Source organism: Parasteatoda tepidariorum, chromosome 5 (assembly GCF_982258835.1).
Source record: "Parasteatoda tepidariorum strain Cologne lab strain chromosome 5, Ptep-v5.0, whole genome shotgun sequence".
Lineage (NCBI taxonomy): Eukaryota > Metazoa > Arthropoda > Arachnida > Araneae > Theridiidae > Parasteatoda > Parasteatoda tepidariorum.
In genome coordinates, this window is record NC_141759.1 from 101813296 (window position 1) to 101885384 (window position 72089).

General features: G+C 31.3%; 1 protein-coding gene and 1 non-coding gene across 3 annotated transcripts; both read right to left on the reverse strand.

Annotated features, from left to right (window-relative positions):
* Positions 1 to 3531: 3531 nt before the first annotated feature.
* On the reverse strand, positions 3532 to 44737 carry LOC107442707 (putative ammonium transporter 3). 2 transcript variants are annotated; one of them, XM_087164652.1, is made up of 8 exons: positions 44608 to 44737; positions 16450 to 16549; positions 14417 to 14963; positions 12331 to 12402; positions 11552 to 11611; positions 9501 to 9574; positions 5740 to 6056; positions 3532 to 3890 (listed from the first exon to the last, which is right to left on the reverse strand). In XM_087164652.1, the coding sequence occupies exons 2-8, from the start codon at positions 16544 to 16546 to the stop codon at positions 3570 to 3572; spliced, it is 1488 nt and encodes a 495-aa protein (XP_087020778.1). In that variant the 5' UTR covers positions 16547 to 16549; positions 44608 to 44737; the 3' UTR covers positions 3532 to 3569. The 2 variants fall into 2 exon arrangements, with proteins under 2 accessions (XP_087020778.1, XP_087020779.1); XM_087164653.1 differs by lacking the exon at positions 44608 to 44737 and adding an exon at positions 20770 to 20882.
* On the reverse strand, positions 9248 to 9320 carry TRNAT-UGU (transfer RNA threonine (anticodon UGU)). The gene has a single exon. It is a non-coding gene; the product is annotated as a tRNA-Thr (tRNA).
* Positions 44738 to 72089: the final 27352 nt, after the last annotated feature.

The following is a 72089-nucleotide window of genomic DNA, read 5'->3' on the forward strand; positions in this document are numbered from 1 at the left end:
TAATTGTTCTATATTTCTCAAATTCACCTGAATGAAAACATTTACAAAAAAAATTTTTTTTACCCTTCATTGTAATTTCAGTTGATGTTTAATAATTAAAAGCTCGAGCGTAGTTTACGTGTTCATAAGAATGTTTATCTTCTTTAATCGAGCATTTGGGTACTTAAATAAATGAATCTTTCTTAATTTTTTTAAAATCGTATTAAAACAGTCTTATTGTTTTATTGCTATTATTTGCAATAACTATTTTTCACCAACAATTTCCATCCTATTTCGATGGCTGTTGTTGGTTCACCATTAGTAAACATACCATGCTGGTTTACCATCATAAGGGAAATACAACATATTCCATCATAATATGATGGTTATTGTAGGGTCAACATTAATATCCATAACTTGTTGGTTGACTATCATAAATATAAACCAACGATTTCCATCATATTTTGATGGCTCTTCTTGGTCCAAGAATAATAAACGTAACATGTAGGTTGACCATCATAAAGGGAATGCAACATATTCCATGATAATATGATGGTTATTGTTGGGCCAACATTAACATACATAACATGTTGGTTTACCATCATAAATATAAACCAACAATTTCCATCATATTTTGATGGTGCTGTTGGTCCATCAATAGTAAACATACCATGTAGTTTGACCATCATAAAGGGAATACAACATATTCCATCATAATATGATGGTTATTGTTGGGCCAACATTAATATACATAACTTGTTGGTAGACCATCATAAATGTAAACCAACAATTTCCATCATATTTTGATGACTGCTGTTGGTCCATCAATAGGAAACATACCATGTTGTTTGACCATCATAAAGGGAATACAACATATTCCATCATAATATGATGGTTACTGTTGGTTCATGAAAAATCCAACATTACTTGATGGTTTACCATCATAGCAATAGAGCAACATTTTCCATCTTGCTATGTTGGAATTTGTTGGTCCATCAAAAACCAACAAACCATGATGGAAATTGTTGTATGATGGTGCCCATCAACACATGTTGGACCATCAAGAATTTTGTTGAAACCAACATAAACCATCAAAATGCTTTGATGGTACCCTAATAAATTTTGTCTTGGGTACCCCTTAATTAGTCTATAATTATTTCCACTTTTAGAGTAAACTTGTACCCGGTAATATAATACGTGGTTCAATATAAATATTATGGGTCAATATTAAGGTAAGATATCGGACTATGTGTTGAAACAGAATATTGACTTCGAATGTCCTCATTTTAAAGCTAATATGCTCTCTTTTAACTTCAGCAATTCTTTGTTTAAAATAATGTTTCTTGCTAATTATCTATGTTAAGAGACTCCGCCAGAAAGTTATATTCTGTCGTTCTCTACTAAAAAATACTACTTAACTAAAATAAAATTATTCTAACTCCATTTTTACAAAGAAACAAGAAAAATATCACTTATTTCAACACAAAAATTCGTTCTATAATATCACCATAGCAACTTATGATACAAACTATAGCTTTCAGCTTGCATATACTCAAATAACAAATAAATCAAAAAATCCAACTTACAACTTACTTACACTTAAATAGCAAATAAATAAAATCTAGTACTTTTGACAATCTTTACATAACATTTAAATGATCTTATATTGCTATTGATTAAAAAAATTGTTGTTGTTCATTTACGTCGCACTAGAGCGGCACAATGGGCTATTGGCGACGGTCTGGGAAACATCCCTGAGGATGATCCGAAGACATGCCATCGCAATTTTGATCCTCTGCAGAAGGAATGGCACCCCCGCTTCGGTAGTCCAACGACCTGCACGCGAAGTCGAGCACTTTACGGTAGAACAGTTTAACGAGGACCCATACAGCACACCCTCGGTCCCTACGCAGGCTGATCCAAGTGGTCACCCACCCGCACACTGACCGCAGCCAGTGATGCTTGATTTCGGTGATCTGCTGGGAACCGTGTCTTAACGATCAGTCCACTGCCGGACAAAAAAAAAATTGTTAAGCTGAAATCCTTCAAGATAAACCGTATACTTACCCTATTTATCATTATTTTGCATTGCGCCTATTATTTTATGCTGCAATAGCAACAACATAAGAAAAAAACTGTTACAAAACGAGCGATAATTCTCTATGTTAAAGTTAAGTAGGTATATTTACTTCTTTGTTTGTTATTATATTTGTTAATTATGATTTTTTCAAGCAATGCTGTTATGACAGATTAAAATTTAAAGTCTTATAATTCTTAAATATCACTGTGGATAATCGTTTTCTGTTTCTATGATAAAATGAAATAATTTTTCAACCAGTTTCTATGGTTTTAGATTTAAGAACTGGCATTTTTTCTTGCCAAGTGGTTAAGTGGGTAGTTTAAAATATGTATGTTAAACCATGTTCGATAAATCGATCAAGAGATAAATATAAGAATACAGGGGGTGGAAATTTCCTATTAAAATTAAAGTAGTGATAATAAAGGTATGACATTTTATATTTATTTATTTTTCATTTCATGAAACAAGATATTATAACTATCACGTTATGTTAACAATAAGAATTATAATATTTAGTTCTAAACATGATTGCAGAGTTATTTTTAGATTAAAATGACAATTAAGTGCTTGAACAGGTTTAAGTTAAAACTTATGTCTGATATTTAGCAAATAGCTTGCAGTTTTTAATTTTTTATAGTAGGCTTCAAACCTTGATAATATAATAATAGAATTTCTCTGTGACAATTATTTAGACAAAAAATTAGAAAAATATTGAAGCAATAACTATCAATATTTATTATTGATGTGAAACAATAACTAATGCTTTAGAAGCTCAGTTATATCAGCATATAATGATTAAAAGTTTGAATTGTTTTTTTTTTAATTTGTGACCATGTTTGTTTTATCATATTTTCCCAGAAAATACGGTGATTTCTTCATATTTTTAAGACAGTTTGGTTTTACAAGAATCACGATATGGTATAGTTTGTTCACGGTAAGAACTCCCCCTGTCACAGAGTCTGAGGCCGTCTGATGCTATGGAAACAAGAAAGGCGCATTTCAGGGAGATTAGTTTCTCTTCCTTCTAAGACTAACACAATAGACCGAAAAAAAAGATACCTTTTTCTGGCCGACCCCACTCCCCTAATTGAAAATAGTTATACCTCGTTACCATAGTCACCAACACGAGTCCAGACGAATAGTTAGGGGAGTTCTTACTTTAGACAAACTATACAGTCTTTGTGGAAACAGCCTGACTGAAGTGAAACAATAACTACGGCTTTAGAGGGTATATAACGGTTTATTGATATTATTGATTACGGTTTTTTGAATTTAATATCAGCATATGATGCTTTAAAGTTGTTGTTTTTTTTTTCAGTCTTGGTTTTTCATTTTATCATATATTTTCAGAAACTATGGTGAAATTTTTTTTTTTATCATTTATTATTTTGTTAATTAATTTTTACAAGAATTATGATGTAGAAAACACGAAATATAAGAGTTAAATAAAAACGAGTATTTCAAGAATTTTTTTTCTTCCTTTGCTTAAGATAGTTTATTCTTACAAGAATTATGATATGGTACAGTTTTTGTGGAAAGAGCGTAACACTTTTGCCAAATTCTTGTTTGTTTTCTTTTTTGCTGGTCTTTCATTCCACGCAATGTGCTGGCTGTTCAATTGGCTCCTCAAATAATTGTCCATTACGTAATCATCGTATTCACTTCTGGGAGGAGCGTAAGGCCCGTAATGGACGTGGAATCCTCTCCTTTCCAGTTCAGTTTTTAAGTGTTCATAATCATAGCCATCGTGACGAATGTTGTGCTCATTAAAATCAGCTCCCAAAAGCTCTTCAGGTTCGGTCATGCGTATTGGAATGATAAAATTGATTCCCTGTAACGAAAACAAACTTTATTTTAGTCTAAGTCATTTATCTCGCAACATTTAACAGATTATTTTACCCATTGGCAAAATGGATCTTGGTTTGGGTTTCATGGCGTCTTCACTTTTCAACTGCAAAAATCAAGAGTAATAGTAAACAGTGCGCGTGCGTTGCTATGGCGACCGCTGCTGTTTGATAATTTTTTTTTAGAATTCGTTTTTTTTTTTAACTTTTAATTTTGTTATGCATTAAGTTGGTGAGTTTATTTTTGAGATATGGGACCAGAGAGATCCCATAAATACTTCTTGAATTGTGAATAAAAGAGAATTTCATCATTTGAACGATAATTTTCGTTCGTATTGTTTTAATTAAGAATCAGAAATTCTAACCAACAGTTTCATACTGGATCCTTTTCAATACTAATTCAGGTGAATGTCACAAATAAAGAGGGATCAAACTGATTGACAAGGGCCCAAAAGTCAGAGTTGAAGCAAGAAAAAAACAATGCCAAGGCCTAATGCCAAGGCTGAAAAAGCCAAATAGCGTAGACGGGAATACCTTAAGCGTTACACACAAACGGAAAAACGAAATGATTTCGTTCTTAAACGCAAGCATGAAGCCCGTCCCTCACAAAAATACCAAAGTGGTGGAGACAACTGAACCCTACCGAAGAACGAATGCTAACTCTCCGATCCCCTTTCATGCAAATACGAGAACTGGGTGTTGATCACCCGTTAGGAAGAAAAAGATCCATTGTCAACGTACCAAATACCTTGCACAAGACCGTAGACTGTCTTCCACGATCTATATAAATGATTCATTCACTATTCATGTAAAATTGAAAAAAAAAAGCCTAGCTTTCAAATCATATTTCATGTATGAACATGTTAATTCGAATCGGGTGTATGATGCAGCATTACAATCTCCATCGAACACCATTGTACCAATCCGAAATAGTTAATACTGATCTCGATTGGCTGTTCAATGTCTATTCAGTCATTAAAAGAACGTACACAGAACGTGTCTGAGCTGCATTTAAATATGTCAGCGAAATTGTGTACCGAGCAGTTCAGGATTAACAGTCAAAGATGTCCAAGATGAAAACTCAATAAAGTTTCTTTTCCAAAAAAAATTTGACAACCATTGTGCCAATGTGCAACATGCGATCGTTTTGCTATGAATACTGACGTAAATTATCATCAATGATAGACAGATCATGGATTAGAGTCCCCTTGCCGTTAGGCTAACCGTGGGAGGTTTTCGTGGTTTTCCTCACCATGTAACGTAAATGCGGGTTAGTTCCATCAAAAAGTCCTCCACAAAGGCAAAATTTCTTCTAATACTCGATCCAGGAGTTTCCTTGTCTTCCGGATTGGGTTCAAAATTATAAGTTTACGGAGTTGAACATTATTAGTCCTAAACCCGAAATTGGATCGGCTGTTCAACGACGGTTATAAATCATTGTCCGGTGAAGACAACTCCAAGGCAAGCAGAGAATCATTCGATTGATGCGCCAGACAGTAAGTGTTCGCCTATCTTTGCAAGATGAAGTTCTTAGCTTCAGGAATGATGCAATTTTACAAGCCTTTTTTCCATTATGTGACGTTAAACTTAACTTTTTCGAGACGGGCGAGTCATGCATGCATTTGTACAGAATCAAGATGTGGTAGCTTAAATGTGCCTACTTTGAAAGATATATTTATGCTTTCACTTTAAATCTAACATATCTAACAATGTATTTTTCATTTTGAACTACGTAATGATGAATGAAATAAATCTATCTCCCTCCCTGTTAAAGATATAGTTTGACTTGCAGTTCTAACCCTTAGAGCGCGTCTTGCAGAGATTTTTTTTACTTACTTTCAAGATAAGAAAAGTCGTAGACATGCTCCATGCTGCTGTACAAAGACAGGAGAAAAGTTGCACCAACAAGAAATAAAATCCACCCCCTTTGAACAAACCATTTAAACCTTTCGTCATGTTCAGTAAGGGATCCGCTTCCACAAACAGTCCAACAGCAGCCATTCCTAAAAATCCACCGACTCCGTGTACAGCGACTGCTCCCACTGGATCATCTATGTTCATCTTATCGAGAAATGGAGCTGCTTCGTTGACTATAAGTGCGCAGAAAGCTCCAACAACAACAGATTCCCACGGACGTAAGAAAGCTGAACCAGCTGAAAAGGAGAGATTTTTTTTTTAAAATTGAAAAAAAAACAATGCGTTTTAAATTGATGAAAACAAAAAACTAAATTTTAACAATGAAATAAATGAGTCACCAGTCTTTGATTCCTTAATTTTTAGTAAAAACAATATGTTTTTAAGATTGCAATGAATGCGATTGCAATAGTGACTTCAACTTATTGCTAAACATTGATCTTATGAACGGCAACGCCAAATAAACCCCTATTACAGCGTTCTTCCTGAGGATATACTGGCGTAGCCCTTTCCCCTAAATTATGTCCCGCAGTGGATTGATCGTTAAGACACGGTTCCCAGCAGATCACCGAAGTCAAGCATCACTGGCTATGGTCAGTGTGCGGGTGGGTGATCACTTGGATCAGTCTGCGTAGGGACCGAGGGTGTGCTATATTGGTCCTCGTTGAACTGTGCTACCGTAAAGTGCTTGACTTCGCGCGCAGGTCGTCGGGCTACCGAAGCGGGGGTGCCATCCCTTCCGCAGAGGATCAAAATTGTGATGGCATGTCTTCGGATCATCCTCCGGGATGTTTCCCAGACCGTCGAAAATAGCCCATTGTGCAGCTCTAGTGCGACGTAAAGTAACAACAACAACATTCCCCTAAATTATCACAACATTAATTTAATCTCAAATATATACAGTTTAAAACACGACAATTAATCGGAACCACGGTATGCGAGTAACCCAAATCAGTCGCAGCCGCAGCGACGATGAATTGGTAACTTTAGTGTGATGAGCAATCGAGAAACGAGTAGTATTAGCAGGACGCCTGGGTCATCATCATAACAAAGTCACAGATACGGTAGATAAGTGGTAGTAAATTAAAAACTGAATTACAATTATAGGAAATATTCTCTGTATTTAATAAAAGTTTAATACCACCATTGAGAATACCATACTTTTATATCTATGTTAAATATATTTAAATGAAGCGATGGTCAAAACAAGTTTTAATTTAGTTTATAAATGTAGGGAATGAATAGAAAGTACACATTTTACTACCACATCAAATGAAAAAACTATACGAAAAGTGCGTTAAAGTTTCTAGAGATGCTACCGTCAATGACCGAAATCACGAGAATGTCAGCAATCACATAGTCGCTTTGATGAATGTCCGAAATATTTGTTATATCCGATTTGATATTTAATTTATTCGTCGATATTATTATATTTATTCGATATTTTAATATCTGCTGAGGATAGATTATGAGAAACATCAGTGTAGGGTATACCGGGCAGTGGCACTGAACCTTAATAAAACATTAATGTAGGACATACCGAGCCCGGACAGTTGCACTTAACTAGACTTAGTATATATCTCGGACATTTACCAAAGCGACTATTTGATTGTCAACATTCACCGGTGGAACAACCACCAAATTTGGTCATTCACAGTAACATATATATCATTATATTAAAGTAGATAGAGTTATTTAGTTACCGAAAAGTATCTGTTATTGATGAAACACTTGTTCTACCACTTTTATTAATAAAAAGAGGTACTGTCTTCTCTTAAAAATTTATAAAAAACGTTACGCGAAAGAAGGTAAAATGGTTAAAGTTATTTTCTTTGTTTAATAAAAACAACTACTACAGCAAATGCAAGTCGCTGTACTATTTAACCATGAAAATAAGCTTTTATTTCTTAGAAACGATGTTAGCAAAAAAAATTATTTGTAAAGAATAGAAGTAAATTTAAGTTTTGAAATTCCAACTATAATAACAAATGCATGTTGTTGAATTCTAATTTTTGCACTAGTCGTACTTGTTTTTTTTAAATTGGTAACGGACGTTTACAATATTATTTCTATGTTTGCTGAATTATGATAACAGAGACTCCAATTACTACGGATTCTCTGCAGTTTCAGAAAATATATTTTTATTTAATTTTTAGAATATATGTATATATATTCAAAACACACGCACATATATATATATATATATATATATATATATATATATATATATATATATATATATATATATATATATATATATATATATATATATATATATATATATATATATATATATATATATATATATGAAAGTTCGAACAGGGAGTCTGAGACCTCAGATGGGCCTTTTCCCCATTCAACATGAAATATTTTTTTTTATTTTATTATTATCTACCGTTGAACAGGCAACCTAATTTTGTGTTTACGACTACTATTGTTCAACTCAGTAGCCTTATAGTTTAAACAAAATGCAGAGGGCAAGGTAACTCCTTGATAAACTATTAGGAGAAATTTTCCTTCGTATAGGGCTATTTAATGGAACTAAGCCGCATTTGTGTTACATGGAGGGGAAAACCACGAAAACCTCCCATGGTTATCCTGACGGCAAACGGACTCTAACCCAGCGACAATTTCATTTTATTCTATTTTATAACCGTCGTTGAACAGCCGACCCAATTTTGGGTTTACGACTACTAAGGTTCAACTCCGTAGCCTTGTCATTTTGAACCCAATCCAGAATACAAGGAAACTCCTAGATCGAGTATTGGGAGAAATTTGCCTTCGCGGAGAAGTTTTTGATAGGGCTAGCGCTCATTTCCGTTACATGGAGATGAAGACCACGAGAACTTCCCACGGTTAGCCTGACGGCAAGGCGACTCTAACTCATGATCCGTTTACCTCTGAGGATATTTCGCGTCAGCACTGTGGTCAGTGCAAGCCGGATGCGGAACTCGTATCGACTGGGATTCGAACTAGGTTAGCCTCATTGGAAGCCGACCGCTCTATTCCTTGAGCCATCGCGGCTCCGACTATTTTATTTTATTTCATAACCGTTGTTGAACAATCAACCCAATTTTGGGTTTACGACTACTAATGTTCAACTCCGTAGCCTTGTAATTTTGAACCAATCCAGAAGACAAGGAAACTCCTGGATCAGTACCCCCAGAGGTGTGATTTGTTATGGGAACATGGAGGACTTTGTGACTCGACAGATTTAACGTGCATCAGTCACCATTTACTACACGGAGAGTCTTCGATCGGCGAGGATCGAAACCACGACCTCTTGGACATGAGCCCAGTGCCCTACCAGCCAGGCTATCCCGGCCGAAAACAAATTCTTGCCGTGACCAGGATTCGAATCTGGGTTATTGCGGCCACAACGCAATGTACTAACCAGTATACGATCACGGTGACAAAATAGAATTGATTTAGCCACCAGTGAGGATTGAACTCACGACCTCAGGTTTACAAGACCAGTGCTCTAACCACTGAGCTATAGTGGCTCCGACTATTTTATTGTTGACATTCACTTTTGAAAGTCAACATTCTCGTGATTTCGGACAGTAACAATATTACTGGTTTTTAAATTGTATCACGCCGTGTTAAACCGGCGCTTGTAACGAAAGGGTACTTCATGCTAATAAATATGTATGCATTGAGATGTCATTGCATTGTAATTATACCTGTTACTCCAACTAATGCTCCTAATATACCATTGACAGTGTCACTCACGCCAAAGGACCTATTTTTTAGATATCTGGAAATGAAAATATATAATTATTATTGTATGTTAGAAAATATTAAATAAATAAAACTAACGATACGAAATTATAAAAAAAAAAGAAATTAATAACGATTTGAATAAAAAGTTAGAAATCAAAAACAAGCGAAACCGAAATTCTAAAGACATGTATGTTAGCAAAAAACACCATAGCTGAATTGAATCTGAGAGTGTCACGCGACTAGTAATCCTTCTACCTAGAGTGTCATGGTCATTTGGGTTCATATCTGAAAAGTTCATTTCCACTACAGAATCGTTTATATGGGTGTAATACGACTGAAAGGTTCGACACATATTCAGTTGAGAAAGTTTTAAGTGAAACACTTAACGATTTTCATGAACGTATTAAGCTGGGTTTTTTTTCAAATGCTGTTATGAATTATACATTATAGATACTTTATTAAATACCTTTATGAAAACAATACTAAAGAAAAGTTTTATGTAAAAATGAAATCTTCAGGAAAAAAAATAGCTAAATACGATAATTAAACTCAATTATCTTATACACACTTCTTAAGCCTTTTTTTTTAATTTTACGGAGTTTCTGCAGTTTCAGCAAATGACTTTTCCTAGTGGTAGCAAAGGTAACACGAAATATTTTATTAAATTAGAATTAAAAGAATTTTTCCACGACTGCATGTAAATAGTTTAACCGAATGTCAATTAGATGTCATGTATGTTCTGATAAAAGTTTTTAAAAATTTAGTTTAAATATTGTTTTTAATAATTATGCTTCAGCATTTTTTTTTTGCCGGGATAGCCGGGTTGCAGGACTGTTTGTGAGAATGGGAGTTCGAATCCAACCGACCGAATATTCCCCGTGAAAGTAAATGATGACTGGTAGGCGTTAAATCTGCTGGGTCACAAAGTCCACCATGTTCCCAAAGTAACAAATTATTCCACTGAGGTTACTGGATTGGAGATTGATCCTTCTGTAGTTCAGTTCAAAAATACGATCTACAGTTAAACGAATTGATGTATAAATTTGTCCACCTAATAAACGGGTATGACTTAAAGTCGAATTCTGGGCCATAGATGGCGCTAGTGGAAAACAAGAACAGTCACACCACCTTGCCTTGAGGGCCTACGTGGATGGCGAACCAATGGCACGCGACACAATATTTTGGGCACTCCACCGATCACAATTGTTGTTACACTATGAATTGTTATTACACAAATGTTATTACGCTATGAAGTATATGAAACAATTAAATTCACAAAAACAAGCAAAATAATAAACAATTATTAATAAAAAAAATAAAAATTAATACTAAAAAACAATTAATAACCGTAAAAACCAAGCTAACAATAAATAACTAGCAAAAAAAATCAACAGTCCTGCTTAAACTAACATCTTACAACCTAATATAAGTTATTGGTCATCTAATCTGCAACAACAGAAGTCACACTGATGTTACTTTAAGTTGAATTACGTGTATAACTGAGACATTGCAAAAAAAAAAATTTTCAATGCAAATAAAGAGTTTTGAGTTGTATTTAGTATTATTATTTTCCCAATAATCACGAAGTCAAAACTATTTGACGGCACATCTATGACCTCATTAAGCAATTTTTTGGAGAAAATGGCACGTTGGTGTATAAAGGTTTGCCACCCCTGGCCTACGACAACATGGTTTTAAGTAAAAATGTAATCTTCAGAAAAAAAGAATTGTTGATCACGATAATTAAACTCAAATATCTTATATACACTTTTTGAGCATTTCTTTAATTTTTTAGGGAGTTTCTGCAGTTTCGGGAAATGATTTTTCTTGTGGTAGCAAAGGTAAGGGATAATATTTTATTAAATTAGAATTAAAAGAATTTTTCTACCATTGCATGTAAATAGTTTAACCGAATGCTAAATAGATCTCGTTTATGATCTGATAAAAATTTTGAATTTTTTTTTTAACAATTATGTTTCAGCATGTTTCTTTGATAAAGAAAAAAACTTACGTTGCTATAAGCGCAGTGACTCCTCCTCCTAGAGACGCATTTATAGTATTGATAGCAGCTCTAAAAGAAACAATTAAACTGTTAAAAATATCCCATTGGAGACAGAATTATATATAAATATCACACTGAGATAAATTAAAAACTGGTAATTTACTTTTGATCGACAACTAAATGATTTTTATATGTTAAGTAACTAATTCTAACCTACAGTCCCTAGCCTAATTATTAGACGCTCTATAAGATTCTATGTAAAATCTTAATTATCAGGTGATACTATACAGCTTTATTGTTTTTACTCGACTGAAACCGGTTTGCACTTATTTACGTTCGTGTATCAATTGGTTAACATTGTAATGCAATACGTTTAAAATAAATACAAATCGGAAGTATATGAAAAATCTCCTGAATAAAAACCCATTACATGTATGTTTAAATATAAAAGTATTGCCTATAAACTCGTGCAAAATATGTCATTATTAAAACTTTACAGTACGTCTCATATTTTGATCTAATTATTTTAATATAATAATATAATACTTGATATAATCAATATTCTATATTCATATAATATATCATCTAAGTCAATTTATCGAATTTATATTATATATAGTCTAATTTTACCCATTGAACGTAAACAAGTGCCAACCGGTTTCAGTGGCGTAAAATAAATAATGCTGTATAGTATAATCACCTGATAATTAAGATATTACATAGAATCTTATAGTGCGTCTAATAATTTAGCCAGGGTCTGCATGTATTAAAAGTTTTGGAAAAGTTACCTTCCTGAGTATTGCCATTTATTTCCGGTTATTCCGAAGCTGCTACCAGTATTAAATACTAGCCATCCCCACCTAAAAGGATCAAATAAGTATGAGTAAGAAAAGATGGAGAAAAAAAAATGCTAAGAAACAGATATCAAAACACCAAATATCAGTTTCTGAGAAGCATTAAACACATAACTAAAGATTAATAGTGACCGACCTACCCCCGGAGGAGCTGCCAGATAAGGATTTGGTCTGTTGCCACGCGAGAACTAAACACTTCAAAATTACAGTAAAGTAAAATTAAAAGTAATAAAGATTGATACACATTAGAAAATATCGCAATATCGATTACGCGTGAACTCAAAACAATAAATCAAGTATTCTGAACCATGTAGGAAAGTTAAAAAAATGAAGTGGATAATGAGCGCAAGATGTGTCCGTGCAAAAACAGATAATTCAGCATCCCCAATGAGATTTATAGAATTTAAAATCAATCATAATATTTCCAAAAGGAGCTTAGAATTAGAACCAATAAAAAATTTCGGAGCAAATACATCAGAGTGTATAGCTATCACAAAAGAGGTGACCAACGACTAAAAGTTCTCCATGGATGGGAAAAGCCCCGAACGGCAACAAGTCCAAGCGTGTCAGACTTAAAATTAAAGATCAAAGGGATCTTGAGGAGAATCAGAATTCTTAAAAACAAGCGCTTAACACGTCTGAAAGAGTAAAATTGACCAAAAATAAAAGTGTCAAAAATACAGTTTAAAAAAACATATAAGGAGTAAGGTCAAGTAAAACATAAAGTAGAAAAAATATTTTTATAATTTTATAACAGTCGTTGAACAGGTGACTCAATTTTGGGTGTAAGACTACTAATGTTCAACTCCGTAGCCTTGTCATTTTGAACCAAACCAGAAAACAAGGGAACTCCTGGATCAGCACCCCTAGAGGTATTGATTTGTTATGGGAATATGGAGGAATTTGTGACTCAACAGATTTAATGGTATCAGTCCCCATTTACTACACGGGGAGTCTTCGGCCGGCGAGGATCGAACCCACGCCCTCTTGGACAGGGGCCCAGTGCCCTACCAACCAGGTTATCCCGGTAGCATGGAAGGTCGATTTTATTTTATATTATAACCGTCGTTGAACAGCCGACCCAATTTTATAAGGATACGATTACTAATGTTCAACTCGGTAGCCTCGTAATTTGAACCCAATCTAAAAGACAAGGGAACTCCCGGATCGAGTATAGGGAGACATTTGCTCTTGTGGAGGACTTTCTTGATGGAGCTAACCCGCATTTGCGTTACATGGAGAGGAAGACCACGAAAACCTCCCACGGTTAGCCTCACGGCAAGGGACTCTAACCATCTACCACTGAGGATATTTCGCGTAAGCACTGTGGTCGGTACAAGCCGGATGCGGAATTTGTATGAACTGGGATTCGAACTCGGTTCGCCTCATTGGAAGGAGAACTCTCTATCCCCTGAGCCATCGCGTTGCATGGATGGTTGATTTATTGTGTAAAGCTAAGGACAGATGGCATCAGCGGTTAAAATTCGTCGTAAGACATCTGGGTTACTACTTCCGACTGATTTTTACACTTAAACTTGAAAAAACGCACCATCCATGTTGAACTGCATGGTCATCGAGATCAATGTTTTGTAATTTACCAAAATGGCAAATTACATGACCAGATTTAACCTCAACATTTTATTTTATTACCGACGGTGAACAGTCAATACAGATCGGATAATCCGTCATTTATGTTCAACACTGCACAATTTTGATCCCTACCCAGAAGACTATTGAACTTCCATATTATAAATTGAGGCAAACTCATCTCCAGACTTGTGGGGAGTGTAGTTATCGGCCATGTCAACCTTCATCCATGAAAAGGTACTCCATCATAGAATAGAGCTAACATGTCATATATACTAGCGAATTTGAATTTTGTACTGGTAGACGCACTACAGTGCTCCCTCACCAGAATTATAGTTGTGATAGAATTCGATGAATGGATACCACTAGGATTTTTAAACTACAGTTAAATTTTACAATTTCTAGAGCATAGAGATTTAGTATCACAACTTACCACAAAGTAAACAGTCCCATTATAGCATTTCCTGGGTCGCCCATTGCTAATGAAGCTGTGCTCTGATCATATCTATGCAGTCTCGGTTTTAACATAGAAGCCGCCACCAGAGCCGATGCACCTCCAGTTAAGTGCACAGCACATGAACCAGCAAAATCTATGGCTCCTAATTTTTTCAAAAAACCATGGTCACCCCACATCCAGCCAGCTGGTATGCAGTAAGTGATGGTGTTGACAAAAGAAAACAATATGTAGGCGTTGAAGTCAGCCCTTTCAGCCATTGCACCTGATACTATAGTTGTAGCAGTTGTAGCGAAGGATAACTGGAAAATGAAGGTAGCGAAGACACCACCGTCGTTGTCTTCGGTATCTACCATGAATAAACCAACCCCGCAGAAGGCAGATGTTCCTGGTCCTGTACCGTACTGAAGACCGTAGCCGAACATCCAGTAAGAAAGTCCGCCCAGAACCACATCAACGGCGTTTTTCATCAGAATATTAACTTCATTCTTTTTGGAAACAGCACCAGATTCTAAAAGCCCGAAACCTGTAAAAAATAATTGGATACATTCTAAAAAGTATTAATTACATTATATTTTTGGAAACAGCATGAGATTGTAAAAATTCAAATCCTGTAAAGATAATTGGATATATTCTAAAAGAAATATAAACTTCATTCTTTTTGGAAACAGTACCAGATTCTAAAAGTCAAAATCCTATAAAGGTAATTAAATTTTACTCTTACAAATATTACCGACTTTACTCAAATTTTGCATTTTACCGTGTAAAAATATATTCTTTAAAATGATGCAAAAATTTGTATACCTTATAATCTAAGTTTTTCTCGACTACTTTTAAATAAAAGAACAAAAGATATTAAATATTTAAGAAATTGTTTTTGGCATGGAATTGTCTGTGGATAAATGAATCTTATAATTGTGTGTAAAATTTTTTTTAATTCTATTAAAAAGTTCTTGAGATATAACAAAATACACAAAAAGTAAAATTAACACTAAGAGGGTTCAAACTTTTGAGCTCTCTCGTGATCAAACTATTGGGACCATAATTTCCAGATTGCGGCTATCCCCTATATTCTGGGGGGCAAAAGTCTGAATCCGTCCAAAGAAAGGTATGTAAAGGTATGTATGCTTAGAGAAATTACGTTTTTGTTTCTGATTTCGTAACTTAAAATATCGTTTACTCTTATTAATTAGCATATTTGAGGTTACCATATTTGAGCATATTTGAGGCGAAGATCCGATCATCAGATCAAAAGTTATTCAGAGTGGGTTTTTTTTTGCGCACTGTATTTTAAATTTGATAAATGCTCTAATTCTTCATGTTTAAGTTATTCAACCTTAGGTCTTAAGTTTATAAGTGTTGGAAGTTGACAACAACTACGTTAACTGACATTAAGAAATCAGTATTTAAATATCTTTTTTGGTAGACCAAGATTTCAGAGAATGATATTGTCAAGTTAGTCATAGCTTCGTATATATCAATCTTGATTCCCACAAAAAAATTCTTGAAAGAAATGAAAATGAGACAATTCTCGATCATTCCATGAATTTATTACTACTACGATATGTTATTTTGTAAGGAAAGTATATCTGTACTCTCGACTCCCAAGGTAACAAGTTACAAATCGAAGCCATTGGAAGTTTGCTTAATTTCGCAATTTGAATATTATTCATCAAGCATGTATCAGACTTTTAGCAATTGAAAAAAGTTTCCAAATATGTGTGGTGATCAAAGAAAATTATCAATTGATCAATTTTTAAATTCACGGAATGTATTTCTAATTTTGGACCAGTTTGAAAACTTTGGTGAACCATGGGTCTGTATGAAACTTGAAATCATAAAATATACAAAAGTCTTAAAAGTCATGGAAATAAATTTAATTTAGGCATTAACACTAAATGTGCTAGAAAAAAAAAAAGAATTGATGAAAATATTGCATTAAGATTCGATTCACATTCAATTTATATGAATCATATTTTTTTTAAAAAATACTTCCAAAGAAAGTTAAATACCAGTCTGCATTGTGAATATCACAAACGAAGCAGTCAAAATCCAAGTTGCATCATCCGCGTTGACTGGAGTAATTCCTGCCTCCTCTTCTTTGGTCATGCTCTAAAACAGAAAAAAAATCTCATAGAAGTTTGGCACCAATAAACGTTTTAAGCAGTAAACTTAAGAAAATTAAGTAAATTTTAGTAAATTAAGTAAATTTTAGTAAATTAAGTAAATTTTAGTAAATTAAGCAAATTTTAGTCAATTTAGCAAAATTTGGTAAATTTTGGTAACTTCAGATTTTGGTAACTTTAGCAAATTTTGGTAAATTTAGTAAATTTTATTTGTCGGGAGTAATTCCTGACCATGCTCTAAAACAGTAAAAAAAAATCTCAAAGAAGTTAGAAACCAACAAATTTTTTAAGCCGTAAATTGTCGGCTATTTGTTTAAGTTAGCTTTCACTTCCACTGGTGGTAAAATTTTGTTTTAAAACACAAGAGATTACGTTTTAATCGTATGATGTTTCATTTTTAGAACATGTAGACAATTTGAAAAATATAGACAAATATCCTAATTATTTCATTGTTAACATTTATCTTGGATAAACAAGACGCATTCTTGTCCTACAAAAAAAAATTTATGTAAAATCTTTTTCTGAAAAAAATGCCACCCAATAAAAAAATGCCACATAATGCCACATCTCATAATTTTTACCACAATTTGTAGATACCAGAATGAAATATCTGCTTTATTTAATCACCAACATTCCACCACTTTTTCCACAATTTCTGCTTAACTTAATCACTTTGTCCAGTTTTTCATTATTGCATAGTTCGGGAAACTAAAGGTTAAAAAAATTCGATCTAAAACTTTTTTCTTTCCAATTTTGGGATATAGACTATTTCATCACTATCCCGGTTTTCCCAGAAAATTGTATTCTTATATATCAGAAATGCCAACTGTTCCGGATTCGACAAAATATTTTAAATACACGTAAAGAACTAAAAACTAAAAATTTTCAGATTTTCGGTTACTTCTGCCAATTTCTTAAAATGTTTAACACGGCTTCACTGTCATAGTCATATTATTGCTCAAGGCTTATAGACCGTGAAGGGACCTTTTATCTTTTCATCTTGATTTGTAAAGTAATTTTCAGCATGAGTTTTCACAATAGAAAGAAAAGTAAAAGGAAAAATAATCATGATATAGAAAAAAAAACTAAAAATAATTTTGAACTATTAGCTGCCATTGCACCAATAAGAAATCAGAGTTATGAACAGTTAGAAAAAAGACTGCAGCGCCAATCGCTTGCAGTGTTATAAATTAAATTATAAGTATCAATAAGAGATTTAAAATAGTGAAGAATTAATTGAATTTATCTGATAAAATAGAATCGTTAGAGAAAAAATGGGCTAGGGGACTGATTTTGGAATCTTCAATTAGCATTTCTGCTTTAAAAATGTTGTTGTAGTTTGTGGATGAGCATTTTTGTGCATTTTCAATAAAATTGTGTGTTAGGTGTCATTAAAGTTTCAGTGAGGGTCTTTAATTTAAAATCTATTTGTTTAAATTATATGTAATATCAAGCCGAGAATACTGCCCTGGGGTATCTTATTATTCTATTGGATGAGAGAATGTCGTTTATTTTAATTTTAAGGGATCTGTTTTGACTTGACAGTAGCAAAATGGCGAATCACATATGCCTTTGAATTATTTCAAAGTAGTGGTGAGCAAAAACCTCATGAATCGAGTTTATTTGTCCAAGTATCATACATTAAATGACTACTACTCGAAAATAATTTTTCGCTCTCCGGAGTAAGTTGGCAACTCTGATATATTAATTTGTAGAGTAATTTATGTTTTTATTTAAATTACGAGAATTTAAATCCTGCATGCTTATCAAATCAATTCTTATTTCGCCAGCACTAGAATAAGCGATTATAAAAATGTCTTTAACTTTCCGAAGATGAATTTTCCAGGCCGGGACAGCCTTGTTGAAAGGGCGCTGGACTCGAACGGGAGTTCGAGTCTAGCCGGTCGAATATTTCCCGTGTTATAATTGGTGACTTGCTCACGTTAAATCTGGCGGGTCAAAAAAAAGTCCTCCAAGTTCCCATAACAAATTAAACCTCTGGGGGTACTGATTTGGAGATTGATTGTTCAGGTCGAAACTACGATCTGTGGATGAATTAATGAGTACGCTCTACAAACGGGTGTGACGTATGGTCGTGGCAGAAGTTGAATACGTGGTCATAGATTGCGCCACTACAAAACACGGACAATTGCCTTGATGGCCTACAACAACAACATGAATTTTCCACGTAATCCTATCATTTTACTTTAAAGTCTATAATATTTAGAAACAAATTTCTATAACTTTAAATATAAAAATGAAATACCAGGGAAAATCCGTAGTTTGTCGTTTGAACTCATTGCATGTGAGTAACTTTTCAAAAAATTGTATTACAGCTGTTAGAGATTATAATTTTAAAAGAGTGGTTGGTAAGGTTTCAAAAAAAAGGTAGAGCAAACTTGTTACTATAGCTCCAACTTCAATTTAAAAGAAAAATATTTACGATGGATTATTGTAGTACTGAATTGCATATATAAAGAATCATTTATGTTTGTGGCAATCACGAATCGATAACTTCTTTGCAAAGCAGAGCAGAAACTAAATAATTTTGCCACTACTTTTTAAACTTTCGTATGGATTGCAGAAATTTCAGAAACATATTTTTAAGTGACCCGCTAATGTCACCTACCTAAAGCTTTCAGAATTTTGATAATTTTGTAAATATTTTGAAAGCTTTACTACGAAAGAGCTAGGAGGAAAAATGGCGGGCATTGCATATGAACTTTTAAATCATTTATATAGAGCAGTGAGGAAAATAAGTTTAAATTTAAAAAAAAAAAAACTTTTTTTTTTGCATTTACACATTAACTTAGCAACCACAAGAATAAATTTTTACAAAATGCGTAGAAAGTTGGCAGCCCTTGTGGTATATATTTTTCCAATTACCAATGACGTTAATAAATTGCCATGGAATTTTCGATTTGGGCACAGATTCGATTAGAAGTCCTCAATAAAACTGCATTAATCTTCAATGAAAAAGATGGAGGTCATCAATCACTATATTTCCTCATACCCTGTTCGGAAATACGCCATTACCCCAAAAGTCAAATCACAACCGAAATTAACAGGGAAAACTGTCAAGATTATTCCTTTCAGCTGAACAGCGGGAAAAAATTTCCCTTCCATTAAAATCACATATAAAGTAGTTCAGACAGATTTCCTTCGTTTCAATGAGATGGAGACGCTGTAGAGCGAGAACTTAAAAATATTCATTACAAAAAAAAATTAAAGTAAAAGTATACAGTAAACAATTTATTTTTTATTTCCTTAATTAATATTTTGTAAAAAGATACATAACTTGCACAACTGTTTAATACAATACATTTGTTTACAGCGAGGATTTATGCAGTGAAAATATTACCGTAAATAACCGAATCAAGGGAATGTCCGATTTCCCAGGTGAATGTCAACAATCACACAGTCGCTTTGGTGAATGTCCAAAATATTTGTTATATCCGATGTGTTATTGATTTTTCAGTGATATTATAATATTTATTCGATATTTTAATATCTGCAAAGGATAGATTAGGAGAAACATCAGGGTTAGGAATACCGGTTAAATGCATACCGGGTAGTGGCACTTTGCGTAAAAAAACATCAGTGTAGGGCATACCGGGCAAATGTATACCGGGCAACTGCATAGAAGATTAAAAAAAACATTCATGTAGGGAATACCGGGAAAATGCATACCGGGCAGTGGCACTTAACTAGATCTAGGATATATTTCGAGCATTTACCAAAATGACTATGTGACTGTCAACATTCATATGTGGAAATCACCGGGAAAAATGCCGCTAGCGGCCTCAGATATCTATTTATTTCATCTAATATATTTCTGTTCATCTAATTTTGGAAAATATATCCTTTTTTAATTAAGGATATATTTTCTGTTCATCTAATTTTGAAATTAATATCTTTTAACGCTCATTTTGTTCGATCCGCATGGATAAAAATGACATAAGAGCTTCAAGCGCGATTTTCAAATTATGATAACAGATTTTGCCATGTAAAAGTTTCCAAAATATTGCGGCTGATAGAAAAATTCTTTACGTGTGATTAGTGCAGAAGCAATTCCATTATTGTGATCAACCCAATATTAACTGAAACTGTTTTAAGAAATTGACAGCTCAGTACAGTTAATATTCTTTACTTTTCGGGTGCATGCATAAATAAGTTTTGAATTAAACATAGAAAAATCAAACTTACCTTGCTATTCTATTTTCATTAAAAAAATATTAACAATAAAATAGTAATTTTTCCGGCAGCATATCACAATTCAAATAATGCTCCTTAATTTATTGTTGGCACTTCAATGAAAAGGAACTGGACATTTTTACTTTAATGTGTATCCTTTTCAAGGATAATGATTATTGGACATCATTTGAACTTTATTTGCAGAGATATCTGATTTGAGGATGAATATTTATGAGGAAGGCGGATCTTTTCTTGAATTGCAGAGAACAAAAGACTGGTATTTGTTGGCGTTCGATTTTTTCCAAAAAAAGGAATTGCACCTGCTAATCCACATTTTCTGGGTCAAACACAATTTGGACAGAAATAAATTATTGACGTGACGTTCTCCTTGAAAATTGGATTCTGATTGAAACTAATAAAACAATTTAATCAACCGTTTTTTCATTAATGCTAAACTTTTTTTCGAATTTAATATAATCGAAAAGACTTATTGTTAAACATTGACAAGTCAGAAAAATTTATGAATCTGCAAAGTTCGTTTTATTTATTTTGTTATTTTATCTTTCTATTTAGTGAACGTAAAATAAACTGAGATAATTTGTACGAAATATTATAATAAAAAAAATAAAAAAAATAGCATTAAGTGATAGTTGTTAATGTTTAAGAGTTTAAAGATGTGTATACAATCAAATTTCTTGGTTTTAATGGATATTGAAAAGAGTAAAAATTTAAAATACAATATGACGAATATATTCAGATAGTGCTAATCTGTTTTACGGTTGTTTTCATGTACTATGATAAAATAAAAATAAAAAATGATGGGAAACTGCTCTAGCTTGTAGTCATTGTCTGAAGAAATAAACGAAACTGCACTCGTCAATTGTTGTCAAGAAAATGATATTCTCCTAATATTAGCTATTTGAAATTACTATATTACTAAGAGGTAGCTAAAATGAGAAAATACTGTATACATATTACATATTTTCTGGCATTTGATTATTTTCTCATTTTTGCTGCTTATATATGTCTCATAGTAAAACCTTTAAAGCATAACGACTCTAATTTTACAAAATATTTCCCCAAATTAAAACGGAAACTTAACAATAGGTTGGGACGAAAAATTACTCTTGTTAAAATTATCTATATATATATTTCTCTTACACGGCGACAAAAAAGGCCTCATTACAATCCCCGAATGGCAACGCTCGAAAATCGACCAATGATTGCCGCTAAAAATGTCACATGCCAAATCTAGCTGAGGTGGCTCAACATATAGCGTTCTTAAAAACGGAAACTGAAATAGCAATTCAGGTGCGACAATCTCATACTATTAAGCTAGGCAGAAGTGAGTAGTCTTTGGCGATAGATCTCTATTTTAGTATTTTGTCGAAAGCGCTTTTTTTTCACGAATTTATATATTACGAATTTATTTGATGATTTTTGATTTATATCACGAATTTATTTGTTTTATTATTGTTATTAGCTATTTATTGAAAAATGAGTCTCAGTCAGTGAGTCTTTATTTAAATTTAAATTAATTTTAATGACTTAGTATTCACTAAAAAGAAGTAATTTTTTTTTAAAAAAAGAGTTGTTATATGGATTTGAATGATTGTTTTAAATTCTTAGAATTTTGTGCATTTGAATGAACCTAAGTCAGTAGCGAGCGACGCGAGCTTGGTTTGCGAAGCAAATCATATAAGATTGCGTAGCAATTTTCGGGGGTTGGCAAGCGTTAGCGAGCAGGGGGCGCAGCCCACTAGTTCAAATATGTTTCTGTTAAAATTAACTTTCCTTTTTTTTTCAAAGCTTAATTGGGTATAATATGAAAAAAACACAACTACTTCGATTTAGTAGGAACAACGTATGACGCAATGCTAAACGAATGGAATTTAGTTGTTGTTTATTTAGTTATTGTTATTAGTAGTTGTTGTTATTTGTTTTAGTTGTTGTTGTTTATTTAGTTGTATTTAGTTTCAATAACTTTTCTTTATAATGCAATAAAATCTGGCTAGCAGGTATTTAAACGATCGAACACTTCGTTTGTTTATTTGTGTCTTGAAGTTAGGCTCGCAGAAAATACCGTTCATGGGTTAAATTCAGTAGGAACAACACAACCTGTGACGTAGGCTATATTATACCCGATTGCACTAACTAAAGACTATTAGGTAACAATATGTTTAATTTATTCATTAGTAGTAGTACTTAAAATCATTTTAAATAAAATTCTCAAAGTCAAGAGTCAAGCGTGTACTGACTTGGTAAAGTAGTAAATCATCAAATAAAAATAGGCCTATAATTTTGAAATTTGGTTTTCTTAAAGATATGATTAAGGATAAAATTTTAAAGACAGTGCATAATAATAATGACAATATTTCTGATTTCTTGAAGTGATACTTCTTATGCGACTTCCAACAAGGTTGCGTTAAACGTTTAACGCTACATTTTTATTGGCCGGATAATCACGTGGTAGGATCCAGTTTTCCCTCATTCATTTCCATATTGTTTGGTTTTCACTAGCATAAAAATAATAAAAGTCATGAAACTTTTGTTTTTCTATAAATATTTTTTTAGTTTGTTTTGATTCACATATAATTTAATAGGGAGCAGGAAATAGAGTTTAACTTCTTCCGCGCGGAGGGACTCCACGCACTTTTTTTTTTAATTATTTAATAAAAAGAGTAACTAAAATTTAATTTTTCTTTGCTGACCTAAGTAGGAATTGAATTGAATTATTTTTTTTTTTAATATTACTTGTACAAGCTCTGCTTACTGAAGACAATGTGTCAACCTAATGAAGAGTAAATTCAATTTACTGAAGACAATGTGTCAACCTAATGAAGAGTAAATTCAATTTACTGAAGACAATGTGTCAACCTAATGAAGAGTAAATTCAATTTACTGAAGACAATGTGTCAACCTAATGAAGAGTAAATTCAATTTACTGAAGACAATGTGTCAACCTAATGAAGAGTAAATTCAATTTACTGAAGACAATGTGTCAACCTAATGAAGAGTAAATTCAATTTACTGAAGACAATGTGTCAACCTAATGAAGAGTAAATTCAATTTACTGAAGACAATGTGTCAACCTAATGAAGAGTAAATTCAATTTACTGAAGACAATGTGTCAACCTAATGAAGAGTAAATTCAATTTACTGAAGACAATGTGTCAACCTAATGAAGAGTAAATTCAATTTACTGAAGACAATGTGTCAACCTAATGAAGAGTAAATTCAATTTACTGAAGACAATGTGTCAACTTAATGAAGAGTAAATTATATTTTTTTCAATCAATACTTTTTTCAATTATTGATGTTGTTTAAATTTTTGATGAAAAGTTATTTAAATTACTGATATTTTTTTACTCACTATTGATTGAAATCAATACATTTTTAATGAAATTGTGAAAGAATTAATATTGTAATTTCAATGTATTTACCTTTTATTATTTAGTATGTAGTAAAAAATAGCTCCCTTAAGAAACATGAAATCAGACTTTTTAAAAAATCACACTTTTAAGAATGTATTTATTAACTATTGTATAGGAAAACATTTTAAACTTAAATTAATAATTTTATTTTTACTAAGTATGTTCATATTGAATGTTATGAAAATTATGTTTGCTTAAGTTAATGTTTTTTTTTAGAAAAATCATAGCTGATTTAAATCAGTCGTTAAAAATCAAATGATTTAAATCACGATTATATTCGAAACGCATTATTTTCTAGTTGTAAATCTGTTCCTGGCTGCAATATCTCAAATTTAATCGCGACATTACTTGACATTTTATATTTAGATATATTTCTCGGCCAGGTAGAACAGGGTGCGTAGCGTTATTAAAAAGTGCTTAAAGGTGCTTATTTTCGTTTTTTAAAGGCCTTTAAAGGTGTTTTTTTCATTGAGTGTTTTTGAAAAGGGCTTCATTTTCCCTTTTTCGAAATGAGATTTTTCCTTTACCATTTTGATTTTCGCTACGAATTATGCAAAAAGACACAGTTCACATTGTTCTATTCAACGTTTTCACAATTAATTCAACCCCAATCTATTTCGGTAACGTATGAAAACGCCATTCGCATGCTTAAAAATTTCATGATTTTTGACAATTCTCAAAAACAATGCCAAACGGTGTTTTTTATTTATTTATTTTTTTTTTTGACGTAGCGACAGTCATTGTCGAAACAAGATAATACCGTCAATTGTCCAAAACTTTCCAACCCTGCCTAATTATGATATTTTTTTAAAGTGCTTAAAAAATATTTTTTGAGTGCTTGAAAAGTGCTTATTTTTTGTTGAATAATTTGGCTACGCACCCTGTAGAAGCTTATCGCCAAGAGAGTGCTTTATTTTCCTAAATTGCACCCCACACATGTCATTAGAAGAGGTAGGTAGGTATTTTATTTACTTCGCACTAGAGCTGCACAATGGGCTATTGGCGACGGTCTGGGAAAAATCCCAGAGGATGATCCGAAGACATGCAATCACAATATTAGCGCTAAGCATACCATAAGCGGTCAAATGACCGTTTAAGAACTTTTGCATCGAAAATGCGCTTTAACATCTTATCGTTTTAGCACATTTGACTTCATGACTTTTTCTAACAATTCTATTTAGTTAATATTCTATTAATATTTTTCTATTTTGTTTGTTTGGAATAATACTTGTTGTAGACCTACCACAACAACCAGTCATTTGACGAGGAGAACTGCTTTATAAATAGGTTATCGGATCAGAAATTGTCTTAACATTCGTCATGAGTTGCACATTTCTGCAAAGACTGTTGCGTTCAATCAAAATAACTGTTGATTCATATTTTAAGAAAGTAATTTTAGGTTGACATTTTTGTGTCAGAAAAAGTGACAAAAACGAAATTTTTTGGTCAGTAGCTTATATTTTATTTTGATGGCTTTACTTCATTACCCAGAAAAATGCCGAAACAATCAAGACAGCACAAGTTCTTAGAAGAAATAATATTAATTATAATTCTTATAATTATAAGAATTATATAATCTTATAATTATAAGAATAATTATAGAAATAATAATAATTAGAAGAAATATGTTTACTGAAAATGTACAATGTAAACACCCTGTACATGTAAAAAATGAGTTGAGCAATGAATTAAAAATTCTTAGTGTTTGTAATACATAAAAATTGGCAATATACAATTTTCTTTAATAATAATAAAGTTTTTTCAGTTTATTTCCTTCCTAACATCCATAACATCCATTGATTTTGACAATTGTCAAAAACAATGCCAAAAGTTTTTTTTTCTTTTTCTGACATGACGGTTAAAACAAGATAAAAACCATCAATTGTCAGAAACTTTCCAACCCTGCCAAATTATGATATTTTTTTAAAGTGCTTAAAAATATTTTTTGAGCGCTTGAAAAGTGCTTAAAAGGTGCTTATTTTTTGTTGAAAAATTTGGCTACGCACCCTGTATTACTTTGGTGGAGAAGTTATGGAAAGTTGATTTCATTATTCATTATTTCAGAATGCTGAAAATTGTTTAGTGTTTGTATATGGGACACTGAAAGTGGATGAACCAATTTATGACCAAATGATTGATCCTTCCTTAGGAAGAGCCATTTATGTGAGTAAAGGAAGAACACTGCAAAAATGGCCCCTCGTCATAGCCTCTAGGTTCAACATCCCTTTTCTTTTGTACAGAGAAGATGTTGAAAAAGTGAGCATTTCATATTAGTTGAAACTTTTTTGACACAAGTGTTATATAGTTTGTTTATGTAAATAACTCCCCTAGCCACCAGAGTTTGTTAAATGTGATTTAAATTAAAGGATTTAAAAAAATCATTGATTTAAATCAACTGATTTTTTTAATATATATATATATATATATATATATATATATATATATATATATATATATATATATATATATATATATATATATATATATATATATATATACACATATACAGTCAAACCCCGCTATAGTGAACACGGTTTATAGTGAACTCCCGGATATAGTGAACTAAAAAAGTGAGGAAGTTGGATATAATGAACTTTTTTTTGTCCTCAACTGAATTTTTTCTTTATTTTTTAAAAATAGTTTTAAAATGTCTACTTCAAAATAAACACTTATACTGATTTTTAAGACCATCTATAAGAGTGGAATGTAGCGATAAGCATTTTTTCTTGCTTGCTTCTTTTATCTCACTTTTCCATCCCTAAAAAAGGCCAACCCAGGCAGATGCATGGACAAATTTTCCCCTGCATCAGCTAAAGATCACTAACTTTTTTTGTGCGCAAAACAAAGAGTAATAAAAATAAAAGCAAGTTAACACATTTTTTCTTACTATGCATTATTTTTCAGTCATTTTTGTATTTCATTTTGTTGGTTATTTACTTAAATAATTTATAATAAAAAGGAGTTCGGAATCATTAGTTAAAATTGTTTGCGGAACGGATATAGTGAACAGAAATTTCGGTCCCTTGAAGGTTCACTATAGCGGGGTTTGAGTGTATATATATATATATATATATATATATATATATATATATATATATATATATATATATATATATATATATATCTTTTAAAAGTTAAAAAACAGTGTTTTAAACTATTGATACTTTTATCATTTTCTTAGTTTTAAAATTTATTTTAAATAAATTGCTGCATTAATGAATTTTAGTGAACGAAATTACTTTCTTTCTTGGTGTGTGTTAAATTCCAACACATTTGAAATTACATTTTTAAAAATCCTTTGATTCTTGAGATTGAAAGTACAGATTAGAGTAAACATTTAATGTTGTCTTAATATAGACTTGCATAGCTGTAGAAAGTATTTAATCAATATGATTTTTTTTTTTAAAAAATGCAAATAATGTTAATTGAAATTCTACCTTTTGATTGGAAAAGCATGGAATTAAAATCTACATTATATCTTATTGAAAATGTATATTTCTGAAGCTTGAGGTTATATTAAAAAGAAATTACCCTAATATGCCAAAAATAGAAAAAAAAGGCTGATTAATTCAGATATTTTTTTCCTTATATGGTGTTATTCTTCCCATTCAAAGACTATTTGAAGCAGTAGGGATATAAACTGGTATTTTGTTCTCATAGTATGTTTACAGTATCTTCGAAATTATCAGATTTTCTATAAAAAAATTTGTGAAAGAGAATTACATGAGCACATAAATTTAAAAAATTTTCTTTAGCTTAACTTATCTATTTTGCTATAGGATTAAGAATGAATATTTTAATATAAAAATCTATCGATTAAATATTTATTTAACTTTTGATGAATGACTGCATTTATAAACACTATCTGTTACATTTTTTTTGTCACTTTAAAAATCAAGAGAAAAAAAAAAGAACTCACAATTTTAAATTAAAATTATGGTTTGCTAATTGAAACTTTGTTTAGGGGTCGGTTCAAGCCAAATTTCCTACCTTTTATCGGTAGTTTAAACAAATTAAACTTTAAGGTATCCGACTACCTTTAAAACGAGGATTTTCACGAAAAATCACTTTTTTATTTTATTGCTTTATAATAATGCCCAATTTTTCTAGTTTTCAAAACTGTTTTGTTTTTGAATGCACGTCAAGCAGAACTTTAGTTATAGCTATTTTAGTAACAGATGACAGCTGTCTAACTTACCGGAAATTACAAAAATTAAACCGGTAGTAGGTAATAGTTTCGGTTCCATTTCTATTTGTGCGTTTATTTTTCTTAGATATTTAATTTTTAAAAGCTCTTAAACTCTCGGCTAATAATCTGAATTATATTTTAATTAGATTTTACGTTTCGTGGTTACTGTTTGTGGGTAATATGAAAAGTTAGCATATTTTCTGATAGTTTGTTTACATTTGAAGCGTACTTTCTATATCTTGATTTTGATTTGTTTTGAAGAAATTTATTGATTTCTTTCAAAAAAATTCGTTATTTATTTTGATAAATTTATTGAGATGGGTAAAGGACGTACTTCTCGATCTAAGAAACGTAAATATTACGGTAATCAACATGCCAACAAAAGCGATGATTTGAGTAAAGTTGATTATACCATCTATTCAAAATTGTGTAAAGCAGAAGAATCTATTACTTCAAGCTCTTCAAAATTATCGATTTCTATGGAAGTCAATAAAGAACTGATGCCTTTGGATAAAAACAATCTGTGTGGCAATCGAATAATTGATATTGAGATCTTGATGATGATATTAGCTTCATTATGTTGTCCGGTTTGCTATGATAACAAATTGCATTTAGAAGAAAATTCTAGATTTGGGCTATTAAAAATATTATAAAAAATATTTTTTACTTTTAATTAATAATAAAAACTATATTTAGACATATATATTAAAGTGTGAAAATACAGTAAGATGGTTGTTTAATAAAAAATTGTTCCTGTGTTAAATGCTTTATAAGTAGTAGACTTTTGATGTTATTCACTAAATACTTTAAAATATCGCTAAATAATACGTTAAAATATAGCTACGTTAAATAAAACTAAGAAAATGTTTGAAGGAATGTGCCCCCTATAAAATATAATAACTTCCTACTGACAAACATTCATAGTTTATAGAAAAAATGCAATTATAAACTTTAATTGTGTTTTTCTCAAAATTAAAATCTTGCTGTTTTTTGTCTACGGAAAACAAGATAACTCAACTAATTATTATAAATTTATCTTCAAACTTTCAGAGATTGTTTCTTGTATTGGTGGTTATATAACAGACCTCCAGAATGCAGATAACTGCATTATTTTTTGTTTTATGACATATTTTGCAATAGATAATGTGAAGAAAATGTGAAAAAAATGGAAAAATATGCTTAACACTCCATAAATTTTTTTAATTTCATGATATCATTTAAGTTGAGGTTCATAACACTTCAGAGGGCTATACGAAACGGCTCAAAAAGTTTGATAGCTGTATGTATCATAGTTTTTTGTGTAGAGTGTTTTCCGTTAATGAGTTATTTTCATTAAAATTATCTAAAAAATACTCTTTAAACAAAAAATTTCCTGTATATTTAAATTTTCTCTATTAAATATGTTTATTTAAATTAATATACAATATAAATTGCAATAATGTTGTAGAAAATATTTATTTTTCAAAAATTTTGTTCCGAAGGTAGTCGGATACCTTAAGAAAAACAGTAGAATAATTTCACAAAATACTTTTTCTTAAAATTTATTTTTGTGTCTCGTAAGAAACGATAAATCCCTACTTTTACCATATTTTTGCGTTCATTTTTAAATAAAATTTTTAATTTTCACAAATTATGTCTAAATTTTCACAAAATATTTACCCCTCAGAAAAACCTAGACAGTCACCTGAAGTATTTTTTAAATTCTTTATTTCATCGAGTTTTTAAATTTCAATCATGCATTTGTTTCGAAATGGTTGCTATGCATACAAAGCTATGTATTATAATGAAAAATTATTTTAGAAAGTTAGGGCTTCTAAAATATTATTATAATATAGTTTTAATGTTAATTTAATTTTGATTAAACATTTATAAAGTTTTTTTAATCATAAATTAAAGTTCTTACGGTGTATTTGAATAAAAATCAAAAAAAAAAAAAATCACAAACTCTGCAAATCACAATTTTCACAAAATATTTACCCCTCAGAAAAACCTAGACAGTCACCTGAAGTATTTTTTAAATTCTTTATTTCATCGAGTTTTTAAATTTCAATCATGCATTTGTTTCAAAATGGTTGATATGCATGCAAAGCTATGTATTATCATGAAAAATTATTTTCGAAAGTTAGGGCTTCTGATATATTATTATAACGTAGTTTTAATGTTTATAAATGTTTAATCAAAATTAAATTAAGTTTTTTTAATCATAAATTAAAGTTCCTACGGTGTATTTGAATAAAAATAAAAATAAAAATAATCGCAAACTCTGCAAATAATTAATTAAAGTTCATTGAATGTCTTGAGAGAAAAGAAGCTTTTTAAGTACTTTCCCTCTCTTTTTTTTAATTCATATTGTCTAATTTGTCTTCTTTTAATACGGAGTGTATTAAAATATAATGTCTGGTGGAGATGATAGGTTAATATTGAGGGGAGCGAAATTTGTATGAGCAACAATTTCTCCATTTTAAGGCTTTAAAACGCACTTAAATCAAAATAAAAAGTCTTATTTTTAAGTAAAAGAATACTTTATTTACGTTACGAAATGGCTTTTTAAGTAATGTCCCACTCTTTTTCAATGGAAATATAGTGTGCGACACTTGAGGCCCCTTAATTTCTCTATAACTATTAATATTTGTATGGTTGTATAGTATATTATAATAGGTTATAATAAAATTTTAGTTTAATATGAAGGAGAGATTCAGGACCATTTATATATATACAGTATATGTTCAACAATTTCTCCATTTTAACGCTTTAAAGTGCCCTTCGAAAATGAAATATTTTTATATGTATATATATATATATATATATTATCCGAGCCCCGGTTATCCGAGTTTCCGCTTTAACCGAGCTATCAAATATTTCAAAGATTTTTTTTGTTCTAGTTTATTTTTAAAAAGAACAGCTGAAAAATAAATTTGAATTTTATCTTCCAAACACTCAGAAAAACAAAATCCAACAACTTGGTCTGATGAAATTATCGTTAATATCGTCAATAATGATAATGAATCTAGCGAAGATGATGAAGACAGTGATTATTGAAATCAACATATAAAAATCTCTCATACAGATGGACTAAAAGCTATCGAATGTACTATTGAATATATAGAACAACAAAAAGAGGCGACACCAGCCTTCCTGTTATTCCTAAAGAAGGCGAAACATTACTACAGAAAAGCGCCAAAGTTGCGTAGACCGAAAAACGATTAAGGACTTTTTTTTAAGTAAAAGCTATTTAATTCTCGTAAAGTATGCTTTTTAAATGTTTTTAAGTAAGCTTTTTAATTATAATATGAATTGTATGTTATACTCGTATACATTTTGTATTCCTTAAATATATTACATTTATACCTTCTCTTTTTCTTTCCGTTTTAATACTCTTCGCTTCAACCGAGTTTCTCAGTTATCCGAGTTCGTTGCGGTCCCCATTAACTCGGATAAACGGGACTCTACTGTATATATATATATATATATATATATATATATATATATATATATATAACGAAAACATCAGTATCTAAGACAAATTTTGGGTTAAACCCTATACATTTTTCATTATCGAAGTTAAATCTGTAAAATATATATGTTATAAGGTGTAGAATGAGAGTAGAGAGCATAAAGAAAACGAACAAATGCATTGTTTAAATCATCAATTATTGTTGGAGGAAACCAAGAGGAGAAGAAACCTTAAGTTTTTACCTAAATACTGGTTAACACTAATAAATAACAATGGTTTTAGCCTTTTCACTCCAACTAATTATGATTACTTATAATTCGCTTGCGGCTTCATCTAAAAATCAATGTGCACTCCCCTAAACATTATCAACTTCATTTTTGATAAGAATATAAATTCTAGGGGATTATTATGAGACATTCCGAATATTAATATAATGTAAAAAATAAAATAGACATAAATCGTGTCAATTAATATTGAATACGCACAATGTATTTATGCATTATATTTATTATACATGTATCCCACATACACAAAATCCAATTTTATTTTTGCCATTTTTTAATCGCACTTTTAAGATAAAAATAATATTACAAAAGTAATTAAATTCTATCCAAAATAGGTTGGAGAATTATATCATAGTAAATAAGTCAAATTCACAGTCTAACTTAACTTTAAAAACTTTACAGGTATAAAGCGATAACATTAAGTGGTCAAGAAAAGTACAGCTAACAAACTTTTCATTATTTATAGGACGCGGTTTCGCAAAATTCATTCATGTAAATAGAAACTTTAAATTTCTTTCATAACCTTTCCATCAATCTAGAAAATATTTCCTCATATCCAGAGAGATCCACTTTCATAATTATACTATTTTGTGTTCTCAATTTGCTTTTTGTGAGTGAGTGAGTGTTGTAAATTTTTGGTGCAAGAGCCATAGTTTAGCTATGCCGCGCCTAAAACTAGGTTAAAAGGTCATATATCATAGTTCAAATTCAAACACGAGGTTAAATTTGAAGAATCTTGGTTACAATCAAAACAACTGAAGTAATTTGGCTAAAATCAATATAATGCGATAAAACTGGTTAATTTATTAAAATTTGAACTAAACCGAATTATAAAATCCGACGTCTTTAAGGTAAAGCTTTAAATTAGGATGAGGGGTTCTCCAAGTAAATACAATAAGGTTGGAAAGTAACAGTTATAGTACGCTGGCTTCTTTTCAATTTAAATTTTAAACACTGTGTCAAGAAATTTTTCACTGTAAGAGGTTCGCGGCAAAAATTGCATGTAGGAGCAGTTTCATTTAAAATTAAATGTTTATGCGTTAAATTTTGTTGTAGCGAAACACGGTGCGTAGCAATTTTAAAAAGTGCTTATTATCGATTTTCGTTATTTAAAAGCTCTTGAAGGTGTTTTATTTATGGGTGTTTTAAAATAGTGCTTAATTTTCTCTTTTCGAAAATGAGATTTTTTTTTCTTCACCATGTCGAGTTTTGCTACACGTTACGCAAAAGCGTGCTTTTAACATTTTTCTATTTAGCGTTTTCACAATTCACTCAACTACAATCTATTTCGGCGTAGCGTATGAAAGCGCAAATAGTTTTAGATGTTCTTTGATAAATACTTGCTAGTCCGTATGTGCATAGATACTGAGCTGGGATCGGTGAGATTATTGCACTCTCTGCTGCATTTTGCAAGATATTCTCAATTTCAGATTTCCTTTTCCACCGTCTGATATCGAACTGAAAAACCTCTTAATCATTTTACAATGGCTAATATAATCAAGAAAAATAGTTACTTTATCATAATCATGTAAAGTCTTTGAAAATTATTTTGGATTTTGTTAATGTAGTTGTTGTTAATTTACGTCGCACTAGAGCTGCACAATGGGCTATTGGCGACGGTCTGGGAAACATCCTTGAGGATGATCCGAAGACATGCCATCACAATTTTGATCCTCTGCGGAGGGGATGGCACCCCCGCTTCGGTAGCCCGACGACCTGCACGCGAAGTCGAGCACTTTACGGTAGAACAGTTTAACGAGGACCAATACCGCACACCCTCGGTCCCTACGCAGGCAGATCCAAGTGGTCACCCACCCGCACACTAACCGCAGCCAGTGATGCTTGACTTCGGTGATCTGCTGGGAACCGTGTCTTAACGATCAGTCCACTGCGGGACTTTGTTAATGTAAATAGTTCTTAAAAATAAATTTTGAGTACTTAAAGTACATATTTTTTGTTGCAAGATTTGGCTACGCACCCTGTTTTTAAAAAAAAAAAACATTGCCGTTTGTCTCTGGGTTTGACCGCGTTTCGTTGAGGGTTAAAAACCCTTAAAACTGTCTTAAGAGGAATATTACTGCTAAAATTTTCGCACTCTAGGGACGGGATTCTATAGTTATACATATACAAATAAGTTTCATTTCATATAAACTAGAAAAGTCAGTCGATCCTACTCATGGAATAAACTTTCAGAAAATTGCATTTTATTTAATTCTGTACTCGCAAACTTTCAAAGAATAGGTTTATTTCTATTTAATTCAAGGCTTGCACATTTTCACAGAAATGAATACTTAATCATATAGAACGCATAATGAGTTGTATGAATTTAATATCTTTCCCAATAGCATTTTCCGGATTCCATATGTTGTAATTTCTTTTTTATTTGATTTGTTTCAATTTAAAAGTTTCCTACTAAAAATTAATTGATAATAATGGAATAGGCATCTTTTTTATGAGAAAATAAAAGGTTTAAACAACTCCATGTCTAAGCAATGCATAATTGAATAACATTGAAAATTTTACTGTAAAAATATTAACCCTACACAACTTATCCCTAATTAACTATTCGACTAGATCTACAAAATAAAAACATTTATTTCTTCTCTTATATAAAAATATCAATGTAGCTTATATGTAAAAATATCAATGTAGCTTAAGGGAAATGCACTTAAATTTATTCAAGTAAGGTTAAGTGCTAAAATTTCACGCTTGATCTCTGAAAATATTAAAATACAGTAGCGTCTAGCAAACATTGTACTCAAAAGCCAATAAATCAAAATATTTAGAGAATTAATTTCTTAGTGATAAATACCAAAAACATCACGCTTTAATAATCAATTTTATTTAATTCTAAATTCATAAGAAATACAGAAATTTCTGGGATTAAACTAAATATACAATGTCACTTAATGCTGTAACATCAAAATGCAACATTTTTTTAGTCTTACAATAAAAAACTGGATGCAAAATTTGCCAACTGCAATTTTGGAAAAGAAACTAGTATGAAACTTTGTCACAAATTCATTATTAACTTTCTCTCCTAATATTATTAAAAAAAATTTGTCTAACTTTTTGTCAGGGTTTGTTTTAATCCTTATTTTAACTTAATAGCAGTTAACATATTTCGTATCAGAGACTACTTCCTTATGAAATATTAACAACTTTGTTCTAGTACAGCTATATGTAAAATTACCCAAAAAATTACAACAACTCTACTTAAAAAGGAAAATTTAAACTATATGAACAATGCGGAATTAAACATTCACAGAAAATGTTCTTAATATACCTAAGTTGCAAAATCCAGGTTTTAATTTGAAAAATAGAATTTTTTACTGCATTCAACAGAATGTAATTTTATACGAAAGATGTAAATAAATTTATATTTTTATACAAATTTTAGCAAATGTGAGAGCAAGTTTTGGAATACAACACATTTTTTGCACACTAATATTCTACATTACATTGTATTATTCGAAAGCAAATTTAAACCCGCACGATTCCCAATAAAAGTTTATAATCTGACATGAAATTTTATGTTTCATTATTTAGAAAGGTATGAAACGTAGTTTAACTATGAATTCCTTTCAAATGAGTGCATTTTCCTTTAATATTTCTTCAACTAAAAATTTCCCCCCACTAAATATCTTTGTATTTTAATTTTGAAGAAAAATCTTTTAGAGTTGATTAACAGAATGATATCTAGTTAACTGTTCATTGAAGTTTCTTTGCTCTTTAAAATTAACTTTCTCTAAACTCTTTTATGCCATGCTTTTGGGATTTAATTAGTCATGCCATCTTAAAACAATGAATTTTTCCGGCAAAGAAAATCTCTCATTAAAAATAAAAAAAAAGGTTTCTTCCTAAAATGAATTTAAAATAGAAAAAAATATTTTTATGAGAAAATAAAAAGTTTAAATAATTGCTTGTCTAGGCAATGGATGGCTGAATAAAATTCAAAATTTCACTGTAGAAATACCTTAATCCTAGATAACTTGCATCTGTTAATTATTTCCACTTGGTCTACAGAAATTATAACATTTTTATTTCTCCTCTTATGTCAAAATATCAATGTAACTTAAGAGAAATGCACTAAAATTTATTCAGTAAGGTCAAGTGCTAAAATTTAACGTTTGCTCTCTGAAAATATTAAAGTAATACGGTAACGTCCATCCAGCAACCACTATGTACGCAAAAGATAAGTTCGAACAGTATTTAAAGGATAAATTTCTTAGTGATAGACACCAAAAATAACATCACTTAAATAATTAATTTTATTCAATGCTAAATTCGTAAAATATACGGTGATTTTTGGATTTTAAATTTATTCCAGTAAGATTAAATGGTAAAATTTAACTTTCGCTCTCTGAAAATAATGTAGCATCTAGGCATCACTATGTCGACAAAAAAACAATAAGAACAATATTTAAAGAAGGATAACTTTCTCAAAAATAAACATGATAAATAACTTAACGCTTTAAAAACTTCAATTTTATTCAAATATAGTTTTAAATTCATAAAATACAGTAATTTTTCCGTTTAAACTAAATATACAAGCACACTTAATGCTGTAACATCAAAATACAATATAAAGCATCTTTTTTAGTCATTTTTCAATAAAAATTTGCCAACTGCAATTTTTGGAAAGATTTTAGTAAAATGCATAGTATGAAGCTTTTACACAGCTTCAATATTCTATTTTCTCGTATTTTTATTAGAAAATTTTAGCTTAAACTTTATGTAACGTGGTTTGTTCAAATTGTATTAACTTAATAGCAGTTAACAAATTTTGTATCAGAGCCACGCAAGAACTTCAATATGAAATATAAACAATTTTGTTCAAGTACAACTATGTATAAAATTATATGAAAACAATTACAACAGCTTGATTTCAAAAGGAAAGCTAAATTATATGAATAATAGTACTGAATAAAGCATTCAAAGAAAATGTTTTCGAAGAAAAAATTTAAATTATAAAATCCACGTTTTAATTTTTAAAAAAAATCCTTTTTCTATATCCAGCACAATGTAATTTTATACAAAGTAATATATCCGACTAAAATAAACTCATTTCAAATTTTAGCAACCTTTAAGCAAAATGTGAGAGTTAGTTTTGGAATAAAAAGCATTTTCTTCGCACACTAATAAATAAAATGTTTCTCTATTTCAGTTACATAAATCATAGCTTTTTATTTCCAATTTTCATTAAAATTTAATAGATTTTATTAGTTTGCTTTTACTTATTAAAGCTTTATATTATTCGAACACAAACTCAGAAATTTGAACAAATCTGCGTCTGGCAAGTAGTTACATGCCTATGTATTGCCTTAATTTTATTTTTATTTATCTAAATAATCGCTCAGTATGCATTAATGAATAAGCTAATAAATTTTTATTTTACAACCGAAAAATGCTGCTTACACTGAGATTTAACGTTAAACTTTCGACACAGTATGAGAACATTGTTCCACAGCAGTAATTTGCACGCATGAACCGAGAAGTTCCGAAACGGCTGAATGACTGTGAAACACGAAGAGAAGGCAGAACGGCCGTCTACCACCTCCACTTCATGCCCCACACTCCCCCAGTCGCTTCGAAACTTCCGATCCACACCCGCAAACTTCTCTGTTGCAGATCGATGTCCCCGTAATGCATAGAAAGCATCCGTCGAATGCCAGTTCATCACAGCTTTTTAGTTAATTAATTTTCAAATTTTTTAAAACAATATTCATATCACACTCTAGTAAATCTAGTTAGGAGGTTTTTGAATCCTTTTTTTTTTCTTTTTAAATTTGATACTTTGTGCTGAATATATTTATAGTAGCATTTTAGTGAAATAAATTTTGATAATGTTCACCCTTCATATTATAACTAGTTAAAAAGTCACAAGTTTTGGTATCTAATAGACATTTAAAAAAAACTATTTTATACTTTATGTTGAATATGTTCTCAACAAAAAGTTTATTTTAATGCAATCTGATGTTCATGAATTTTGACATTTTAATACCTATGTGTTATGAACATATAAAAAATTTTGGTTACGCTTACAATACATAGCATAAAATATAGAACACTAATATCAATTTGAGAACAAATTAAAGGATGAAGAAAAGTTAGCTAGGTTCAGCCTAAGTTCGTTGAAAATCCACAAAATTATGATTCATACAATTTTAATCGTTAGTTTTACATTTAATGCAATATTAAATATCTAAGAAGCAAAATAAATTTACTTTAAAAATGATGTTAAGTCTATTTAAACTCGTTTCAATTCAAGTCCTTTTAAGGTTCGATTTTTTTAATTTAAAAAATTTAATAATTTAAGTTTTTAATATAGTATAAATGCTTAAGAAGAGATTTATTGCCAATAGTAGAGTTCCATACGCGAAGTTCTTTTTTTATTTATAAAAAGTTTACCTCTGCCTGGAATGGTATTTCTTATTGGTAAACATTCGCATGCGTCAGATCTGCTTCGATTTCATCAAAAAATGGGTGAAGTGAGAAAAAGTCGTGGTGTTTGAAGTGCGGATTTCAGGAAGTACACCAAACTAAATTACCAATTTTCGACGATAATCATACTGGAGTAGCATCTTCCCTTCGAACATTATCTCTATTTTAAGAATTTGCTTCTACTTTATTCTAGAAACATAAGCAATATATACAATGGATACAATATATACAAATCAGGAGGGGTCAAATTAAAAACATTTGGCTTTAGTTTCTTAAATTAAAATACTTTCTATTACCATATTGATTTCCCACAGCTTATGGGTCGCAATTATTTTCCAGTCACATTTCTAGGGCATTATTTGTTCACTTATATTTGCCAATATCATATTAGGAACCTTATAGAATAGTAAAATTTAGGATATATTTAAAATTTTGTAAATACTTGGTCATATACAGTCACTTTTAAAATTTTATTTCAAAAACTGAGCATGCTTATCAATGGTAAATTAAAATTCTGAAAACCTTCATTTTATTATTATATTTGAACTAACCCCGCTTGTTTCAGCATTCTCAGAATTCCGCGAGCATTCAAATGTGTTAATACAGAATTGTCACCTTTTTCTATATAGGGTAAAAATGTATTTCTTAAATTTAAGTTTGTGAATATTTTCAGTTGGTGAATATAAGTTGGTGAATATTTTCGATATGGGCTTAAGATTGTAGAGTAATTTTATAAAAAATTTGGATAAAAATATAATATAGAAATTGAACGGATTTCTGTATTGCGTAACAAATTAGAGAACTAGCATTCGGCTGAAGTTGTCCTCGTTAAGAAAGTTATTTTAAAGAAACACTACAAAAAATTAATATTAAAGATAGTAATTTAACTCAAATCGATTTTAACTGAAAAGAAAGAACAAAAATTAAACGGGACAAGAGTTAGGAATTCATTGCATTTAATTATTTCAGATTTCCTTTAAATTTAAAGAAGAAATAGCAGTTTTCACTGTGTACCATTGAATTATTTCATACATTTGAAGATAAAATACTTTATTTGTGATAACTGAAGTATGTAAGGAGAGCTCATTTTGGAACTTGTTCCAAATTTACAATATTAGACAAAATTCATGTTAACGAATCTGGATAAAATGCCTATTTTAAACAAGGGAGAAATTATTTCAATCTAAATTATTTTGTCACTAATTGTTATCATATTATAGTCATCTTTTACTCTAATTAAAATAGAACTATTTAGATAGTCTTAAATATTTTAGACTGGAAAATAACTAAAATTAGCTTCAAAAATTCTTTTGCACACTGAGATTTAGGTGGGTCGCAAGGTTTAAGTTTGGTTTAGTTATAAATTTAATATTTTCAATGAACGCGAAGTTACAGATCTCTCTCATATTGAAAATTCCTAAAATACAATATTAAAACTTGCTCCTTATTTTACTTTATAAACGGATCTCCGAATTTAAAATTTGGTTCAACTTTTTTAGATACACATTTACTATATTGAATTTAAATTTTTTTTAAAACAATCATTGAAATTAGCTTCTAGAAACTGAACTGAACTGTAAATGGGAAAGATTTAGTTAATACTCACTATAGCATACTAAAATTTAAAAATTTGTTATATTTCAAAGTAAGAACTTAATTTATGGAGAAAAGTTTGTTTTCTGGAATTAAACACAAGATGAAATTCCCGGGCTATTTCATCCCATGTTTTATTCCATTTAAAAAAAATTACTCCGATAAAAATTTCTTATAATCTGAAAGTTCTCAAAACTATATTCAAATCTATAGCCATATTACTCTAGATTATCAATTTTTATATAAAAGCATTGCGTTATTTAAACAAATTACATCAATAGAATAAGTATTTCTTTTGCATTGCTTGATTTGCCCTTAAAAAGTACTTACTGTAACACATAGCATTTGCACTACTTACATAGCCTGCACACACGATTTTATATTACATACACAAAACTAAGCATTTCATAGCATACATTCATTTGCAAGGTAACAAATTTGACTAGTTTCATATTCTGGGATCTACAAAAATACAAAATTTCTAGGAATCAGAATCAATTTTTAAGAGCCCAGCATGCTCTAGAATTTAGAACAGCATAAAAGAGTTCTGCTACATTTTGGCCCAACTGAATTTTTAAACGCAGTAGCGACCAGATATTTAAGATAGTTGTAGATCCCTGATGTTACTATTAACACTCCTAAATACTTTTCGTAGTTTAGATTATTAGTATTAATGTTAGTGTTTAGTAAAATCCAATGTTAGTAGCATCAAAGTATTTAGAAGTGTAACAGTGTTGCTGATACCAGTTTAAAATATGTACATCAATGCCATCTACCTACTGCAACAATTAGTTTTCCAAAGTACTTACTTCATTTCATTACTCACCAATTTTTGAAGCTCTTTGATATCGAACGTAAATAAAATTAAAAATAAAGATATTGTATTGATTTTTACAAGCAATGCGAAAGAAATAAAATATTCCAATTCGATTTCATGAACATTACCAAATTGGAAACAAATACAGAGTCTTAGATATTTTCTTCCTTATTTTAAGATTTATTAACTAGTTTCTCATAATTTAACTGTAATTCTCTATAAAATAGCAATATTATTTTCACTTTTTAAAACTTCTCTCAAACTGTTTTTAACTTACAATATTAGACTAGAAAAAAAATACTCTACTTTTGAAAGTGATAAGTAAAAAAATAAAATCCGTCGAAATCAAATTGCCCATATTTAGGATATAATAACAACCCATATATTCATCCTAAAAATAAGTTAATTTTTCCTGCACAGAATTTAAAAATAAAAATTTAAAGAATTTAAAAAATTTAAGAATTTAAAAATAAAAATTAATTAATAAAAATGACTTTTTTTTAAACTAATGATTACAATTAAATTAGATTTATTGAACTTTGTATAAAAATACTAACGATGATACTTTCAAGAAATTCCTGTGAATATATTTCATTATATTTTGTTTTAAAAGTATACTTATCCGAAAAGAAATTTCCTCTCAGAACTGCAATTTTTTTTCTCCCGAAATTAAGAAAACAAATTACGCGGTGTTGAGTACCATATACAATGTTCAATTATGTGCTGAATCTAATGAAAGTTGTATTGGCTGTTTTGTTTATATTTGTGTGCATGCATCCTTAGAAACCAAGCAATAAGTAAAATACACTTAAAACGAAACATTTAGACCGGATATTAAAATAAACAAGTTTCAACAGTAAAAATTCATTTAAAAGAAATCAGTATTTAGAACTTTAAAAATTTCATTGTTAAGAGTAACATGACGCCCAGATCGAAAAAAGTAATCTATTCTGTTTTACATTTAAATACTATACAAGTTACTGTAAAGTATACTACTTCTTCTCATTGGCACGACAGCCCAGGATGGGCCTTGGCCTTCTCAACAAGCCTGTGCTAAGGCATTCTTCCCTTAGCCAAGGTTAAAGTATACTTATTTAACTGTATTCATGAGTATTTGCTTTATTGGCAACGAAGAAAAATTTAATGAATAAGATCACAGATTGTTTACTTCGAAAAATAGTTTGACAAATATGCAATGCAGTTTACCACTTTGGTGAACTCTATGACCTGAGATTATTAAGTTAAAGGTGTTTTTACAACATGTAGAACGAATAGAATCTAGAGCTTTCCTAAACTTCAGTTAACACAGTATTTTATCAATGTTTTTTGTTTTAAAAAAAATATTAAGGTGTCTAGATACGTTTTATTTCAGTCCAATATAATTCGTATAAATGCAATTTTCATAATTTCTTTGAAAAATTTATTTTTTAGCAAATTTTTTGTGTAATAATGCTTAAAAAGCTAAAATACGTTAATAATAATTAGCATGTGAAAGCCGTCGCAAAATGATTTTTAGATACGATTCTGACATGTTTACTAGTAAAGGATTTTTTTAATTTTTTTGAAGACTAAAATTTGCACCAACTCTTATAAAACTAATTAAACATTTCTTAACTTGATTAATTATCTGGTTTGATAGAAATTTCAATGGGATCCCAAAATCATATGATAACGCAAAATTACATTCTTTGAGGCTAGACAATATCTATTTAAGCAAATTTTAAATAACAAAAAATTTTGCCCATAGACTTATAAAAGTATTTGTTAATACTTGGTTGTTTTTTAAATTTATTAGCTTTTCTTGTAAATTTCTGGCATATAGCAAAGTTTTAAATTCTATAACGATATACAACACATCAGGTGACCAAGGTCTGTAACAAACCATATTACATCAAAAACTATGACTGCAAAATTCAAGGTTTGATATCTTTATCATTGCTTTGAAGAGTAATTGTCACTTCTCATAAAATTAATCGCAATTTCGAAACATGCAGTATGTTTTTTATTTATCAGTTAAGTTTGAAAATTTTGAATTTCTTTAGAAATAAAATTGCAAGGGACTTGGAACTTTAATATATGAAGATTTGTAGAGCACATTAAAAAAATTCGATCGTTCCTGTGTAGAGTTTACTACTACCGATAACCAAAGTACGAGTAACGTGTAATACCAGAATAAAACTCCCAACCTCTAAATTTCTAATGATATAAATATTTCAATAGAAACTAGGGGCTCAAAATATTGGTTTCCTAATTACTCATAAATATGTTAATAATTTTCTCACGCAATAACCTGTTCTCAAATTATAAGTTAAAATAAATTTAATTGAAAAATAAAAATATTTTGTAAAATAAATGTAACAAAGACTGCATTTAAAATAAACCTCAAAGAGTGACTAACTTCAAAATTAAATTTAAGAATTTTGACCTAAATTTTAACACAAAACAGCAAGATAAACTTTGAATATATCATGATAAAAAATTATTGAGTCAAATAAATCATACATATGTAACAATGATTATCTAAGAGTTAAATTTTGCCTTTAATGCTCGGCAATCCAGTCAAAGCGTGGCTCCAAGTCAACAATCCAGTCAAAGCTTGGCTCCAAGTCAACAATCCAGTCAAAGCGTGGCTCCAAGTCAACAATCCAGTCAAAGCGTGGCTCCAAGTCGACAATCCAGTCAAAGCGTGGCTCCAAGTCGACAATCCAGTCAAAGCGTGGCTCCAAGTCGACAATCCAGTCAAAGCGTGGCTCCAAGTCGACAATCCAGTCAAAGCGTGGCTCCAAGTCGACAATCCAGTCAAAGCGTGGCTCCAAGTCGACAATCCAGTCAAAGCGTGGCTCCAAGTCGACAATCCAGTCAAAGCGTGGCTCCAAGTCGACAATCCAGTCAAAGCGTGGCTCCAATTACTGTAGATGCAATTGCCAATTTACTTATTGTGACACAGCAATATTTAGAATTCTAAATTTCATATAAATTTAAGAACATTTCTTTACGGTAAAGTCAAAATTACTAATTATTCGAAGACTGAAAAGCCTAATTTTAAAGAGAACAATCTTGTATATGAAAATTTTCTATGCAAGTTAATTTAGACATAACATGAGAAATTTATCTAAGATAAATGAAAACCTTTCACACAAGTGCAGTTTAACCATTTCTCGATTCATCTAATTTGTTTAAATTTTTACTGATTTGTAACTTTTTTCATTGCTTTTATTTTTTTAAGGACAATCTCATCAATCAATATATTCTCGACAGTGAATGTGCGTTTATTTTTACAAATGCAGGTTCACTGACAAATGTTATTCTAAATATATCATTTATAAGCAGCACTTATTTCATTGATTTAAAAATAAAGTTTGTTTCTGATATTTGGGCCATTTATTTACGAACATTTAAAAGCAATGCTAATTACTCTTCATTAAGTAACCTTCGGCATGCTTACAACAGTTCCGTGATAAAATTAGAATCTGAATATTCACTCGGAGCAAATTGTTGAAAGCAATTCTAAGTCACCGTTTTTGTTAACGCAAACGTGCTTAATAAAAATATTTCTAAGACGTTACAAATGTTAATTCTACACAACTAAATATTCTAGAGGCTAAAATTCTATAAAGCTACAAAGATAAACTTACCAACTAAAGCTGAAGCTACCTTAGCTTAAAATCTAGTATTTTTGGAGTGAGTATTGACATAATAATACTCGGTTACCCTAACTTTCGAACAGAGAGCACACAACGAAGCGTCTGGATAGCTTAAATAGACTTTTACCCCATGGTCGCAGTTATATTACGGCGGTTAAGTTGTTACAGCGGTTAAGTAATTTATTGTTGGTCATTATTAACAAAAGATAATTCAGAAGCAATGCTGTGATTCAGAATTCGAATCGTAACATTAAAAATTGTATCACAAATGTTGGTTGATAATCTGAACACTTGCATTGAAGTTGCCATTAGAGTATTGTTCTCTTGCGAAATGCTCCGAAGTATAAAGATAGCAAGATCAAATTTCTTCTTTTTATTCTCATATGCTTAGTTAAATTGTTCCACCTGTATTCCAATTTGTAGAAGTAGCAGGAAGATGTATTGTTTATTGGTACAACATTTACAGGCTTGTGTGCTCAATTAAGGCTTTTAAACTTTTATTAAGTAAAAGAATAGATAGCACAATAGAGAAGGACATCACAAAGAATACATCCAGCGTTACGGCGGGATTCGAACCCTCCACCTCCACGCAAGAAGGATGTACGCTCGTGACTTTAATTCTTCTATCATAACTGCAAGAAACAATTAACTGCTTAAAGTCATTCGTCCCGCAGTGGACTGATCGTTAAGACACGGTTCCCAGCAGATCACCGAAGTCAAGCATCACTGGCTACGGTCAGTTTGCGGGTGGGTGACCACTTGGATCAGTCTGCGTAGGGACCGAGGGTGTGCGGTATTGGTCCTCGTTAAACTGTGCTACCGTAAAGTGCTCGACTTCGCGCGCAGGTCGTCGGGCTACCGAAGCGGGGGTGCCATCCCCTCCGCAGAGGATCAAAATTGTGATGGCATGTCTTCGGATCATCCTCCGGGATGTTTCCCAGACCGTCGCCAATAGCCCATTGTGCAGCTCTAGTGCGACGTAAATTAACAACAACAACAACAACAGCTTAAAGTCATTCTTAATAATTAAGATTTATAGGAGTCTCCCTGGCCGAGCGGTATCGCCGGTCCAAACGCTCTGTTAAGCGTGGAGGTAGCGGGTTCGAATCCCGCCGTAACCCTGGATGTATTCTTTGTGATGTCTTTCTCTGAATTGTTCTATCTGTATTTTCTACTTGACAATGACTTATAAGCCTATATATTGAGCACACAAGTCAGCAAATGTATGTTATTTCAATAAAATAAAAATAAATTAAGATTTATATATTTAATGAAAAGTCGTACCACATTAAAGTTTAACTATAGAATAAAGTCCAGAAAACTCGGAGCGTGGGAAATTATGAAAGCTGAAGCACCAAATTGTAATACAGAGCATCACACATTTATATTCAAATATTTCAAAATAAAGGTTTTATGCAGATCGCTCGGTTACTTGCATATTTGTAAGTGTTTAAGTTCTATCGAAACTTCGGGGCTCTTTCCTGCGATCTTTTCCTCCGTGGTGCAGCAGTCCCCATTTACGTCGCACTAGAGCTGCCCAATGGGCTTTTGGCGACGGTCTGGAAAATATCCCTGAGGATGATCCGAAGATATGCCATCACAATTTTGATCCTCTGCAGAGGGGATGGCACCCCCGTTTCGGTAGCCCGACTACGTGCACTCGAAGTCGAGCACTTTACGATAGAACAGTTTAACGAGGACCAATACCGCACCCCTCGGTCCCTACGCAGACTGATCGAAGTGGTCACCCACCCGCACACTGACTGCAGCCAGTGATGCTTGACTTCTGTGATCTGCTGGGAACCGTGTCTTAACAATCAGTCCACTGCTGGACAATAAAACAGTGTAGTGCAAGAATGCTTCTGTATTGTCTTTGTATTATAAAAAAGGGAAAATGCTCAAATTATCTCTAAGAGGTCATTAGTATTACTATATTAAGAAGTTAACAATGAAATATTGCAAATCTTACTGAAATTAAAATAATTATGATGAGGTACACAATTATTTCTTTGTTTCTTCAAAGCAAAATATATATAGGGGAGAGTCGGGTAGCCCCGCCCAGCCTACTGTCAATTTCATACGTATAGAATATTTTTTCAAGTCAATGGGCCATCGGACCTTAATTGTTATATTAAAAACAGATTATTTTCAAAGTTTTAAGTATTTATGCAGCTGTTAACATGGTAAGCAATAGTTTTGAAAATATGCTGAATACAGTAGTCATGAAATTAAGAAAAATTGGTTGAATGTTTCGATTAAACTTCTTTTTAATACTAAAAAAATAATTTTTTCTACACATACAGCATTAAAGTATGTAGTCTTAAGTTTAATTTGCACAAAGAAAGAAGTCTATATGTGAAAAATTGTTCGAGTAATTACAAATTTACAAAAAACTGGATTTCGGGTAGCCCCGCTCACATGAATGTCGGGTATCAACGACCAATTTTATTTCGTCGATAAATGTACGGTTGCAAAGATTATTATTTTATTGCATCAAATTTAAATGTTATATGCATTTTTAACAACAAATATTGTTGTTATTAAATGATAGAATTCACTAAAAGTATATAAATATGTAATGAATAAAATAATTTTGTGATAAAAATGATAAACGTGGTTTACCTATTGTCAATACATTGATCATTTTCATTTACACCTGAAAAAACAGTCAAAAAAAAATAATTTTTGTAACAGGGCGGGGCTACCCGACACATTTTGAAAAGAGCTGAAAAACATGTTTTTTTAAATTTACATTTTTTTAAGTTAAACTATTATTTTTTTGGTTTATTCTTTTTGCATTATTTAATTAGATGATAAAACAATAGAAACATACAAAAATATTGATTATTACTCAATGTTATGCAGAAATATAGTCCCGCAGTGGACTGATCGTTAAGACACGGTTCCCAGCAGATCATCGAATTCAAGCATCATCGACTGAGGTCAGTGTGCGGGATCACTTGGATCAGTCTGCGTAGGGACCAAGGGTGTGCGGTATGGGTCCTCGTTAAACTGTGCTACCGTAAAGTGCTCGACTTCGCGCGCAGGTCGTCGGGCTACCGAGGCGGAGGTGCCATCCCCTCCGCAGAGGATCAAAATTGTGATGACATGTCTTCGGATCATCCTCCGGGATGTTTCTCAGACCGTCGCCAATAGTCCATTGTGCAGCTCTAGTGCGACGTAAATTAACAACAACAACAACAGAAATATAAGCAATATTCCTTAAGTGAGCGGGGTTACCCGACTCTCCCCTATATATATAATAAATAAATAAATACAAATATTCTTAGAATAACTATTGAGGAATCTTGTGAAGTATTTTATTACCTATAGGATTTAGTGACTTTGCTGTTGTGTGACAGACGGAAATCGTTGATAGATTTGCACCCCGGGTTTGTTAAATCACCCCAGCACTAGAAAACGGTAGGTATTTTATTCAAGTTGCACATTGGCTACAGTCTGGGTAACATCCATGAGGATGATCCGAGGACATGCGACAGCAATTTTGATCCTCTGCTCCCCTGCTTTGGTAGCCCGACGACCTGCGCGTGAAATCGAGCACTTTACGGTAGAACAGTTTAACGAGGACCCATACCGCACATCCTCGGTCCCTACGCAGACTGATCTAAATGGTCACCCACCCGCACACTGACCTCAGTCGATGATGCTTGAATTCGGTGATCTACTGGGAATCGTGTCTTAACGATCAGTCCACTGCGGAACTTGAGGGTAAAGGTCTCTAAATTTTCAAATAATCAGAAATGTAGACATAATTTTGGATGCGTTAATTTAGAAACTCCCCTACTCTACTCTGTACGTTCCGCCCCCCTTTTGTGAGACAACTGGGGTTGTTTTGTAGGGTAGAATTGAATTTCTTCCAGACAGACAAGTGAGGTATTGTTCCCAGTGTATTTTTGTACGCTGGATTAAACGAGATTAATCCCCAAAGGATCGGACCTAAAGGTAAGAAGTTATAAGCGTTTCATATACAAAAAGTACAAATTTGTCCTAGTACCTGTTACATGTGAGACGTTATTTCCATCTATTTTTTAAAGTGACTCGAATGAAATTATAATCAAATCATTAAAATAGTTCAAAAGTTGCAAGACTTTATATATATATATATATATACATGAAAAGTATTACTAACTCGTACTTATATAAACACTTTACATTACCAGCTAGGTAGAATCTGAACCAGCAAAGTATATGCTTCAAAGATTCCTTTACGCTGAACTGAATGCCTCAAGACTACATTGCGAGACTAATAGTTCAGAAGTTATGAGGATTTTCTTCATAATAAGTGCAATTCAAGAATGGAACATTTTACGCTTAAAAAAATCACCTTTCAACTTTTTAAATATTAGTCTTGTTGACTCATGTTTATTCTCATAGGCTTAAATCAGAAAAATATACATAGGAAACAATACCTCATTTGTCTGTCTTGCAATGTAGATGTATAAATAAGTGCATGTAAAAAATTGTACTATTTATACACAAAACGCTGATAAATTCTAAATTCGATCGCCACAGTATTGGTCTCATTTAAGTCAGCGTAAAAATTGTTACAGAAAAATACTTTACATGTGTTAATAATTCATGTATAGTAATGTAAAGGGTATAAATTAGTCCACATCAAGCGTAATACTTCTTCCGCACATGACTTGCACCAACCACATTGCTGGCGTAAATTATCCTCAGTGGTAGACGGATCATGGCTTAGAGTTCATTAGCCATCAGGCTAATTTTGGGAGGTTTTCTGGGATTTTCTCTCCATGTAACGCAAACGCCAGTTAATTTATTCAAAAAGTCCATTCTGAAGGCAAATTTTACCCGTAACTTGATCCAGGAGTTCCCTTGTCTTCTGGATTGTGTTCAAAATTACAAGGCTACGGGGTTCAACATTGGTAGTCGGTCTTCCATTTGGCGAAAAGTGCAGAATAACTATACGCTCTTTCAATTTAATTTGAATCTCGCCAACAGCATAAAAAAAATAGTACCTAAGCACGAAACAAAAAGGATAAATTAATCGTTACAGGAATTTACAGATATTTAAAACTTAATATTATTTGGAAAAAAATAGTGCGTGGAGTCCCTCCGCGCGGATGAAGTGAAACTTCGTAATGTGGAAATGAAAATAGGAAGGGGTAGAAATTGATTTTTAGTGAAATCATATTGTTTCTTTAAGACAAACTTTATTAACATTGCTTACAATTCACAATTTCACTCTCGCTCTGTCTCTTTCTATTCCCCCTCCCCAGGAGCGTTGAACGTTTAACGCAACATTGCTTTCATACCCCCTTCATGGTAGCGTTAAACGTTTAACGCAACCTTGTTGGAAGTCGCATTAGAAGTTTCACTTATAAAATAAAAACCGGCAAAAATAAAAATAAAAACATAGAAAAATAAGTATCTAAAGCAGAGTATCTATGTGCATCAAAGTATTTTTTTAATTGTATTTAATAAAAAATACATACTTATTAACTTTTTAAATACAATACTTAGTTTCATTTAAAAAATTTTTTCGCTTAGTTAAAAAACATTAATAATAAAATATATTTTTGAAAAAAATTATAATAAGAAATCAGCTTATTTCTAAATGTTCTAAATTTCAGTAAGGTATTCTTGGCGATTTTTAAAAAATATCGCTTTGTTTTCTTTAACACCCATATTACCTACTATGTTTTTCTTTTACCTCGTGCGTTCAACGAACGTCAAGAGAAATCTAGTTTCCATGACAACGGTAGCGTTAAATGTGTAACGCAACCTTGTTGGAAGTCGCATCAGAAGTTTCACTTCAATAAAGTACACAATTTAAATAAAAATGTGAGAATTTAACTAAAAACCAAAAAAATAGCCCCCTGTTGAAGTACTGTTGCTAGTTCTGCTAGCATGCATATCTTTAAAATTTATTTGGTTTTTAGTTAAATTCTCATATTTTAATTTGAATTGCTTACTTAAGACAATTTTGTTTTAGCTGCTCATAGAACTTTTCCATTTTAATTTATTAGATTTTGATCTTCATTTTTGTTTAATTTTCATAGTGGAAGTACATTACATAGTGGAAGCCTTTTTTAGTGGAAGTACCTAAGGTATGAAAAGTAAAAGAAATTATTTTTTAAATAATATTCTAAGGCGAAACAAAAAGAAATTTGGTTAACATCAGCTAAATGTAAACAAGTTTTTAAAATAAAATATTAAATTAGATTTAAAAGTTTCTATTTTATACCAGCTTTAAGTGCTTACTGTGTCAATTGTCACCACTTGGCATTCTTGGCGAAAGCTTTCTTGTCATACCTGCTCTATCGCCAAATTTCTTCGATTAGCGTTTGTAAACATTGGTTTGTAAAACTGTTTTTTGTAACTAGGCAGTGAAAATCGGATGTTCTGATAAAATTGTTAGAGAAATTCCCAACAACAGTTGTAGACTAAAAAAAAAAAAATTCTGACGCTGTTTTTAGTAACTAGGCAGTGACGATTTTTAAGTCAGATGTGACAAAATTGTTGGAGTAATTCTCAACAACAGTTGTAGACTCAAAAAAAAATGTCTGATGCAACACGCACAGCATGAAACCACATAAGATTAAAAGGTAATTATTTTATAAGTTATTTTTTGTTCGAAATGTAGAAGTTAAAAATAAACAAAGTAAATTTAATTTGTCAAAGAGTTTTATTTTAATAAATTGATAAACGTTTTGTTATGTCACAATTTTAATTTAATAACTGCTTACATATTGATCAAATTTAACATTATTTCTCACTTGCTTAAAACACAGGAACGTTCAATGTTTAACTTTAAAAGTATTATTGCGAATTAATTTTTAAACTATTATTCTGAAACTCTTTTAACAATTTATAAATAGTGCAATTCTCAAGATGAAGTAAAGGTAACTTTCATATCCACAATTTACTTAAAGAGTGTAATTTAAATTAGTAAATTCAGTATTTAGTAATTCTTTGAAATTTACTAGCATTTGTACTTGTCAGCTACTTAATCTAGTGGGAGAAAACATTTATAATTTTTGAAATCAGACTGTTTTGAATTTTTTTTTATTTCAATTGCCTGAAAATTTTGTGAAAGAATGAATATTATAGAAAAATTTAAAAAAATGGGTACTTTTTTTTATTGGAAAACTTTTTCTGATGATTTATTTTTCAAATTGAAAATAAAAAAAATCAAACTAATTCCTAAGTAATTAAAATGAAAGACATGACGTAAGTTTTATTCAAGAAATAAATGAAATTTGATACAGATATCCATCATTTTATTTCGAAATTAATTTATTAAATCGGAACATAATTTTTCTTTCTTTTATTTATAAGCTATGAAGGAGATAAAATAAAAATATCGATTATGAAAAATCACTACAAAATTAGAATCCAAAAAATATCAATATAAAATTAGAATCCAAAATCAATATAAAATTAAAATGCAAAATAAGTGAATTTATACTCATTGTATAATTTGTACTTATTTATTGTTACTTGGCATTAAATATTAGATAACATTTGAGTGCTTCAGTTAGTCGGAAACTGGTCGAAATTTTTATTGAAGCTAAACTCATTTTGATCATAAAATGCAAACAGGAAACTAATGAAATTAGTATTAAGAACTGTGCTCCAAATGAGATTTAAGCGCTCCAGTCAATCGGGAAGTTGATGAATTTTTGATCGCAAGTTTCTATCCTCACAGGTACGGAAACAAGTTAGCTAAAAGGTAGTAATAAAATGGTGCTGTACAAAAACTTCTTAGAAATTTTAGATATAGAAATTGTTTTATTTACAGAAATGAAAACTATTTCGAAAATCATGTACCCATATAAAATTATTTACTTTAATAGGTATACGATTTTTGTCTATGTGATAATTCATTATTATTTTTTCATATTATTATGTTTTCGTCTATGTGATTGAAATGCGAAATAAAAATACTTCGCTGTTGTATCTAGTTTTGATTTATGTCAGCCTATTTTAATATCTTAAAGCATTTCGTAACTTATTTTAATATACTTTAGAAAAATCTAGTTGTAAAAATAGTAAGTATCATTAAATTTAAACATTGATACGGAACATTCAATCGGAGGAGAATTGGCGACTTTAGCTGGAACATTCCAAATCGGAAATATGGGGGAGTAAAGTAAAAGATTATAACAAGCCGCGAAAGCTTAAAATGAATTGAAGTTTATTTATTTTCAAATGGATCAGAAGTATTTTTTTTCCTTTATGGGCAACTTTCACTAAAAATTTATGGCTACATTTTCAGTGAATTGTGGTTTGAAAATGTTAAATCCTTTTTTATTGATAGAGGTTTTGTAATCTATTTTCAAAGGCGATGCATTCGTTAAATTTTTAAAAAAATTTATTTTCTAGTCAGAGATTTATCAAGTACGTTCGAATTTGAAATTTCGTTGCTACATTTATTATAGCTTTCTTGTGTTCGCTGCTTGTTTTTTCTTTTCATTTGTTTTATAAATATGATTTAATTGATTTTTTTGTCTTAATTAAAAGTTTGCTTTTTAAAAAAAAGTTTTTCTTTATTAACAAGGGACTTTTTTGTTTACATTGAAAATTGAATGATAATCTGTTTATTATTTTTTATTGAATAGTTAAGATGCATTAAATGTTTTTTATTGTAGTTTTTCAATTTTTATAAGGTTATTTTAGGAAGAATAATTAATGTAAAACATATGTTTAAGTTGGTATGATTTCGTAACTATCTAATTCTAACTGGAAGAAAAATTTTTGTTCTTTTTATATAAATCCATTTAAAAATTGTGTTAATTGGCGACGAAGAATAGTTAAAAACCATCAATTAGTTACATAAGTACAAATATTGGAGTGCAACTAGTGCTATCATTAAATACGCATGAAATGTAATATATATATTGTAGGATTTTTATTAGTTTAAAAATCAGCCTAACTTCCCGATTTTTAGTTATTTTGGCAAAGTTTCATAGTTTTTAAAATATTTCATTTTATTAAATATAAAAATAACCAATTATTAGGGAGCTAAATAAGGAAAGTTATTAAGCTTTATTAAAAGTGATATTTAATGGTATGTAAATTTATAACTATTAATCACTCCTTTATATGCATTACTAGCGAAATATTTAGATGCTTAGTGTTTATTTGCTTGTTAAGTGCAGTTTTAAAACGATAAATCAGCCTATTTAAAATATTTAGTTATAATTTTTTTTATTATATTAGCATGCTTTTAGAACTGCATGTTTATGGAAAATTGGATTTTTTTTAATTGTTTAAAATAATAAATAATAACATAGACCCAAAAATATTAGATCTTATTCTAATTAAATTCAACTTCTTCAATTGGGTTATATTCTTTATAGCAGAGAAATTAACAAAATGTTGAGAAGCAGTTGTAACATTAGAGAATTGACTAGTTAGAGAATTGAGCTGATAGTTGGAATATCTCAGATCAGAGCCGCTATGGCTCAGGAGATAGAGCGTTCGCCTTCCAATAAGGCGAGCCGAGTTCGAATCCCAGTAGATACGAATTCCGCCACCGACCACTGTGCTGACATGAAATATCCTCAATATAAAATTAAAACGCAAAATAAGTGAATTTATACTCATTGTATAATTTGTACTTAATTATCGTTACTTGGCTTAAAGTATTAGATAACATTTGAGCACTTCAGTTAGTCAGAAACTGGTCGAAATTTTTATTCAAGCTAAACTCATTTTGGTCATAAAATGCAAACAGGAAACTAATGAAGTTAGTATTAAGTACAGTGCTCCAAATGAGATTTGAGCTCTCCAGTCATTTGAGCACTTCAGTTAGTCGGAAACTGGTCGAAATTTTTATTCAAGCTAGACTCATTTTGGTCATAAAATGCAAACAGGAAACTAATGAAATTAGTATTAAGTACAGTGCTCCAAATGAGATTTGAGCTCTCTAGTCATTTGAGCACTTCAGTTAGTCGGAAACTGGTCGAAATTTTTATTCAAGCTAGACTCATTTTGGTCATAAAATGCAAACAGGAAACTAATGAAGTTAGTATTAAGTACAGTGCTCCAAATGAGATTTGAGCTCTCCAGTCATTTGAGCACTTCAGTTAGTCGGAAACTGGTCGAAATTTTTATTCAAGCTAGACTCATTTTGGTCATAAAATGCAAACAGGAAACTAATGAAATTAGTATTAAGTACAGTGATCCAAATGAGATTTGAGCTCTCCAGTCAATCGGGAAGTTGATGAATTTTTGATCACACGTTTCTAGCCTCACAGGTACGGAAACAAGGTCCTCTCCATGTAATGCAAATTTAGGTTAACTCCATCAAAAAGTCCTTCACGAAGGCAAATTTCTTCTAATATTTGATCCAGGAGTTCCCTTGTCTTCTGGATTGGGTTCAAAATGACAAGGCTACGGAGTTGAACATTAGTAGTAGTAAACCCATAAAATTGGGTCGGTTGTTCAACGACGGTTATAAAATAAAATAAAAATATCTCCGATCATGTTAAAATATCGACCATAATAACAAAATTTATTTAAGATTAATACCCCTAATCATTTGTGGCCATTTTGCTATTACTTAACTTAACGCATGCAAAGAAATAGTAATACAGTATTACAGTATAGTATTGCAGAACAGTATTACAGTAAAAAGAACAAACTTTATTATTAAAAAAAAACAGTTATTAACTACACATTGCTGAGAGAAGTAGCATGTATTTTTTTTATTTGTAAAAAAAAAAAAGGATTATTTGTGTCATTTTTGTTAAGAAATGTTTTCTGTGCATTAAAAACACCCATTTATTTCTGCAGATAGTCATATCGTAATTTGGGAAGAACAAAAAACAAGTTGAGAATTTATTGAATAATCAAACTCACATTATTATCTTTTTGCTTTAAAGTATGAGTTGGAAAAGAAATTGAAATACAGTTTATTTCAGGCTTTGAAAAAGTCAAAAGGTAATTTTAAACGAATTTTTTTCAGAAGATATAAAATTTTTCACGTTTATATATTGTTGGATTAGACGAAATTCATGAAAATTCAAAATTGGCATTTTAAAACTCTTTCCTTAAAACTCCGATTGAGAAGAAGGGGGAAAGCAGAAATGGAGGAAAGCAGTTTCTATCTCTTATTGGCTACTAATCTGTTGCGTCAGAACTTCAAAGCAAATCTTTCTTTTTTGATATTCAGTATTCTAAAATACATTTTTTATTTCAGTTTTAACGGTAGTTCTGCAAGCATCTTCTTTTGTTAAGGATAATATTTTCCTTGTGTTTCATTTGTATGTAAGTAATCTTTCATGTTTTATGTTCTTTATTAACTATTTTTAATGAAAGTTATTTTAACTATAATTCAGATAATGTTCCGATTTTATATTTGCGGTAGATTTAGCCTTTTTTAAAAGCTATTTTCCTCGAAGTAATTTTAAAGCCTTGAGCTTATTGTAATGTATGGAAACTTATTTTGACTTTTCCGTTAATCTTTAAATGCTTTTTTTAAGAGATATTTGAAATGTTTCGAGCCACTTAAGATGCTTAAAGAAATTTAAATTCGCAATTTATTTCTTATCATCAATGAATCCTATTTTTTCAAGTTTTTCATCCATAAATTTTTTCTTGCATTCTATATGCAATAATTCTCATTTTTTAAAAAAATAAATAAAATGGTATGATAACTAACTCGCTAATGGGCTGTAATCACACCAAGAATAGAAATACTAAAAATTATTTAAAAACCTGGAAACGAGCAAGTTATTCGTTCTTAATGCAGGTGTTTGATTTGTTGTTTTGATTGTGTCAGAATGGTTATTTCTTGTTTGAATGTTTATCTATACTTTTAAATCCGCATTCTAATAGGTTGATAAAAGTAGAGAAAATTTATCGTTTGCTCCTGACAGGAGCTTACCGTGGTTCAGAAATGGCGTTCCCCGAAACCCTAAGGTTCCCTGGAAGAGTTTAAAGGGTTTTAGTATGCATTTCAAAGTAAACCATATGTTTCCTATTTTATGGATTTTTAGTTCATACACCAGAAAATAATTAATGACTAGATTATGAGTGCGATTTTGACTGTCTGATATAAAACGTAATTTAAGATTATTAATGAAAAATGATTTCATGAATGAAATTTTTTTTAAATAAATAAGTTTTGAATTGGACATAAAGCCTGGGTTCCATCCATAGACGAAAAAAATTTGGAACCACTTACCTGGAGACTTCCACTTACCTGGAGACTAATTCTTTCTGTTTTGTCCCCCCCCCCTTTTTTTTCGTTTGAAATATCGTCTGAAATAGAAATTTATTTCAAATAGAATTTTAGAATTTCTATTTTTATCTGCTTCAATGTTCCAAACCTCTTTAAGTTTGTCCAGGGTGTAGATGTTTAAAAAGTTTTATTTTAGATTTCATTTTGAAAAGCTAAAAATTGCGATAAAGAACATTTTTCATTTTTTTCACTGTTAAGGAATATTTCAATTCTCAAACTGTTCTGAATTCCTTTGCATTTTACTTTTGTTAGTGGATCTTTCTCCATGATGGATCCACAATTCGTATCAATACGGAGTTTTATACTTGTGGTATTAGAACGGAAAAGAAATAAAAATTTTAAAAAAAATGCAAGGTAGCGAAGGGCATAGTTAAAACGTTGATGACATGCTTTTATTCAAATTGTTGATAATGTTAATAATTCAATTGCTAATAATGTCAGCGCATTAAAACAGGGTTCCTATTGGTCAGGGAGAACAGGGAAAACCTGGAATTGTCGGGAAATTTTTACTCCAAATATCAAGGAATATTCAGGCAAAGTTGCAATTTTTTTTGCAAAAACCTGGAATATTCCTATATTATACCTGGGAAATAATCAGTCTTAAAATTGCCAGTAACAGTAATCAGTTAGGGATTCGAGTTAATTCTAACATCTATTACAATATTTGTTATAAAAATTTCACATTTTAGTCCAAACTGAGATATTTCCATCCCGATTAAATATTATTTTTACCCAGAAGTCTAATATTTCACATTACAAATAAAGGAATCAAAGTTTTCTAATGAAAATGTCTCGATTTTCATTTAAATTTACCTGGTATGCCTGGAAAAGTCAGGGAATTTTTTTTCTTCTGAAATTGAGGAAGAACCCTGATAAAATTAGTATAAGTAATATTTTTTCTCTGATTGATCTAATAAAACAAATTTATCAAGAATATAATATCGATAACAGTTCCTACGATTACTTTTTTAAGTTTCATTTCATAATGTGAGTTTTGCTATACATTATGATAACAGGTAAATTAAAGCTCTTAAGGCATAATATTATAAGTTATGTCCAGTACGCAAAAACATTACTTTTGTTCTAATGATCGGATTTTAACGAACTGTCCATTTTAATGGTTCATGGGGATGATCTCAAATATACTAATTAATTAGTACTATCATTAAGTTACAAAATCGGTCACAAAAACTTATTTTTTGTAAACAATCATATATTTTTTTTATTCATTCAATTTCGTATTTTATTCTTCTCTGAATAAACATACAGCATTTTTCTGGCCTTAAAGATATGGGATAGACGAAATTTCGAAAAATATTAATGATAATATCATAAATATTAAGGAAAATTAGGAAGCTATATATTTTTGGCTATAGTCCAAAATAAAATTCCAAACGATAAAGAACTCAGCAGAAGGATAAATTCAAGATTGCAAAAGAACAATAACTAAGTTTTGTTGCTAAGCGACCAATTCTGTTGCTAAGCGACCAAGTTGACACAATAGAAAAGAATGGAAATAAAAACTGAAGGTTTTTATATAACATTTTGTGTTTGCTCCGAATAGCCTTTTATATTAACTCGATGTTATTAAGCAACAAACAATTTTTGGCTGATTTCTGACCAAAAAGCAAATATTTTCTCCTTTTAAAATAAAATTTGAATCGACTATTAAATTATTTCCGATTTTCCACGGTTTTGGAATTTGAAGGCCCAAACTTTTTTTTGTTGTCATTATTTGTGTTTTACGTTGTTTTAAATTGATTATGTGAAAAGCTTACACCCAACTCAAATTTACATAAATTCATATAATTCAGAGTAGTATGGTTAATTTTTTGTACGCTTTGGATCGAGTATTCCAAGTAGGGAATTTTAACGACAAAAAAGTCCCTGGAATAAAAATGTCCAAGGGTCAGGAAGAGATTTTAATTCTTATGCATATTCATAAGGTTTTATACGATTTTCCGATTTTTCTTTTTCTACAACTGAAGAAATTAGTTAATGTTTTGTGGTATTTTAAAATCATTGAAATGTGTATGTTTAAGATTATTCAATGATCCATTGTTTAAACAAATAGTTTCATTCAGACAATTGTGTACGTTTTGTGGTTTTCTTTAAATAAAAATGATTTTCGAATAGCATCCTGATGTTTCTATACGTTCTGAAACTGATTTTTGTTCGCCGTAAAATATTCTCCAATTAAAATCAGCTACATTTATCATCAAAGATCACTACAATAATTTATTTGTTTATTTTCTTTATTTGCATATTTGTTTTGAGATTCTCACCATCAATACATACATATTCATATAGATGATATGATAGTCTCCTTTTAAATGGAGTTCGTAAAGTAGGAAATTGAAATAGTAGAAGCAAATCTAATAAGATAAAATGTATTTCTTTAAATTTATATTCACCATACTATTCAATTTTAATAACTCCCAATCTGATTCCAAAATCTTAAATTTCTAAATTTTATATTTAAAGTTAAAGATAACTTCAAAATGACGTCAGGACTAGATGAATCCTGTTAAAATGCAGAAGTTTGCTTCTAGGAACATAAAATTCTAGTCAAAATAATGATCATAACCCGCATGTTACTCTGCTTGCTTAATGATAAATACTTCTCTGTCTTCAAAAGAATGAAGATCGTAATAAAAGTCGACATGTTTTGAGAGCTCAAAAATAAACGTTGTCAAGACTCGCCAGACGTAGAAAAAGAAAATGTTAAGTTGCAACAAAAAAATGCAAGATTAAGGTTGGTGAGAACCGTGATGGTGCAGGGGAGCGTTCGCCTTCCAATGAGGTGAACCGGGTTCGAATCCCCATCGACGGCTAGTTGATACGAATCCGCATCCGGCTTGCACCGACCCCAGTGCTGACTTAAAAAATCCTCTCTGGTAGACGGATCATGGGTTAGTCACTTTGCCGCCAGCCTCACAGTGGGGAGTTCTCATGGTTTTTGTCTCCGTGTAACGCAAATGCGGGTTAGTTCCATCAAAAAGTTTTCCTCGAAGGCAAATTTCTCCCAATACTCGATCAGGAGTCTTCTTGTTTTCTTGATTGGATTCAAAATTACTAGGCTACGGAGTTGAACATTAGTAGTCGTAAAGGTGAAAAAAACTAGAAAAACAGCAGTAATCGTGGGGGGCAAGTCAGAGAGAAATGCATTTCTACGCGATATTTCACACCGGAGGGAGAGAGAGCGAGACATTTATGTCGTTAAGACAGGAATCTGCATTCATATGAATAAAACAAGATTCTAGGGCAGGGATGGCTAACCAATGGCACGCGTGCCATTTATGGCACCCGACACAATATTTCGGGCACGCCACCGATCACATTTGTTATTACACAAATGGTATTACACTATGAAGCATATGTAACAATTAAATTAAAATTCACAAAAAATACACAAAATAATAAGCAATTATTAATGAAAAAATTAACAATTAATGCTAAAAAAACAATTAATAATCATAAAAAACAAGCTAACAATAAATAACTGGCAAAAAAATTAACAGTCCTGCTTAAACTAACGTCTTACAACCTAATATAAGTTATTTGTCATCTAATCTGCAACAACAGAAGTCTAAATGATGTTACTTTAAGTTGAATTACGCGTATAACTGAGACATTGCAAAAGTTTTTCTTTTTTTTTTTCAATGTAAATAAAGAGTTTTGAGTTGATAGTATTTAGTATTATTATTTTCCCAATAATCACGAAGTCAAAATTATTTGACGGCACGTCTGTGACCTCATCAAACAATTCTTCAGAAAAAAATGGTACGTTGGTGTATAAAGGTTCGCCACCCCTGTTCTAGGGTAACAAGGGTTGAAGGAATTATGGAATTTGTACTCAAGATTATAAAATTGTACGAGAATAGCTGATTTACCGCTTTCTTCATAGCAGACACGTCTATGGTGTTTTAGTGTAGTGCATGTGTTTGTACGATGTTGCTAAGGCAAACATATTTCATTTATTTATTTATTTTCGTTTCCCCTTCGGCTACCGCGGTGTTTCTAGATTTGTATTTCTTTATCTTTCCTTTCTCGTTGATAACCGTACATTTTCTGTTTCAAATCACTTTTGTTTTCCTCATTCACATCTGGCGAATTTCGAGAATGGAAGCCTAGTTTCGAGCGCTCGAAATATTTGTTTCAAAAACATAAAGGTGGTAATTAAAGTTGACATGTTTTGAGTGCTCAAAAATTGGCTCCTATTCTCAAGACTCGCCAGGCGTGAATAGCCCGTGATATTTAGAGCGCTCGATACATATGGACTTATATTACCACCTTCATGTTTTTTTAAGCCGATGAAATTTTTAAGCCATTGAAGTTTTTGATCTTTTCTCTTCAATTCCTTGGTATTATTCATTTAGTATCACGGTATATTTATTCTCGTGGTATTAAAATATAATTTACATAAGATAATGAACGACACGTTCTTTTGTATTGAAAAAAATAATTAGGTACAACTTTCTAAAAAATCAATGCAGTGATACAATTTTATTTTTACTGCTAGCCTTAAAAGCATTTTTTAAGGACATAAAAAATTATGCTTATCACTGAATTTTCACAAGTTGAATGAATAATATTGCCTATGTCACTGGAATCCAGTTTGGGGAACTTCTACGTACAGATGCCCCAACTGACCTCGGGCTTTTCTATTTTGTTCGTTTCTACTTTAGGTTCCCCAACTTTTTTATCACTGCGGACCTGTCAACGTTTGATAATTTTTTACCTCGACCCGCTGGGGAGGGGGGGGGCGTTGATTGTTTATATTTCAGATTATTTTGATCTATTAATTTTATTTAATTGTATTTAAACATGCCTTCAAAATAAAATACAGTTACACCAAAAAATAAATATAAAGTGATTTAATATTAACCCACTAGAACGTTAAATCAATGAGAACCCTGAGCTTGTTTCTTTGCAATGAGACGGTTCCATCTGGGGGTAATCGGAGACAATGATACATTACAAATATTAAAACATTTATGTCACTACCTTCGGGGGCAACTTTTTTTAAATAAATAAAGTTTTAATGGAATACAGATATTTTTAATTTGGGGTATAAACCTAGGAATTTAAATTCAGTTTCAAAGAAATGGGTGGCCCCGTACCATTTGATCCACGGACCGGGGGTTGAGGAACACTGCTTTAGGATACTTATAGGGTATCCGCGCTCCTGGGAAAGTCATGGATTTCGGTATTAAGCAAAATTTGTCATGAAATGTCATGATTTTAACTATTTTTTAAAAAAAAAAATCATGAAAAGTCATGGATTTAGGTCTCCGAAAAATTTAATTTTTAGAATGGAATTTACTTCCTCCTCCAATTTCATAGTGTTCCGAATATCTGAATTTGTAACGAAATCACCACTCACAGTCACATTTTATTAAAATATAAAATGTTTTTATCGTGTTCTTTAAAAATCTTGGTGTTCTTTCAAAAAATGAAAGATAAAACATTTCTAGAGCGAATATAATCTTTTAAACTGCTGTGATTTCAGAATTTTTGTTATTTTTTATTTGTTTTTTATTTTGTCAATTTAAAATTCCATCAGAAGCAAGCCATTCATAGGCGAATTTTTTTATTCCGAAATGAGAACAGAAAAATCAAGAGTATTTCTTTCCTTTCTGATAAACAAGAAAAGTATCTTAAAAATATAATTCTGCAAAAAAAAAAGAAAGAAAAATTATTTGCTTTTGTATTTTTTTCAGCTATTTTATTGCTTCAACTCTTTCTTTACTCTGTTTTTTAGATTTAAAATCTATAAATATGAAGATGCAGAGTATAACCAGGGGTTTGTTTAGAAGAAATTTGGATCCGTTAATGGACCCTTTACAAAATAAAACGGATCTTTCACAAAATATTTTAACTCAAAAACGGACCCTTCACAAAATGAATTTTCTTTTAATCGGACCCTTCACAAATTTGTTTATCTTCATTATTGTTTTGTTAATCGAATAAACCCTTCCCAGGGCAGAAAACTAGAAAGATGGATGTAAACGAAATAAGTTTTGGCTTCGGCAGACGATTCTTCCATTATTCGTCTGAAATGAATATTCTGCGTTCAGCAGTATAGGCTAAATACCAAATATTTGTATGTTGCATCTCTAATTTAGAAGCAGCAATTGCTGTTCATTTTTGAAATTTTAATTTTTTTTAATTATAATTTTACGGTGCTGAGCATAATCTTATATCTATTTACAATTTAAAAACTCCTTGAAAGAGTTTTTTGCAATAACCGAACCCTATTTGCACAAATTCACAAAAGCAGGACCCTGGTTGAAAGAATGTGAGTAATTTTTTCACAATTTCACGAAAACCGGATCTTTCACAAAATGTCTGGACAGACCCCTGATAACAATATTTTGTTGTACCTATCATTTCAATGAATGTTATTATAATGCTTTTTTAAATTTATTGTTGTGTTTTTGTCGGAGAAAATAGTAACTTCGTTAAGTCATGAAAAATTCTTGGAATGAGTCATGAAAAGTCATGAATTTGAAAATCTAAAATGTAGCAGATTCACTATATTCCTAATAGTGAATTAATTAGTTGTCACCGATTACGACTTCAGTCGAGGGAGGGAAACGTGGGTGGGGGTTTTATCCATACCATACTGTATGGGATTTTAAGATGTATGTATTGAAAAACATATTGTTGTGCCTTTTTATATTATATTATACTAGTAACGATATATTTAGCTTCAAAATTTTGTTTAATTTGCTCTAACTGAATAAGATGTAATCCATTACTTTTTTATGTAAGAATTATAAATACAGTTGTTAATGCATTTAAAATTTTATTTTTGTAATAAATAACTATTTTCTAACTTTTATAATAATATAAAGAACAAAATTAAACTGTCAAAAAAAAATTTCCATTTTTGGTCCATTTTTCTGAGATATATACACTGTTAAGGGGTTAAAAGGTCAATTATTTCGAACAAGTTAATATGTCGCCGCTCTAGTCGAAAGAGTTTGAAAATGTATTTTTTATTTATAAATTTCATATTTTTTTTGGATTTATTTCAGGGTAAGGCATTGTTTATTTTTTACATTATTTGTTTTATTATTCATTTAGAATTATTCAATCTATGACATGTAATTCATGTGTAATATGATTATTAACGGGTGGGTTTTCCAACGCTTTTCATTATCCTTGGAACAAAACAAAGAAATGAGTCAATAATAATAGTTAAATTGTTTCTCGTTTTAGTTTCAAGGAATAAAATGTTTCTTCAAACAAATTTCAATTCTGGGATTAACGAGAGACTGTTCAATGGAGCATTCTTGCTTCCTTATTATGAAATGCAGTCCAACCCCGCTATAGTGAACCTTCGAGAAGTCGAAATTTTGGTTCATTATAACCGGGAGTTCAGTTTATCCGTTCCTCAAACAATTTTAACTAATGTTTCCGAACTCCTTCTTTTTATTATACATTATTTAAATAAATGACCAACAAAATGAAATACAAAAATGACTGAAAAATAATACGTAGTAACAAAAAATGTGTTAACTTGCTTTTTTTTATATATTATTCTTCGTCTTGTATACAAAAAAATTAATAATATTTAGCTGTAGGAGGGAAAAATTTGTCCATCCATCTGCTTGGCCTTTGTTTAAGAATGGAAAACTGAGATAAAAGAAGCGAATAAGAAAAAATGCTTATCGCTACATTGCACTCTATAGATGGTTTTAAAAATCAGTATAAGTATTTATTTTGAAGTAGACATTTCAAAATTATTAAAAAAAAATGAAGAAAAAAGTTCATAATATCCAACTTCTTCACATTTTTAGTTTACTATATCCACAAAAAATATCATTATACATGTATACAGGGGTCTGTTTAGAAGAAATTTGGATCCGTTAACGGACTATTCACAAAATATCTTTTCATAAAAACGGACCCTTCACAAAATATTTTAGCTTAAAAACGGACCCTTCACAAAATGATTTTTTTTTAATCGGACCCTTCACAAATTTGTTTATCTTCATTATTGTTTTGTTAATTGAATAAACCCTTCCCAGGGCAAAAAACAAGAAATATGGATGTAAACGAATTAAGTTTTGTCTTCGGCAGACGATTTTTCCTTTATTCGTCCGAAATGAATATTCTGTGTTCAGCAATATAGGCTAAATACCAAATGTTTGTATGTTGCATCTCTAATTTCGAAGCAGCAATTGCTGTTTATTTTTGAAAATTTAATTTTTTTAATTATAATTTTACAGTGCTGCGCAGTGAGCATAATCTTGTATCTATTTACAATTTAAGAACTCCTTGAAAAACTTTTTTGCAATAACCGGACCCTATTTGCACAGATTCATAAAAGCGGACCCTGGTCGAAAGAATGTGAGTAATTTTTTCACAATTTTTACGAAAACCGGACCTTTCACAAAATGTCTGGACAGACCCCTGGTATAGCAAGGTAGGGGCCCGAACATTTCGTTCATTATATCCGAGAGTTTACTGTAAACCGTGTTCACTATAGCGGGGTTTGACTGCATAAGAAAGAAATAATGTGCTTATAACTTATTTTAAAGTAACCCTCTTGTTGAATATTTCCTTTTTGTTTTTTATCAAAATCAGTTCGTAAATTGCGCATTTTTTATTACGCGTTTTAAATCTAAACATATTTTAGAGTTTAAATATTTAAAAAAAAAATTGCAGAGGAGTTTTTTGTTTTACAAATATAGAAATTGTAATTATAAAAAAACGTATGTCAGAAAATTTATTGCGAAGAATAATAATAAAAAATCAAAATTTTCAATTTTCATGAATTATAAAGACTAAACGTATATTCTAACGTAAATATGCAAAATAGTTACAAAACATTTACTATTAGGTATGAAGTTTATGATGATAAACTTTGTTAGAGTTGTTCTATATTTATTCAGAGAAAGTACGTTTGTATATCCGATTTTGTAACTTAATAGTTGGTACATATTTGAGATCTTCCCCCAACAATTAATTAGATATACTCTTAGTTCATGAAAATTCTATCATTATAGTGAAAGTTTGTAAAGATTTTTTTTCGTATTGTACAATAGTTTGCAATAATATTGTTTAAAATCTTCTAAATGAATGGGTAACAGATAATTGGTAGTAATTATGCAGTATTTAATCAGGAGAACTCGTAAAATTCTTTAAATTTATATTATGAAATAAAAATGATTTATAAATGATTTATATTTATACTATGAAATAAAAAATGCGCGGTTGGAAATAGGAAGAAAAACTAGCTTTCTTATTCGTGTGTGGATAGTTCCGGACATTTTTTTTATTTGATCAGTAATGTATATAAGCATATTTATAACAATGTGTTATTCTTTTTTTTTAATCTTGTTTGGATGTTTATAGTACAAAAGATTACTTTTTTTCATTGTGGATTTCAAATATTAATAGCAATAAAAAAAATTTCTTAAAGGTTTAGTTATTTTCAAGTTCAGACTTTAGATAATATTTAACCTCTATTTTTTTTAAAAAAAAGCGAAAAAAAACTTTTCTTTAAAAGAAAAGAAAGCTTTTTTTTTCTGCACCCAACCTCGTTTTTAGCACTACTCAGCCGTTCAAAGCTGCACAATAGTTTGCATGGATGATGTTTGTTTCACTTTTTTTCAATTTTTTTTTAATATATGTTCTTGTTTCTTACAGGCTTATTTGACTGGGTTGCTTATGACGGATTTTTTCTTCGAATTCCTGGAAGCAAGATTTGAATGCATGAGGAAGTGGACTAGACCTTAAAATAGGGCTGGTGTCTCTATACTTCGTTTATTAAACCTCTGCAAACACGGCCCTCACTTACTCCGAACTATTTTCTATCCGCAAATCTAAAGTTAATAAAGCTTGGCTTGTTCCACCGGATCACAATTGGTATCCCCGCAAGCGTCCTGGAGGAGCCCTTGACCTTCAGGGTACACCTGCCGAACAAACCGCTACCTGTAGATTTGTCAGTGGGCATACTAAGAGCCTCACTTTCAGTGGACAAATTAAACTTTTTCCATCTAGTGAAAAGTGCAACTCCAGCGAGGCTAGTCCTCACCATCTACTTGATTGACTGGATTTCACCATGGAAGAGGTTCTTGAGAGACCTCTCCTTTTCCTCAATTTTTTGAAGACTAACGGCCTCATGGATCTGGTACAGCTCCGCTATCCCAGCTGGGATTGGAAACAACAGCAGACCGTAAAACAGATAAGTGCAATTTTTAAATATTTTTCGTTGTTGAAAGTGGGGGGGGGGGTTTATGTAATTGATTTGTATCGAAAGAAAATGAAGTGTTCAAGAATCATGCCAGACAGATGATCTTGGTTTAGGATTCTTAATTTTTATCCGCTTTCTTACCTACAGATAATTTTTTCAGACGTTTATACTATTTTGCGGGTCAGAAAACCCAGACAATAAAGATAAGTAATTCGAAATACAATAAAATAGTGCGAAATCTGTAGCGTCACTAGTTTTGCAATGAATTCTGTTCAAGGTTGATTACAGTCAACCCTCCTATAACGCGGTGAGTGCGTACCGCGTTATAGAAACTCGGTGAAACCGCCCTATAAGAAGATTTAACCGTACAAACCAGGCTAATTCGTAGCGCGTTCCATGGAAACCGTCTACCGCGTTGTATGGAAACCGCGCTATTAGAAACGCAGAATTAGTACAAATCACATCATTCGTACCGCGTTATATGGAGACCAATAAGGACAAGAAAAATTATAAATTATTTTTATTGAATTGAAGAGTTTATATAAAGAAATGATACCAAAATTAAACTAAAAAACTGTTTTCCAACAAAAACAAGAGATTTTTGTAAAATTTAATCTTTCAACACTCATCCTCGCTGTCAGATAATATGAGTCGCCTAACTCGTCTTCTTTTAATAGGTAAAATGTCTTCTTCACTTGGCTCATCTTCACATTGGTTTTCGATTGTAGCTTTTTATTCTAACTCCACTAAAACCTCTCTATAGGGAGATAAGCAATTTCTTAACTCTCTTTTGAACTTTGCTCTACTCACCGTTGAATGATCAGTTTCAATGAAATGGAGTTCTAATTCTTTAGCCAAATTTAGCCCCTTTTTCACATCTTGTAAATCGACATTTGGCGCCCATTCGTTTTTCTTATTTTCGTTTACCAATGGATTTGAGGTGGGTGCATCAATTAAATCCATCAGTTCATCCTCATCTAAAGTTTCTTCCCCGAGTACGAGTTTTCTTACATCCTGATGGTTTGTCGTAAATTCTTCATCACCTAAACGAGAAGCAATGTTTACTATTTCTGTAACTGGGAGTGAAATTGTAGAATCATCTTGTATTGCTTGAACCATTTCAGGTAGAAGGGGTTTCCAACACGCATTAAGCGTTTATGGTTTAATTTCTGCGCAAGCCGATGACACGGTTCTATTACAATCTAAAATAGAAAATTCCATCCAAAATTGAGTAAGGGTTTTATTTTCAGTACTTTCTAATCTGTCGAAAATGGTTTGGAAAACTTGGCGGCGTGTGTAATACATTTTTAAAGTTTGAATGACTCCTTGGTCCAAAGGTTGTATTAATGACGTGCAGTTAGGAGGAAGGAAGACAATTTTTACATTTGGATGATCCAGTTGTATGTTGTGGCAACCAGCGTTATCAAGAACCAATAAAACTTTCAAATACAAATTTTTTTCCATCGTATGCGTTTCCACTGCCGGGATAAAACAATTATAAAACCAATCCTTTAATAAATCTTGGGTCATCCAAGCTTTCTTATTAGATCGCCAGAATACAGGCAATTCGGTCTTATTAATGTTTTTCATAACACGGGGAGTTGAAGAACGATTTATTATCATAGGTTTTATCATCAGGCTCCCTGATAGATTGCTGCACATATGAAGGGTGACACGTTCTTTTGAAGGTTTAAACCCCTGAGCACGCCTTTGATTTTTCAAAATGAAGGTTCTAGATGGTAGTTTTTTCCAATATAATGCCGTCTCATCGGCGTTAAAAATCTGATGAGGTGAATAGCCTCCTTCATTGATAATTCTAGCTAATTCCAGCTTATAATTCTCGGCAGCCTCAGTATCTGCTGAGGCATGTTCTCCTTGAAACTTAATATTGTGAAATGAGTACCTTTTTTTTTAGTTTTTCAAACCACCCTTTACTCGCGACAAACGAATGATTTTCTAGCTCTGAAGAAGGAATGCCCAATATTCCTTAAATGTTCATAGATTTTAAGTGCTTTCTGCTTGATAAGATTTCCACTGATAGGAATCTTTTTGGCTATACAGTCTTCCAACCAGATCATTAACGCCCGTTCCATTTTAACCAGATTAGAATTTTGTGTGCGAGTAACACGTTTCGCACCTAACGGAGAGCCATCTGCCACAGTTTTCCTTATATTGTCTGCATTTTTCTTTAGGGTTCGAATTGTAGATTCATTCAACTTGGTTGATTTTGCAACCCACGATAGTTTTTCCCCGCCGTCTAAACGATTTAGAATTTCGATTTTATCTTCAAGAGATATAAACTTTCTTTTTAACCCTTTCCTTGTTTCTTTCGTGTATGACATGATGCAAATCTAGGGTTAATAATTATTTTATTTTTATTATATCAGAACAAATGAAGAATATTACTTACAGTATTGTGTAATGTTGGCCAATTATAAACCACAAATTAAACAGCAAAAAGCTGAACGAACGGACGATGCAGAAATTTTTTTAGAAAGACTTGGTCACCAACAAAACGTGTGCACTGTGAAAGAGCTCTGAAAAGACTAAAACCGATGTCGCTATGAGATAAGCCGGAGATAATCTTTATGTAAACATATCTAGTTACTATGTCGCGATCCCACTGCCTGGACCTACATGAAACTGGCTCCATCTGTTCCCTTATAATTCAAATAGGCCCTAACGAACTAAACAGCTTAGGCTAAACATTCTTAGGCTACGCGGAAGGAACTTATGGGATGCTGTTGACGGAAACCGCGTTCTGAGAGTACCTCGTTATAGGAGGGTTGACTGTACTTCAATTGAGATTAGTACGTAAAATTGTGTGTCGTCAGGGGTGAGTATTATCTTTGTTTGTATTAACATTTTCTTATTTGTAATTTGTTACTTTAGTGGCCACAAATATATCACTTTTCGGTTTTTCGAGGATAACTGTTTAAGTTCTGATCAAAGTCTGCTAAATATGCGGACCTACCGCTAAGTGACATACACGTTTTTAGGGTACTAGTAAGGATTCGTTACATTTCATTTTGCTCATTTTCATACAAAAGCAAAATAATGCAGTTAGTCGCTGCTCTTAATATTCATTTTTTTTTTGTTTGTTTTGTATTTTCCTATCCTACCTGTTTTTGAAATTAAAGGACAAACATAAAAAGCGTATAGTATCAACAGAAAATTTAGGCTTGTTGTTGTAACCAAGGACTGTCTCGTCTTAAAACTGTCCACAACAGCCATTTTGAAGCCCTGTCCGCAAATGATATTTACTTTAAAAGAATCCCCATTAACTTCTTGATAGCCAAGTAGTCGCCAGAACTCTCACGCTTCTGCTACTCCAATCGCTTTGAGTATATAAAGCTCCGAAATTCTAAACCACTAATCATAAAAAATGAAGGAGCTTAATGTATCACAAGTTAAGAAGTCAGGCAATGGACTAGACATAAGTATCATAACATGGATGAAATGGAATCAGGGGTCTGTCCAGACATTTTGTGAACGGTCCGTTTTTTGTAAAATTGTGAAAAAATTACTCGTAATTTGTGAATATAAAATAAAAGTTAAGTCACATTCTTTCAACCAGGGTCCGCTTTTGTGAATTTGTGCAAATTATTGCGAAAAAAAACTTTTTCAAGGAGTTTCTAAATTGCAAAGACATACAAGATTATGCTCAATGCTGTAAAATTATAATTAAAAAAATTAAATTTTAAAAAATAAACAGCAAATGCAGCTACTAAATAAGCGATGCAACATACAAATATTTGGCATTTAGCCGACTGCTGAACGCAGAATATTAATTTCGAACGAATAAAGGAAGAAGCGTCTGCGGAAGAAAAAATTTAGTTCGTTTACGTCTGTCTTTCTCCCCCCCCCCTTCCTGGGAAGGGTTTATTCGATTAACAAAACAATAATGAAGATAAACAAATTTATGAAGGGTCCGATTAAAAGATAAATTATTTTGTGAAGGGTCCGTTTCTAAGTTAAAATATTTTGTGAAGGGTCCGTTTTCATGAAAAGATATTTTGTGAAGGGTCCGTTAACGGACCCAAATTTCTTCTAAACAGACCCCTGGGAATGCAATACACAATGCGAACTATAAGAAAAGATTTAATACAAAAGCACCATTAGCGAATGTGGCTTATACATGTTTTCTTTATATATTATAACCGGCGTTGAACTATTGATCCATTTTTAGTTTTACAACTATGCATTTTCAACTTCTAAGTCTTATAATTTGGAACCCAAAACAGAAGGCGATAGAATAGTTCAATCAAGCCTTAGAACAAATTAGCCTTCGGGGAGAACTCTTAGGTGGAACTAGCCGCCTTTGTGTCACACGGTTAGAGGAACAACAAAAGCATCTCACGGGTAGCCCGACTCTAAGGAGATTCTAACATATGACTTCGTCTACAACTGAGGATATTTTACATCAGCACTGTGGTCCGTGTGAGATGGAAGCAGAATTCCATTCATTCCAGCCATTGCTGGGGTTCTTTAGAAGGCATGCGCTTTTTCCCCTGGTCTCAGTCGCTTCAGGTGAAAACAAATAGGACCTTTGCAACAAATAACCTGAGCAGAAATGACTATTTAAGAAAGGGATGATGAGCCAAAACACAGGCTCAAAAGATCCACATGCATATACAGGCTGGAGTGCCTCGATTAGTTTAGCCATGTCAATCGACATATCTCGTATCCTTACCACCAAGAACAATGGCAGGAGTAAGCTTTCGAAAGGTGTAGTGCCTGTCCAGGCAAATGGCTGGCCACGCAACCTCGCTCTCATTTTAAAATTACAATGGTGGTGGTCTAGTAGCATTCTTTATACAACCCTGTTGGCCTTTGCATTCAAGATAGGCCGATATCTTCACTGTTCTTTAAATATTATATGAAAATATTTACCTGTGAAAAGGTAGTACAAGAAATCTGTAGAAACTGAATCCGCCAGCAAACCCGGAGTCGATACGTTGTTGCCATATCCTGTGTTCTGGGCGATTATATATCTTTGTACTGTTTTAATTGAAATTTAATTCTGTT

Coding starts and splice junctions, on each gene's coding strand:
- LOC107442707 (XM_087164652.1), bottom strand. CDS start 16,546: ATGACCAAAGAAGAGGAGGCAGGAATTACTCCAGTCAACGCGGATGAT. Junction 14,964..16,449: donor GATATTCACAATGCAGACTG/GTATTTAACTTT, acceptor TATTTTTTACAG/GTTTCGGGCTTTTAGAATCT. Junction 6,057..9,500: donor AGCATTAGTTGGAGTAACAG/GTATAATTACAA, acceptor TCTCCTTTTCAG/CTGGTTCAGCTTTCTTACGT.